This window comes from Choloepus didactylus, chromosome 8, assembly GCF_015220235.1.
Source record: "Choloepus didactylus isolate mChoDid1 chromosome 8, mChoDid1.pri, whole genome shotgun sequence".
In the NCBI taxonomy this organism is placed as follows: Eukaryota; Metazoa; Chordata; class Mammalia; order Pilosa; family Megalonychidae; genus Choloepus; species Choloepus didactylus.
In genome coordinates this window covers 14846343-14917845 of record NC_051314.1, presented here as the reverse complement: position 1 = coordinate 14917845, position 71503 = coordinate 14846343, and the positions used below count along the sequence as shown (strand labels likewise).

Here is a 71503-nt window from a genome sequence, read left to right as displayed (position 1 = left end):
AGGGGGAAGGTTACAGGTTTATCTGCAGTTTGGCTTAGAGAAAAGCCATATTTGAGCATCGAGGAGGTTCTCAGGAAGTGACTTAGGCCCTAGTTATAGTTAAGCTTAGCTTTGTTCTAAGTTTCATAAGTATGAGCTTTAAGATGATGCAAACTTATGCAAATAATTATATTTCCATGAACATAACAATATTCAATAATAGTTTCCAAATTCTAAGGGATCAGGGAAGGAGAAAAATATATTTGAGTTATAGATAGTTTAAGGAAAAGGCAAAAGGGATTCCTTGCATTTAAAAAGTAAAGCATTAAAATATTAGCAATGTTTTAAATAAAATTTATAATTTTATATATATGTTTTTATTGAAATTGTTCACATACCCTACAACTCTCCAAAGATCCAAAGTGTACAATTGCCAATGATACCATCATACAGCTGTGCATACATCAACACAATTTTTTTTTCAATTTTTAGAATATTTTCATTACTCCAGAAAAGAAAGAAAGACAAAAAAAGGAAACTCAGATCCTCCCATACCCCTAACCATGCCCACCCCTCCATTATTGATTCATAGTTTTGGTATAGTACATTTGTCACTGTTGATGAAAGAATGCTGAAATACGACTAACTGTAGTATATAGTTTGCAATAGGTATGTATTTTTTTTCCTATATGCCTCTCTATTATTAACTTCTAGTTATAGTGTCACACATTTGTTCTAGTTTGTGAGAGAGATTTCCAATATTTGTATAGTTAATCATGGACATTGCCCACCACAAGATTCACTGTTTTATACATTTCCATCTTTTAACCTCCAACTTTCCTTCTGGTAACATGCGTGACTCTGAGCTTACCCTTTCCACCACCTTTACACAACTTTCTGCACTGTTAGTTATTCTCACAACATGCTACCATCACCCCTGTCCATTTCCAGATGTTCAAGTTCACCCTAGTTGAACATTCTGCTCATAATAAGCAACCGCTCCCCATTCTTTAGCCTCATTCTATACCCTGGTAGTGTGTATGTCATGTCTATGAGTTTGCGTATTATAACCAATTCATATCAGTGAGACCCTGCAATATTTGCCTTTATGTGTCTGTTTTATTTCACTCAATATAGTGCCCTCAAGTTTTCTTCATCAACCCGTTTCTTCTAAGATGGTTTTGTTCACACATCATACATTCCATCCTAAGTAAACAATCATTGGTTCCCTATATAGTCATGTATTTCTGTATTCAGCACCATCGCCATTATCTATATAAGGACATCTCCATTTCTCCCACAAAGATGGAGGAAGAGTCAAAGAAGGCAGAGAGGCAAAAGAAAAAGAAAGGAGAAAGAGAGAACGAAAAACAAACAAAAAACCCCACAAAACTTGATAGCTAGAAAGCGACAAAAGGAAAGATAGCATTAACTGAAAGTAGAATAAAGAGTCAGACAACATCATGAATGCCAGGAATCCCATATTCTTCCCCTATCCCCCTCCCCCCATATGCCTTTAGCTTTGATATATTGCCTTCGTTATATTAAAGGAAGCATAATACAATATTTCCATATATTATAGTCTCTAGTTTGCATTGATTGTATTTTCCCCCAAATCTGACCCTATTTTTAACACCTTGCAATGTTAACATTCATTTGTTCTACCTCATGTAAAAACATATTTGTACCTTTTATTATAATTGTTGAGCATCCCAGGTTTCCCTGAGTTACACAGTCCCAGTCTTTATCATTCGTCTTTTGTTCTGGTGTCCCACATGGTCCCAGCCTTCCTCTTTCAACCATATTCACAGTCATCTTTGTTCAGTGTACTTTCATTGCTGTGTTACTATCTCCCAAAATTGCTCTCCAAACCTCTCACTCCTGTCTTTTCCTTTCTGTCTGCAGTGCTTCCTTTAGTGTTTCCTGTGGAGCAGGTATCTTGTTCACAAACTCTGTCATTGTCTGTTTGTCCAAGAATATTTTAAGCTCTCCCTCATATTTGAAGGACAGTTTTGCCAGATACAGGATTCTGGTTGGTGGGTTTTCTCTTTCAATATCTTAAATACATCACACCACTTCCTTCTTGCCTCCATGGTTTCTGCTGAGAGATCCGCACATAGTCTTATCAAGCTTCCTTTGTATTTGATAAATCGCTTTTCTCTTGCTGCTATCAGGATTCTTCCTTTATCTTTGACATTTGATAATCTGATTATTAAATGTCTTGGCATAGGCCTATTCAGATCTATTCTGTTTGGGGTAAATGTGCTTCTTGGATCTGTAATTTTATGTCTTTCATAAGAGATGGGAAATTTTCATTGATTATTTCCTCTATTATTGCTTCTGCTGCTTTTCCCTTCTCTTCTCCTTCTGGGACACCAATGACACATAAATTCTTGCTTTTCATTTTGTCCTTAAGTTCCTGGAGATGTCGCTTGTATTTTTCCATTCTTTTCTCTATGTGTTCTTTTGTGTGTAGGCTTTCAGGTGCCTTGTCCCCCAGTTCCTGAGTGTTTTCTTCTGCTTCTTGAGATCTGCTGATGTATGTTTCCATTGTGTCTTTCATCTGTGTTGTGCCTTTCATTTCCAAGATTCTGCTTGTTGGTTTTTTGAACTTTCAATTTCTATCTTATTGTACACCCAGTGTTTTCATTATACAGTTCATCTCTTTTGCCGTATCTTCCCTAAACTTCTTGAATTGACTTATTATTAGTTGTTTCAGTTCCTATATCTCGGTTGAAGTGTAAGTTTGTTCCTTTGACTGAGCCATAACTTCATTTTTCTTGGTGTAGGTTGTAGTTTTCTGTTGTCTAGGCATGGTTTCCTTGGTTACCCCACTCAGGTTTTCCCAGACCAGAACAGGCTCAGGTCCCAGAAGGAAGAAATATTCAGTATCAGGGTGTGTCTTAGAAAACTGGTACATTCTGTGATGCCTCAGGTCACTGTGCTTTTCTGCCCAGCAGGTGGCACCTGTCAGCCTGTAGCTCCACACTGGTGTTAGGAGGTGTGTCCCGTGGCTGTTTTCCCCCAGGCTCTGAGGTCTGTTTCTGAATGGAAGGTGGGTAGTAGAGCTGGGCTCCACCCCTTTCCTCTTAGAGGAGATAGACCCCCTAGGGAGAGGTCATTAGCATTTCAATGGTCTCTCTCTGCCTGTGCTATCTTCACCCTTGTCTGAGTCAGAGCACTGGGAACTGAAAATGGCTGAGGCTTTCTCCACTGAGCTGAAACAGGGACTGAAAGTTCCCCTCAGGGTTAGTCTGCAGCAACCCTCTGGCTCTCCAAGGTCAGTCGTCACCCAAAGCCTCTGTCTGCTTGTTGGGGATTTGTAGCTCATAGTGAACAGTCTACACTTGCTAATTAAAACCCCATTTGGAGCTCAGCTGAGCTGTATTCACTTGCTAGGAGAGAACTTCTCTCTAGCAACACGAGACTTCGCAGCTCGGGCTGTGGAGGGAGGGGTCTCCCAGCTTGGATCTGCAGTTTTTACTTACAGATTCTATGCTATGATCTCGGGCATTCCTCCCAATTCAAGTTGGTGTTTGATTAGTGGATGGTCACGTTTGTCCCCCCGCAGTTATTCCAGATTGTTTACTAGTTGGTCTTGGGTCTTCATTAGTTGTTCCAGGGGGACTAACTAGCTTCCACTCCTCTCTATGCTGCCATATTAGACTCCCCCCTATAATTACTTTTTATGAATTCATTCAGTTCTAGGTAATTAATTCTTGTTCTGTTTGAGCTTGCATTAGCAATTTTATGAATCTATCAGCTTCTCATTAGATTTTTGGAAATTCTCAGCCAGTCCCATGGTGTGGCTCAAAGTTCTTTAAACAATGTCACTAGAAGCCGGAGCCCCAGAATACCTGGCATGGTCCTTCCACGGGTCTCTAAGACAATATTTTTTTTGTTGTTGAAGATGAAGCATTTTGGCTTGCAGCTGATTGCAAGGGTTTTTAAGAAAACATTAACATAAAAATTATCTGTGGCTTACAAGACTTAAAACATGAAAGACAAAGAATGGCTATGGTTAACATACTACTGTTTTGTAAAGATGAAAGATCTAATGAGAGTTTACTATAAAATAATGTATGTTTTTTGTGACATGTAACATATTTTTTGAGAATAACTGTAATTATGCTTGATAACATTATACTGTGGTGTAAAATGAGGCAAATTAGTACTAGGATACCTTATGGGCAGTGAGGATACTGACATATCTTTAGGAACTTTATATACTTTTTACAATATGTATATATTAATAACATTTTATTTATATGAATTAATTAAAAGAAGGTCAGAAAATCCCTTTTAATTTGACAACACTTGTATGCAATTTATAATATATCAAATAAAACTATTTTTTGCATTTTTTTAAATAAGGTAAAAGAGTAGATTCTTTGTGATTTTTCCAGGGGCCCTCTGTAAAATCCCAAAGACAGTTTGAAATTTAAAAGGTATTATTTATCATTTGATTTGAGAAAGTAAAATGTTAAAAGTTGTCAGGAGGCCAAAAGGGGGATGTGAAAGGAAATGAAATAAGCTTCAGTGGCAGAGAGATTCCAAAAGGAGCCGAGAGGTCACTCTGGTGGGCACTCTTACGCACACTTTAGACAACCCTTTTTAGGTTCTAAAGAATTGGGGTAGCTGGTGGTGGATACCTGAAACTATCAAACTACAACCCAGAACCCATGAATCTCGAAGACAATTGTATAAAAATGTAGCTTATGAGGGGTGACAATGGGATTGGGAAAGCCATAAGGACCACACTGCACTTTGTCTAGTTTATGGATGGATGAGTAGAAAAATAGGGGAAGAAAACAAACAAACAGACAAAGGTACCCAGTGTTCTTTTTTACTTCAATTGCTCTTTTTCACTTTAATTATTATTCTTGTTATTTTTGTGTGTGTGCTAATGAAGGTGTCAGGGATTGATTTAGGTGATGAATGTACAACTATGTAATGGTACTGTGAACAATCGAATGTACAATTTGTTTTGTATGACTGCGTGGTATGTGAATATATCTCAATAAAATGAAGATTAAAAAAAAGTTGTCAGGAGGGTTGAACACTTGGTTAAATAGGATCACAGTCTGCTGTGAAATAATGCTTGGCTTTTTATCTTTAATTAAAGTGAAAAAAAAGATTTTAAAAGTAAATATAGACAATACCATGATGATTAAAAAAAAAAACTTTTTAAAATAAAGGTGAGAAGACTTGTTTTTTTTTAAACAAGTAAGGACATGATAAAGTTAACTTACAATTCAAAGAGTTATTTTGATAAAACAGACCCTCTGCCTTTTATATCAATTATTCAGAAAAAAACTTTACAACTTCTTACTGAGAACAGACTATTAACTCAAAAAAACTTTGTCATTTTAATAGAGAGAAAACAAAATTTTAGTTTTTCATTAGAACAGTATTTGATACTTAGGCTCTTAAAAATTTTGTAGATGGATCCATCAAATCATATTTAACTTCCACTGCAAACTTTCTATAACTTTCTTCATTCAGATTTTGTCCTACCTTTTTTTTTCATTCTGTAATAATCAGTTATATTAATTTATGACAAAACTACTCTCTTTTTCCTTAATAAAAACACATCTTTATTTACATAAGTTACCAAAATGATTTTGGAAAGCTGATACTTTACAAAACACAGTTACATTAAAATAAAGCTTGTCAGAATAAGGACTCAATTTGGTTAAATATAAACTTGTATACATTTTTTCATTTAAATATCTAGTAGATATAATATTAGCTTATTTGATCAGTAAACTTGCATATAATAAAGAAGGCCACTCCAAAAATGCATGCCTTTTTTAACTTTGATAACTCAGAAGACAGTTGATTTTTTGTTAATTAAGAATATAAAATAATATACAAATAGAATTTACAGCTTAAAATTTTCATCCATGAATTAGGAAAAAAAACAGATTTAGAAATGCAGAAAGATAAAACACAGAGATATAAAACTCATTAGTTTATGAAAAAGAGCTTTAGTCTTTGCCCCACTTTATTTTTTTTTTTCAATTTTTAATTAGGGTTTTTTTGTGTGTTTTTGGTAAAGAGGCTATTTTAGAATTTTTATTTTTGTTAGAAGCTATTTATTATTAATTGAAGAATGTATCCCTCCCCTCCCCTTTTTTTGGTGGAATCTGGAAAAAAATTTTTAATGCATCTTTTCAAATGTATAACCTTTTTAAATAAAAACTTTCTCTTCGTGGCTACTATAGCTTTAAGCTATTTTTACCTTAAAATATTTATTTTTTAAGAAAGCACATGAGGAATCTATTTTAAAGCAGACAATCTCATTTCCAATGTCCCTGTTGCTTGCAATATAGCTATTGTTCTTATAATTTTTTCCTTAGAGATACGTCTATTTTTGTATTAATTGTCATAAAAAATGGCAACCAGTGACTCTTTTATAATTTTTTCCACCCTTTGGAGTTCCTATAATTGTAAAGTTATGATTATGTTTATTTTGAATTTTTTAAAATTTTTATCTTGATTCAGAGTGTTTTTAAAAAAATATTTAGCTAGTTTAACAAGTTTATTTAAAGGAATGACTTTTTACTCAAGTTTATGTTTTTTAACTGACTTCCCAAGATCAGGTTTAAATCCACGGCAAATAATGAGGACAGTATTCCTTCCAACCAATCAGCAAAAGATGAAAGAGCTGAGTGAGAACTAAAGGTCTGAGACAATTGCTTCTTTTAATTCTAGACAGAGTCATCCTCTTTTTTTGTTTATAAGTTTGGATTACTGGCCAATCCGCTTTTTGAGGAAAAGCCTTTGGTGAAACTTTTAATAAGTTCTTGGCATTTTTTTTTTTATTAGAGAAGATGTAGGTTTATAGAAAACTCATGCAGAAAATAGAGTTCCTATATAACACCCTTCCCCCATTACTACCACTTGCAGTAGCATGGTCCTTTGTTACAATTGATGAAAGAATATTATTATAATTGTACTATTAACCACCATTCCTGGTTTACGTTAGGGAGACTTTAGCAATTTGGCCATCTCTTTTTGGGAGCTTTCCTACCTGCAATATATGTAGGGTTCTTTAAATAATTTTTAAATCTTTTTCCACCTAACTGACTTCATATATATATATATATATATATATATATATATATATATATATATTTGTTTTGTCTCACCTGGACTTCAAGCCATATGTACAAATTGAAAAAAGTCAGGCATTCCTGGATTATAAATTCCAATTAGAATTCTAAATTCTTCATAATTTTTAAAAATTTGTTTTAGGATCAAGAAAATTCCCTGACAATAGCACTGAGCTTTGCTCTTGATCAGGCGCTAAAAATTACTGAGGGTGCAATTTTGGCTATCTCATAAAATCTGGTCTTAGAGGGCATTTGCCAAATTTTTGTAGTTAGGTAAGGAAGGATACAAAGAAGGAACCCTAAAGCAGCAGCAGGATTAGCAGAAGCAGATGGAGTAGCATCGTCGAGTCCGGTCTTTTCTGTCAGAGAGTTATTAAGGCTAGATTTATTTTTACAACCCTCTCCCCACTGGGGAGATGACAGAGCTCAAAGGGTCTAGCAGTTACTGTGCTGGAATCCAATGGTAGCTCCAGATTTGAGTTGGTGGTCACTTCAGATCCCTCTTCTGACACCAAGTAATGTCAACCAAGAAATAAAAAATTGAGCAGTAAAGCAACAAAAGCATTTAATGGGGTCTTAGAATTGCAATTAGGGGAGCACGGATTCAGGTAGCAACTGTCCCAACTTAGGGCTTCTAAGCAACTGTTTCCTTAAAAAGATTACATAAGCTGTTTGTAAAGAATTATGATTGGTGGGCTTTCCAAATGCCCTTCAAGTCAGACAGTTGACTGATTTCTTTATCTTGTGGTTGGTTCATGGGGTTCAGATGTCCTCAGAAACACGGCTGCTTTTGGTTCTGCAGACCTTGGCGGTTTGTGACATCTAGCTGAGAGGTGCGTAAGAGTAACCTCCTGCATGGCCTCCTGACTCCATTTTAAATCTCTTAAGTCATAGTAACTCCATTTCGTTTTATCTCTTTTCTCAGACTCATTGTGAATCTATTCTTCTATATTAAAAAAAAAAAAAAATACTTATACAGACAACCAAAGAGGCTTCTAGTAGAACAATCAAGCAATTTATAATAAATTGAATGAGAAAGAAAATCTCCCTTTCCCTCTTCTCATCCTGTCTGCTGCCACACCATATTACTTCAGGAGCATCCTTTGTCCATCTGGCATGTGCCCAACCAGAACTTTCTCCATGAATTTAAATACTTATGTGCATAAATTACTAGGCGATTTTCTTCAACTCGCATTTTATCATGCCTTATTGTCTGATACGTTATTTTAAGGACATTTTAAATTAAGAAGTACGTACACACAGATAAATGAACAAACTGTAAGCGCACAATTCCACAAGCTTTCCTAGTGTGAACACCCCGAGCCTACCTGAACCCACAAATAGAAAATCCCTTCCCCTCAGGAGCCCCCTTCTGTCCCATCACTGTTACTCTCCCCCTTTCCCAGAGAAAGCCACTCTCCTGATTTCTAACACCATCTGAGGTGGTGCTTTTTCTGCACATTACCTAAGGGCAGTCACACAGCTCGGGGTCTTTTGTGTCTTTTCTGTCGCCTAGCCTGGTGTCTGACAGGTTCATCCATTCTGTCTCCTCCAGCTGCCGTCATTGGTTCTAACTGCTCTACGAACTCCACCCTGAGAGCCCAGGGCACTGTTATCCCTTCCGAGGCCGATGGGCATTTGGCTGTGGGCGTGGTGACCGTGGTGACCTGAGGGGGAGAGGGGAGAGCTAGCAGAGGGAAGCCAGCCGAGCCCAGCTTTACCCGCATGATGTTCTGTCCCAGAAGGAAGGTGAACTTTGCTCAGCTCTCCCTTCAATCAATCTTTTTCATCTTTTCTAATCTGATGAGGAATGGGCTATTGCCTTGGTCCTAACTCATACTTCCATGGCTATTGGGGTGGAGATGAATGCAATGTCTTCCTTGTTCAAGCTGCTTTTAAAGGAATTCCCATCCATCCCTCACTCCCTCTCTTCCTGTGAAATTTAGCTCTACCAGCCTGCTACTTGCTTTCAGGTGAACTAATGAAATTCCACAGCCTAGTTCTAAAATAGTTGCAAATCTTCACAAGTACATTATAGGGCAAGATAGAGAGAAATTTTTACTTTCCCCTGCAGCAGCTGAAGAAGAGAGATCTTGCTATGTGTAGCGATGGTTCATAGAATCTGACTGGATGAAACATTACGATGAGACACAGTCACAGAATATAAGTCCTGATGTTCTTTGCATATGGTCACCTGTGAGAACACCCTGAGCTGTGAGCAATGAGTTAAGGTAGTGGTGGGTGGGAGTCGGGACTATGGAGCCAGTTGTTTGGGGTCAATCCTGTCCCACCACTTTGTGGAAAAAGACTTTTGACCAGTTACCATCTGTTACCTCCATTCCGTCATCTAAAATGTAGACGATAATAGAGCTTCCTCCAGGGCGGTTGTGAGACTTTATCTTCCCCTATGATTACAGTGTATCTTGCTGGTACAGTTATTGTTACTGTAACGATACTCTGTTTCTGTGGAGTGGCCACAGAAGCATTATAGAAGTGTCATACAAGTATTTGCTGAAAATCCACGCCTGAAGTCTAATATAAAAAAGGAATCTTGTAAAACTAGGAAGGCTTTAGAAATTGTTGCCACTCCCAGAAACATGCAGTTCTGATTTATTGCCTAACTTGATAAAGTGTTGCCTAGAAATCATGTTGCAACTGACTCCTGAGGGTTCAGGGCTCTAAATCGTTCTCAGTTGGTTCTGTCATACGGTAGAGGGTACCTGGCCCTCTGCCCTTTCCCACAAGATTGATGGACATCCGTGAAAAGCCCCTGACTCTGCTCTCTGTCCAGAGTGTCTGGTCTCCTAATTAACCACAAAGCGCCTTGAACACTTTTTATGGATGTCGTCGGCCATTTCTACTTTCTGTTCCGTGGAATGTCTGTGACCCTTGCCTGATTTTGGCATTTGGGGAGTCTTATTATTTTTTGCAAGTATTTTCTCCTTGCCTCTTGTCTTTCAATTTGCTTATAGTACTTTCTGTTGTACAGAAGTTTCTAATCGTCAGGCAATTAGAAATCACGGCTTTTGAATTGGGTTTGGCCTGGGCACATTTTATCACTACAAGATTATAATAATATTCCTGTCTAATTTATTCAAATATTATTAAAATATACATGTGGGTGTGTTTGTTTTTATTTTTTACATGTTGATGCTTTATTTTTCCTGGAATTTATATCTGTATATCATGTGAGGTTACAATTTTACTTAACTTTTTTGTTGAATAAGCTGTACAGGGGCAGTGATTTTTATCTGTTTTGTTCACTGTTTCAACTACAGTCCCTAAGACAGTGCTGGGCACGTGGTATATTCTCAAAACAACAACAACATCAACAACAAAACAAATAAGCACCTTGCTGAGGGAACGGTTCATCCTATGTAGATTTGGGCTGGACGGTGGGAATTGGCCCTCAGAGCATCTCACGGTGGTTTCTAAGTGCTTCCCGTCCCCCAGACCCGTGAATCCTGCACTCAGGGGCTGGTGCCCTGAGCTCTTTCCCTCCCTGTCATGGCACCATCATTGCCCCTGCTGCCAGCGATCCCAAGAGACAGACCTGGTTTCTGCCGTGTGGAGCTGACATTCTAGTGGGAAAAGTATACAACTGAATAAATAAGGTGATGTTGAACCGTATCAGAGTTACGACGGGAGTGTGTTAATTATCTATTGCTGTGTAACAAACAACGCCAAAACTTGATAGCTTCAAGAAACAGTTATTATTTCCTACAGTTACTGCAACAACTTAGCTGGGAGATTCTGGCTCAAGGTCTCTCAGAATATTACAGTGACATTGTCAGCTGAAGCTGGAGCTGATTATAATGACATTTTTTCATCAATTGTAACCAAGGTATCGCACTAATATAAAATTTAATAATGAGGAACTCTACTTTCTGCAAGATTTTTCTGTTAACCTACATTTTCTCTAATAAAAAATTATTTAAAAATTACACTAAAAGAAACAGAACACATGAATAAGCCATTAAAGTAAAAGAATCATTGGTAAAATTGCATACATGTATGTTTAATATGGCTAGCCAATTGTGCCAAGAGAATTTAATATATTTTCATTCATTTCTCACTGATTTATAAATCCAGATGTTTTATTTAATGAATATATACATATACTTATGTATAAAAAACTGAATATCTATATCACACCAATGTGCAAAGGGACAGATTTTTATATCAGGATATATTACAATTTGAAAAATCTATACACATAAAGATACTGTAAATTATGACCCAAGGAACAAACTAGAAGAAAAGAGTACTTAGAAAAAATTAACATCCAGAAGAATATAAAAAGTGTTAGAAATTCCTATAGATTAATAAGAAAAGGACCAACAACATAATAGTAAAACGAGCAAAGGAAATGAACAGAAATTTCTAAAATTAGTAAAAAACATGAAGGCCAGAAACAGATGAAAAGTTGCTCAAACTCCCTAGAAATCAGGGAAACATACATTAAAACCTCAGTGAAATACCATTTCATATTCTGCGGGTAAAAAAATCAGGAAGTCGAATGAAGACAGGTATGGATGAGGGTGTGGGTAAATGACAACTGTTATTCCGGTGAGCATGTAAGTTGGTCTGAGTGTTTTGGAAAGCGATTTGGTAATACTCAGTAAAGATGAAGATGCATCTGACCCACCTCGCAGCAATTCCTTCTGGGTGTCCTCCCAAGAGAAACTCGTTCACCGGTGCATGAAGGCATCTGCGAGGGTGATTGGAGCAGCGCATCCCTCAGAGCAGGGAGGTGGGAGCAACCCATCTTGCCCTGGGCAGAGGACTGAGTAGACACCGTCTTCTCTTCCTCCCATGGAAAGTGCACAGCAGTTACAACGAAGGAACGAAGTCTGCGTATAGAAGCACGGATGGATCCAATAGCATAATGTTGAACACAAAGCCAACCAGCTCTGTTTATCTTGGCCCAGGGCCGAGGAACCCGGGGCTCCCCGAGGAAGCACCATTGTGATGGGGAGCTGAGGCAGAGGGGCTCGGAGCAAATGTGGGGTGGGAGGTACGGCCCAAGGCCAGGTCCAAGGGGAGGTGAGGGGGCGCTCGCTGCAGTCCCGTGGAGAGCAGCTGCGGGGCGAGACTTTGGGTTACCCACCACCTCCTCCTGCTTCCTGAGCTTTGGGGATGGGTGTGCAGGATTCTGAGCAGAACTCAACTGCTCTACATTTGAGAAAGGAGGAAGTCAGGGTGCAAGCTGGAGGGTGATGGAGCCCAGAGCCATCCAACGATAGGGGCCTTCTGGGGGCTCAGGGTGGGAAGGATGCAAATGTGGGGTGGGGGGTGCTGGGGATTGAACCATGTCCCCCACGAAAGACAAGTTCAAGCCCTAACTCCGGTCCTGCGGTTGTGAGCCCATTTGTAAAGAGGCCCCTTGAAGATTTTATTATTCATTAAGGTGTGGACTCATTTCTGAATAGAATCTTTGAGGATCTTTTTTAGTAGAGGCCAAATGGAATCAAGGCGGGTTTTAACCCGTATGAGTGGGGTCTTACAAGCAGAAGAAATTCACAAGTGCTCGGTCAGTATAAGCTAAAAGTCAGCAGAAGCAAGAGGAGCCGACCCAAGGAGAGGCAGGTGGCCTGTGACGGAGGCAGAGATGCCAGCCAGGGGACCCGCGGATTGCGGGAGCCGGCACCCGAGTGCGACAGTCCCAGGGGGAAGACACGACCCATCGAGACCTTGATTTGGGACTTCTTGTCTCCAAAACCATGAGATAATAAACTGTTGCATAAGCCAGCCAGTGCGTGGTATTTGTCACAGCAGCTCAGGCAGGATGATATTGGAGAAGCAGAGACCAGACTGCAGGTGCAGAGAAGACTGGCTGGGGGAGGTGTCTGTGGCGACTGGGGAAGGGAAAGCTCTTCCCCTGCTCCCCCCTTTCATTTCTCCAACAATCCTTCCTTGCTTTAGGCCATGCGTTTGCTGTCTTGGTAACATCGTGGGGGCTGAGCCTCGCTGTACAGAGTCGGGTGCCGCTGGGACGCTAGCCTGAGTGGAGGTGGGGGGCCCACCCCCAGAGGGTCCCACAGTCCGTATATGGGGCCGCTCACCTTCCGCTCCCAGTCAGGATCATATAAGCCACACAACCCAAAGCCCCTCTGCTCTGCTGACGGTTCCCACTCAGACTGTGAGTGACAGGCGTGGGGAAGGGAGAGGACTTGGTCTCCCCTTGACCCTGGGTGGGTTTTAGGTGCAGCACCTGTGCAGCCCCTGCTAAGGGGAGAGTGTGGCAGGAGCAGGGTCCAGGAGGAGCCTAGAGCAGGGTCAGAGACCGAAGAGGCCGCCGGGGTGCCGGCCAACCCCAACACCCTCCTCCCCGTCAGGCCTGCCCAGCAGAGGACGGAGGCGCTGCTCCTTGGGGGCAGTGTCACCCACAGGGCACAGGGGTAGGGCACTCTGCCCCTCCTCTCCCCTGCCCTCCAGGCCTTTGTTTTCTCACCTGTATAATGGCTGTCAAAATACCTCAGTCTCAAGGCTGCGTTTATAATTAAGTCGGGGACTTTTCCGTCAATGCCCAGGCACACGGTAGAAGCGTGACCAATCACTTCCCTTTTCCAGTCTGGAGCTAGGATGACAGCCCGGCTGCCAGTTCTCAGAGCAAGTATCCCTATCCCATTGTCCAGCAGAGACAGCTTCAGAGCCCCCCACCCCCACCCCCACCCCATGCATCCGGCCTGGGTCATGTGCACTGCCTGGGGCCGGGCAACCTGGGGAAACAGGGACGGTCCAGCCAGGAATGTGCCCTCTGGCCCTCAGAGTCCTGTCCTGTGGGCAGCTAAGGGGAGACAGCTGTCCTTTAAGCCTCTGTCTGCAGAGTTCAGATGTCAGGCGCTCACCTTCAAGCCAAAAGCAGGACCCGGGAAACCTCACCTGCGATGTGTGCTCATGGAAAGTTCTCACCCACGTAGCCGATTTAAATCCTGTGGCTTTTGCCAGAGCAGAGGTGGTTGTCTGGGATATTTTCTCCTAGTCTGTGTTTTTTTGTTCTCCATATGTGTGCGGGCTCATGCATATGTCTCTGCGTTTGTTTCCGGGCAGGGAAGGGTGTGGCCCGGTTTTGCCACTCTGCTGTCCATGGGCCACGCTGACAACATTTAAGGCTCCCAAGTCCTGGGGGAGCACCCGTGGGAGGACAGCCCACATCCAGATGGGAGGGGGATCTGCAGCTGCAGCGCCCAGAGTCAGAGAAGTGATGAAAGCCGTGGGGGCAAAGGCAGGGCCCAGCCCCAGGGACCCCCAGGTATCTTCCCGGGCCCTGAGCCTCCCTCCTCTGGAGGGGGGTGAACCTGCCTCCTTCTCCCTGGGGGCTCCTCCTCTCCTCCCACCCTCTCTCTGGGCTCCTTCCCCAGGAACTGGCCCCAGGTGGGACTGTGCTGAGACCCCCAAATCCAACACTCCCCATCTATGGGGCAGAAGGTTTCAGGGCCAAGCTTGACTCTTTCTTCTCCTCCTCTGCTGTACTGTCCATTACTGGACCGCTTGTTTCTTATTTAAAAGCTTCTTGGGTCCTCAGCCAAAATTCCAGGGTGTCTACTGTGTTCCATACAAGCCTCTGTGCACTGAGGCTGCAGCATGAGCTGCCATGGAGATCCAGGTGAAATTTGGTTAAAAATCAGTTTCCATTTTCTCCACTGTACAAATTTACATAATTCTACAGAAAATATCCTAACGTCTGCTTTTATAGGGAAATAAAGATGTTATACTACATCTTACAATGACATTATCACTCGGAGAAGAAAAGTCAATTTGCCTTGACTATTTCTGACAAGTTGCTGTCCCCAGAGCCAGGCATTACCTTGGAAACTTTATGGCCTTAAGACTGTAACTGTGTAACCAAATAAACCCCCTTCTAAAAAGCCAAGCCATTTCTGGTGTTTTGCACTCCAGCAGCATTAGCAAACTGGAACAAGTCAGTTTAGGTAATTTGTGTGTTTCTAGGAAATTGCTGATTTCGTTTAATTACCTGCTTTGTTGGTGTAGAACTGTTTATAGTATCCTCTTATAATCCTTTTTATTTCTGGGGGATCATATTAATGTCCCCATTTTCTTTTCTGATTTTAGTTATTTGTGTCCCTTCTCTTTTTTTCTTCTGTCAGTCTGGTCAAAAGTTTGTCAATTTTATTGATCTTTTCAAAGAACCAACCTTTGGTTTTGTTGATTCTCTCTACTGTTTTCCTATTCGCTATTTCATTTATCTTTGCTTTGATTTTTACTGTTTCCTTCCTTTGCTCACTTTGGGCTTTGTTTGCACTTCTTTTTCTAGTTTCTTTAGATATAAGGTTATGTTACTAATTTGTGATCTTTTTTAATGTAGGCATTTAGAGCAGTAAATTTCCCTCTGAGCATACCATAAGTTTTTTATATTTTATGTTTTTTTTAATTCATCTCCAAGTGTTCTATAATTTCCTTGTGACTTCTTCTTTGAGCCACTGATTGTTTAAGAATGTATTATTTAATTCTCATATGTTTGTAAGTTTTCCAGTTTCCTACTGTTATTAATTTCTGGCTTCATTCCATTGTGGTCAGAGAAGAGACTTTGTCTGATTCTAATCTTTTCTAATTTGTTGAGACTTGATTTGTGACCTACCTTATGGTCTATCCTGGACAGTGACCCTTGTGCACCTGAGAAGAATGTGTATTCTGCTGATGGTGGTGGAGTGTTCTGTATATGTCCGTTAAGTCTGATTAGTTTATAATGTTGTTAAAGTTTCGTATTTCCTTATTGACTGTCTGTCTAGATGTTCTATATTATTGACAATTTGTATTGAAGTCTCCAACTATTATTGTAGAACTGCCTGTTTCTCCCTTCAATCCTGTCAATGTGTACTTCATATGTTTTGGGGCTCTGTTAGTTGTGTATTATATTTATAATTGTAATACCTTCTTGCTGTATCAAATTTTTTATCGATACATTATTCTCCTCTTTGTCTCTTGTAAACTCTTTTGACTTAAAGTCTATTTTGTCTATTTTGTTTGACAATAATATAACCACCTTGTCTCTCTTTTGGTTACTGTTTTCATGAAATATCTTTTTCCATCCTTGTACTTTCAACTCCTTGTGTCTTTTTATCCAAAGTGAGTCTCATGTAAACATCATATAGATGGATCATGGTTCTTTTAGTCAATTTGCTGATCTCTGTCTTTTAATAGGTGAGTTTAATCCATTTACATTTAAAGTAATTACTGATAAAGAAGGATATACTTCTTACATTTATCTATGTGTTTTCCATATGTCTTTTTTCTCACTGATTACTCCATTACTGTCTTTTTAGTATTTAGCTGATTTTTTTTTTTTTTTTTTTTTTTTTTTTTTGTAATTTGCCATTTTGATTCTCTTCTTTCCTTTTCTCTATTTTTAAAGATATTTTATTGGTGGGTACCTTTTGATTACAATTAATATCTTAAACATATAACCTAGTTTGAATAGTACTAACTTAGCTCAGTCCCTCCTTTATAACGTTATTATCTCAATTACTTCTTTATAACATTGTGTGCCAATTAATGGAGATTTTAATTATTGTTTTACTCATTTGCCTTCTGTGTCATACAGGAAAAAAATGAGTCACAAACCAAAAGTATTATAATACAGGCTTTTTATTTACCTAAGTAGCTGCTTTTACCAATGTTCCTTATTTCTTCTTACGGCTTCTAGTCCTTTTATTTCAGCCTGAAAGACTATCTTTAGCATTACTTGTATTCAAGTAATTCTGGCAATGAACTCCTTCATATTTTGTTTACCTGTAAATGTCTTAATACCTCCTTCATTTTTGAAGGACAATTTTGCCAGATATAAAATTCTTGGATGACAGATTTTTTCTTTCAGACTTTAAATATGTCATCCCACTGCCTTCTGGCCTCCATGGTTTCAGATGAGAAATCATCCCTTAATCTTATTAAGAATCTCTTATATGTTACAAGTTGCTTTTCTCTTGCTGCTTTGGAGATACTCTACCTACGGATTTCAGCAACTTGATTATAATGTATCTCCGTGTGGTTCTCTTTTAGTTTATTCTGTTTGGAGTTCGTTGAACTTTTTTAGATGTGTATATTCATGTCTTTAATCAGATGTGGGGAGTTTAGGGCCATTATTTCTTCAAATATTTTTTCTGGCACTTTTTCTCTTGTTCTTTGAAGACTCCTATGATATATATGTTGCTTTGTTCATTGGTGTCCCACAGGTTCCTCAGGCTCTACTCCTTTTTCTGCATTCTTTTTTCTTTCTGCTCCTCACACTGGGTAATTTCAATTTTACCTTCAAGTTAGATGACCCTTTCTTCTGTCTGCTCAAAATTCTGTTCAACCTCTCTTATGCTTTTTCTTTTCAATTATTGTACTTTCCACATCCAGGATTTCTGATTGAGTTCATTTTTATAATTACTCTTTTTATGTTACTCAGACATTTTCCTAATTTCATCTAGTTCTTTACCCATGGTTTCCTCTAGATAATGGAACATATTTAAGACAGTTGATTTAATGTCTTTGATTGATAGTCCCAATGTATGAGTTTCCTCAAGGATGGTGTGCCAGTTCGTATGTATTATGTCTCCCAGAAAATGCGATGTTCTTTATTGTAATCTTGTGGGAGCTGACGTATTAGTGTTGATTAGGTTTGAATCTTTGGATTAGGCTGTTTCCATGGAGATGTGACCCACCCAACTGTGGGTAATACCTTTGATTAGATGATTTCCATGGAGGTGTGGCCCCGCCCATTCAGTATGGGTCTTGATTAGTTTACTAGAGCCCTATAAAAGCTCACAAACAGAAGGACCTCAGAGCAGCTGCAGCTGAGAGAGACATTTTGGAGAATACCATTTTGAAACACAACCTGGGAGCAAAGTAAGAAGATGCCAGCCATGTGCTTTCCCAGCTAACAGAGGTTTTCCAGATGCCACTGGCCATCCTCCAGTGAAGGTACCCTATTGTTGATGCCTTACCTTGGACACTTTATGGCCTTAAGATTGTAACTTTGTAACCAAATAAACCCCCTTTATAAAAGTCAATCCATTTCTGGTGTTTTGCTTAACGGCACCATTAGCAAACCTGTACAGATGGGTTCTGTCACATTCTTTTCTCCCTGTGAATGTGAGATACTTTCCTGTTTCTTTGTATGATTTGTAATTTTTTGTTGAGAACTGAAAATTCTGAGTATAATGTTGTGGTAACTCTTGAAATCTAATTCTCCCTCTTCAGGGATTGCTGATTTTTCCTTGTTAAGAGTAGGAGTCGCCCATTTGTTACTTTTCCACACTATTTTGGCTCCCAAACAGGAAGGGAAAGAGAAAAAGAAGGGTACTGCCCCTTTTAATCTCCTCCACAACAGGGAAGTTGTGTCAGTTTGTGGGGATTGAAGCAATGGCCACACCCTATACCAGCCCCTCAGCAATCAAAAGCAGTGACTGGAAATCAGACCACGCACTCCCAGATTTTGGGAAGACAACATCCTTATTGCTCACCTCGGCACCACCAAGTCACACCAGGGAGGCAGGCTGCAGTCCCCACAGCTCTCTGCCAGGCATTTGTGGGGTGGATGATGGTAGTGACTACACAGAATGTGAAATCCACCAAAATGTATCAGCCTCTTCATCCAGCTTTTCCCTGGATACACTAAATTCCAGAGTCCTAAAGTAGTTGATTCAGACTGTTTTTGCCAGTTCAACAGTTATTTTGGTGAAGGGACTGATTCCTGGAGATTCCTACTCTGCCACCTTCCACAATCCTCTAAATGAATAATATTTTAATGCAAGATGAATATATTGCAAAATACTATTCTTTGTTAGTTAGGCTTTGCCACCTCCTCTAATTTTGTGCTGGTGGACAGTGCCTCGCTTGCCACACCCTAGTCCCACACTCCCTGCCCACAAGTGACCTAACACTTTTCTTCCTTCTCTATGCTCAGTCTCATCCCAACCCCTGGCTTCACCGCCACAGAGTTGTGCTTCCTGGATCAGGTCGATTCTTGGCAACTGGACCCAGGGAAGCACTACCGGGTCACCTTGTTCATCTCCTGGAGACTGCTTTCACTGTGCCCTGAAAGTGGCTGCATTCCTGGGGACACCAGCCGTGGGAGCCGGCACATCTTCGCTGCCTGCACCTGTCGCTGCCGTGGAGGATGTGAGGAGGGGCCGCGCAGACTGCAGGGAGTTCGGCCCAAATCGCCATCATGACCGCCACAGGTCAGAATGGGACTCGTGGGTGGTGGGACAGCAAGCAGAGAAAGGGCTGAGAAGCTACCAGAAAGGGGTGAGTATGAATTTGAACTTCTGGTGGTGAAGCCTCTGTCTGGTGCTAGCAGAGGTGATGGCAGAATCTGGGACAAGATTTCAGAGTCTACTGGAAGAGAGAATTCAGGGGAGGAAATGTGGACCAGGGGAGGAGAGGAAAAGGGCTGGAAGTAGAATAAGGACCTGGAGGCTTCCAGAAAGAATGAGGTTTCAGCTGGATCAGATTCCAATTGGAAGAAAGAGTTTGGGTTGGTGGAGGAGCTAAATCCTGGGAAAGGGAAAGAGAAAGTAAGACACAGAAATTGTGATGCAAAGCATCTGTCCCTAAGAGTCATATACCCTTATTGCCCTTCTGCAACTGGAGGTTGATTTCCCTCCCCTCTCTTGTTTCAGAGTTTGGGCACATCAGAGAAACCTTCGTGGACAACCAGGGAAGTCCCTTTAAGCCCTGGAATAGTCTGGATGAAAACAGTCAAAGCTTATCAGGAAGCCTACAGAGCATTCTCCAAGAGAAGGCTTCCTCCCTTCTGCTAGCACCCCAGCCCCCCCTTCTCCTCTCTCCTCTCCCTGGGCCTTTCCTTCTCCTCCTTTCTGATATCCGCTCCTTCCCTTCCAGCCTTTCTCTCAAAGTCCCTCTGCTTTTCTCACTTCCTTGTGTCCCTCCTTTCTCTTATCCTCTATCATTTTCACTGTCCCTTAGACTTCATCTCATTTTCTTCCTTCCACCTCCACCCCTCTCCTGGGAAATTTTTTCTCCTCCTAGAATTAGTAAGACTGAAAGATAGATTTAAATATCTCTAGAAGAGACAGGAGACCTCTGTTGAAGAGGAGAGTAAGACACCTTTCTTCAAGAATTGTAGAAGATTGTGAGAAGATGGTAAGCTAGGAAGCCCCAGGAATTGGGTCTCTTTACATAAACAACTATGGAAATGGTAAAGACTGTCTGAATCAACTATTCTGGAATTCTTGAGTCCAGGGAAATACTTGCTATGTCCAGGGAAGAGCTGGAAGAAACCAGCTACCATCCCCCCACTGCCTTCTCCCCCAGCCACGTGGCAAGCGGCTGTGGAGCCTGCAGCCCCAGCTCCTGGTGCAGCTTGTTGGTGCCAGGGTGGCCAAGGAGGACTTTGTCCTCCAAAAATTCAGGGTTGTGTGTTTTGATTACTGATTGTTGAAGGGCTAACAAGGAAGGTAGACTTTTTTTTTTTTAAGCCCCACAAACTGAAGTGGATTCCTGCCATGGGGAGTTAAAGAGATGGTACTTTTTTTTCTCTCCCTTTCCCCATTTGGGAGCCAGACATTCTACGGGAATTTTTGTCAAGCCACTGGCTGAATGCAGAGTGGGAAATTCCTGCATAAATTCCCTTATCATGGTGAGGAAATTCCCACTCCGCATTCAGCCAGTGACCTGACAAAAAATGATAAGGGGAATTTATGAAAAATTCACAACTAACATCATACTCGGTGATGAAAGACTGAAAGCATTCCCTCTAAGATGAGGAATAAGGCAACAATGCCCGCCTCCACCACTCTACTGGCTAGGCTGGGGAAGTTCTAGCAGAAAAATTAGGCAGAAAAAGAGATAAAAGACATCCAGACTGAAAAGAAAGACATAAAACTATCTCTATTCAGAGATGACATGATCCTGTACATAGAAAATCCCAAAGAATCCACAAGAACTCTACCATAGCTAATAAACAAATTCAGCAAAGTCACAGAGTAAAAGATAAACACTCAGAAATCAGTTGTATTTCAATACACTAGTAATGAACAATCTGTAAAGGATGTTAAGAACATCATCCCATTTACAATAGCATCCAACTGAATAAATGTCTAGGAATAGATTTAACCAAGGAGGTTAAAGAGTTAGACACTGAAAACTACAAAACACTGCTGAAGGGAGTTAAAGACCTAAATAAATGGGAAGACATCCTATCTTCATGGATTGGAAAACTTAATATTGTTAGGATGTCAATATTACCCAAAGCAATCTACAGAGTCAAGGCAATGCCTATAAAAATTCAAACAGCCTATTTTGTAAAAATGGAAAAACCCATCCTCAAATTCTTACGGAATCGCAAGGGGCCCTGAAAAGGCAAAAAAATCTTGAAAAAGAAGAACAAAATCAGAGGACTCACTCTCCCTAATTTCAAAACTTATTACAAAGCTACAGTAATTAAAACACTGTGGCACTGGCGTAAGAATAGACATATAGATCAATGGAATAGAATTGAGAATCCAGGGTTAAATCCACACATCTATGTCCATTTGATATTCAACAAGGTGCCAAGTCAATTCAATGGAGAAAGAACAGTCTTTTCACAAATGGTACTGGGAGAACTGGAAATCCATATGCAAAAGAACAAACTTAAAATGGATCAGTGACCTACATATAAGAGCTAAAACCATAAACTTAGAAGACAGTATAGAAGTAAATCTTCAAGACCTTGTATTCGGCAATGGATTTTTAGAGATGACACCAAAAGCATGAGCAACAAAAGAAAAAACAGATAACTGGACTTCATCAAAATTAAAAACTTTTGTGTTTCAAAGGCCATTGTGAAGAAAATGAAAGACAACTCACAGAATAGAAGAAAACATTTGCATATCATGTATCTGAAAAGATAGGTGTATCCAGAATATATAAAGACCTCTTAAACATTAACAAACAGGCAAAGGATTTGAATAGATATTTCTTCAAAGAAGATATTTTTAAAGCCCATAAGCACATGAGAAGGTGCTCAACAGCCTTGGTCATCAGGGAAATGAAAATCAAAACCAAATGAGGCTGGTTATACTCAAAAAAGACAGATTATAACAAGTGCTGTAGGGAACATAGAGAAAGCAGAACTCTCCTACGCTGCTGGTGGATGGGAAGTGCAGCTGCTGTGGAAAACAGTTTAGCAGTTCCTAGGCATCTATCAAGAGAATTGAAACATATGTTCACCCAAAAATGTGTACACAAGTGATCCCAGCAGCACGCATTATTCACAGCAGTCAAAAAGGGGAAACAACCCAGATGTCCATCCACTGGTGAGTGGATAAACAAAACGTGGTACCTCCATGGAATGGAATATTATTCAGTCATAAAAAAGGAATGGAGTACTGGTATTCGTTACGATGTAGATCAACCTTGTAAAACATCATACTAAAGTGAAAGAAGCCATCCACAGAAGGCCCCATATTGCATTATTCCATTTATGCAGAATGCCCAGATTAGGCAGATCCATAAAGTCAGAAAGTAGATAGTGTTATTGAAAATATTCTAGAATTAGGTAGTTGTGAGGGCTGCACAACTTTGTGTTATACCACTGAATTGTACACTTTAAATTGATAAAAATAAACAATAATAGAATATACAGGACTTTTGTAAAGATCTAATGTCAGCTCATGTAGTGAGACGCCTAAGGACCCACAGTGCCCAGTTTTGACCTAGAAAAGACAGATTGTTTTCCCGAGAGACTCTCCAAAGTAAGGGGTAGCTGGGCTTACTGAGTAATGGGCTGGAGCGGGAGGAAGACAGCACAGGGTCCAGTCCCGGGAGGCTGGAGTCCGAGAACTCCCTCTGAAGCAGCCTGTGCAGGTAGCAAGGAGGTGAGAGCCAAGGCCGGAGATGGGACCAGATCCCAGAGGGAAGGCCCTGGAAGTGGGGGGACGGAGGGTCCGGCCTGAGTGGGGGTTGTGAGGAGGAGGAGGAGCCCTGCTGAGAGTGAGGGAGGGAAACGTCAGAGGCAGAGGAGGAGAGAGAAGCATTGTGCGTGGGGGTGAGCAGCCGTCAAGTGGCTCCATGCCCTTGCAGGCCCAGGTTCTCCTGTGTCTGCCCCTGTCCCTGCCATCTCCATGCTCAGGCTGCTCTCCTGGGAGCCCCACACATCTGCAAAATGTCTTCCCAAACAGCTCGGCCTGGGGCTGGACAGACCCTCCCACAGCGACACAGGTTGAGTGCCAGGCTCCGGCCGCTCCCGTTCCAGAAGGCCTGGCTTCTCCTTTTCTAGAGCACATCCTGATTTTTAAAAAAATCAGTCTGGAAAGTTCATTTCCTGGGTTTATGACACCAGACCTGCCTTCATTCCTGGAAGTTTCTAGTGCGAGCTCAAGGGGAAAGAGAAAACAACAGGGTTAATTCAGAGAAAGTAGGAGGATGGTGTTTAAAAAGATAAAAGGAGAAGTTTATGAAAAAGAAGATAAAACCAAAAGTGCAGTTGATCAACAGAACCAGAAACTGTTTCTTTGAATAATAAAAAGACACTTGGGACTTCTTACAAACAAGAAAGAAGATACCAGCAAACAATATTAGCAGTGAGAAAAGGGAAATAAGATATATGGTGGTTTTAAAAATTAGAAGAGAATATCTGAAAACCAAATACAAATAAACCTGGACCCTGCCAATTCGTTGGACAGTGGGAAATCAGTGGGGTTCAAATACGGAGTGATCTCGCTTTCCATTCACTGTCTTCATGTTCCACGGCAATTCCCTTCTCCATCCCTTAAGAACACCCTGGGAAGATTTCCTAATTTCCCGGTCACTTTGGGGTCTAAAATACCAGCTTAATTTAACACTTCCATCCATATGCCACTCACCACCATCCTCCTCCTCCCTTCCCAGCCTACCCGGGCTTCAACAGGAGGCCCTGTCGTGGGAGAGCTGAGTCCCTGCACAGGTTGGGGCAGGGAGGAGGGAGGGCGAAAGGGACAATTATCCCTTTCTCTTGGCTGTCCCCACTTCTGCAAGGAAGACTCCACAATGAATGCTGTTGTTTTCCTCTCTGTGGCATCCCTCAAAGATGACATCTTAGAAAGGACCCTGGGGCCAGGGGGAAGGGCTCCCCCACTATGTATTTCTCTGACATGGGAAAGCTGTTTCTGCCCTACATCTCTGAAGCCGCCTCAAGTCCTGGTGATACTGATGCTGGGATCTCCTGGCCAGGGTTAAGACCCCTTAACAAGGCCTTGTAATAAACCTTCCTGTGGTGTGTCTGACTTACCCTCAACCACTTGGAGCTTTGAAGAGAAGGCGAGGGACTTAATGCCTCTTTGACCACAGCTTCGATTCCCACCATCCATTCCAGAGCAACTAGGGAAGTCCCCTGTGCATTACATTACATTTAGGTAAATATTCTAGGAAAGTCAGAATTACCAAAACAGATTCAAAATGGAGCAAATTACTCAATAGGCGCAATAATCAATGACGAAATTGAAAAGGTAATAAACGCTTCACCTAACATCGGGTCTAGGGGATTTTCCTGGGAAGTTCTTCCAAATCGTCAATGCACAGAAACTAGTCCAGAGAAAAGAAAATGATGGAGAGCTTCCCAAATCATTACACAACCCTGACACCAAAAAGGGACAAAAACAGAACATATTTTTTAAAAAAAACCTGGTAAGTAACTGCAACTGAAAAGGAGTAGCAGCCCAGGAGAACGGAGTGGTCCTGGACTCTCCGAGGGTCTCCCTGACTGGAAGGGCCCCAAGAGACAGCGGCTCCCTGGGCTGGGGGCGGGAGCACACCCATCGGCTTCCCCACCAGGCCCACCCCGGGGTGAGTGGCCCGAGGCCTCAGAGGCTGCACATAGGAGTGAGAGCTCCGCCCCACTCTGCACTTCGTACTATGGGTCCTGTTTCCTTTCTTAAAGCCAAGCGTGGTGTTTTGGAGCTACATCAACCCCCAAAAAACATGTTCTTAAACTCCATCCATTCCTGCGGGTGTGAACCCAGTGTAAGTAGGACCTTTGGATGAGGTCACTTCAGTTAAGGCAGGGCCCACCTCAGTCAGGATGACTCTTATCCCATTACTGGAGTCCTGAAGAGAAAACCACAGAGGAAGCAGCCAGAAGTTGGTATCAACAGAAACTGGAAGGGAAGGGAGAGGCCAGGAGAGGCTGCCGCGTGCACAGGCCAGGACCAAGGATCGCAGGCAGCCAGCCCCAGAACGCCAGTCTTTGGGGGGAAAGCATTGCCTTGATGATGCCTTGATTTGGACTTTTTCCTGGCCTTAGAACCATGAGCTAATAAATTCCCAATGTTTAAGCCAGTCCATTGCATGGTATTTACTTTGGCAGCCAGGAAAACTAAAACACCAAATAAACATGTGTCTTTGAGTTTGATAGCCACTCTGAACCCAAACCCACTACTGTATGTCAAATAGAGTGACATTGCAACTGTAACAGGTTCAAGAAGAAAAACTAGAGGATCATCCCAATGATAAAAAGTAGAAAGCATTTGCTATATTTCAACACCATGTGCAATTAATATTTAAAAAAAAAAAAAAAAACTCTTAGAAGTCTTCTTAATGTGATAAAGGTTTCTAGCAGAAGTCTGCCACAAGGAAAAAAACAAGAAAAAAAATGGTGGCTACTAAAACTCCAATTCAGTACTGGGCTAGGGGATCCTGCCAATAGAAAAGTGGGCAAAGGATATAAATGGGCAATTAAAAGAAAGAAAGAGAGTTATAAAATAGGAATAACTAAGCAAAAAGTAATAAATAGGTAAATATAAATGGGGATATCACTTTGGCAGGTCTGGGGGATTTGTGGGTTGGCTCACTCAAATGAATAAAAATAAAACACAGCATGACTAATGATAGTTAACCATCATTTTTTCAGTTCTTTTAACATTACAAGCCCTGTGCTAAATTTGTTATATAAATTATCATATTTCATCTTGCCAATAAACCTGTGAGGCTGCTATCATTATTTCCATTTATAGTTGAGGAATATCAGATGCCCAGAAGCATTAAAGAAATTGCCCAAGGTCACACAGGACCTGGCAGAGCTCAGATTAAAGCTGCTTTCTCAACTTCTGCCATCTTAGAGCTGGGTTTGGGGTGGTACCTTCTTCTTCGAGGCCCACAATTATATTTTCTTCAAAGAAGCAACTGTTTCTGGTCAGTGGAGGTATGTTATATTCCGCTGGCATTGTTACCCTTTATCCAATCGTTTTGGATGGCAACAGAAAATTCACCTGCCCAATTAAACCCCCCTCCATTGGTCCACGTGGTGCAGACAGCCCTCTTCCAGGCGGGGGCGCTGTTGTACACGCCAATACCTACACCTCAACCTCCAAGCGGGGCTCCACGTTGGAGCCACGACCAGAAGGGCCAGGGCCTCCGGAGAGAGCACAACTAATCCAACTGGAACAAAGTCTGTTGCAGGACATCAGAGTTGGGAGGACATTTGAAGGATAACTGTACATCCATTCTTCCAAATGTTCTGGGTTTTAGTCTTAGATGGACTTAGATCATGGATTCTGCGTGTGTGATGCATGTGTGTATGTGTGTGCATGTGTGTGTTTCACATTTCCTTGGTTCAGTCCACAACCCTTGAGAGGCTTGGGTGGGCAGCAAGCCCCTTCCTCTGGAGACATCTGTCTGTTCTCCAGCTTCGTGGTGAGAAAGGGAGGGGCTGATCTCTTGGAGAGAGCCCGGTTTTAGGCAACAGACAGAGGTAGTTAGAACCTAACTCCAGCTCTGCCCTGGAGAAGCCCCGGGCCGTCTCTGAGCCTGTGTCCTCATCAGCACCGTCGGGGACACTGACCGGCAGCCGGGAGGCTGGACGCGGGCACTGAGGACGGAGCACAGGATTCCCACCCAGCGTGGGTGGGGGAAGCGCAGAGGTCCCGCCTGGGGTCCTCGCTCTACATCACCCCCAGAGCCCATCCCCTCCCTTGATCCGGCCACAGCCCTGTGCTGGGGTGTGTGGAGAGGGAGGGCCCGGGGCCTCCGTCCTGCTCTCTTCACCCAGCGCCCGCCTTCCTCTCTCCGGCAACAATTACTTTCTCTTTCCCTTCGCCATCCGGTTGGGTCCTGCGGCCCAATGGGACCACCAGAGAGCGCCTCTGCTGAGCAGGAAGTCCCAAGAGAAGGTGAAATCTGAGACTGAAGAGAGGAAGCCGAGGCAGGGTCCTCCCACCCGGGGGGCCGCCATCAGGAAGGGGGTGGAGCCGCCACTCGCCTTGAGAGAGGGAAACGGAGCCGGAGCGTCCAATGCCAAGGGGCAGGCCCGGGACAGGCCCAGAAGGCAGCAGCCAGGCTCCAGGGTCCAGGTACCTCCTGCTCCTGTGTCGGCCTCAGGGTCTGCGCCCGTGGAGCCGGCCGGGCGACCGCTGCTGAGCCTCGGCCCTCCGCCCCCTGCCGCCTGCTCCTCCCGCTTCTCTCTCGAAACTGCCCGCCTCGGCGGCCCCACCCAGCCCTGTTTTTCCTTCCTTGCGAAGCCTGGGTCTGAAAGGCTCCCGGCCGGGCCGTCCGCTCCCTGCCCTCTGTGTCTCCACTGTCTGGGTCTGCGGGAAACTCCTGTGCTGATAACGCTCGGAATTTGACCAAAGGATGACTGAAGCAATCGGTGAATTTTGTTTAAAGCACTTGGGTCGCTTTTCTATGATATTTACATGGTTATAAACCCAACGTCCTGGCAGAGGGAGGAGAGGAGGGGAGAGTTCGCCTAGGCAAGGAGATAAATCCTCCTGCCATGACTGGATATCAGCAACTGAGAGCAGAAAAGTAAATGCAGCAAGTTCTAAAATATCCACTATAGATATTAGCTCACTCTCCACGTTTGATAACTATACATTAAAATGGAAGAGTGTAACCATGATAAAGAGAAATGCTCAGATTTTAGAATTAAGTGGGAAAAAAGCCATATCCATAACTGTGTATTTCCGCGAGGTCAACCACTTGCCTGGGACAGGGGACCCGGCGCCACCACTTACTGGTTCTGTGACGTGGGCAGGTGCCTCCACCACTGTACCTCTTCCTCGTCTACAAAATGGAAATGGCTCCCTTAGGGTTTGGGGAGGATTCAATGGGCTCATACCGATAAAGCACTTGGAAGAGTCGCCTCTGTGGGAATAAGAAACAAAAAAGCATGATAGGTGAAAAGGCTGAAAGACTGGAATTGAAATGATGAAAGTCAGCATTTTGCAGCAGAGGAATTCTTATTTTTTTTAAATATTTTTCTAATAGGTTGGGGGATGGGTGGACAGGAAACCTGGTGGGTGGAAGGGGGGTCCTTTGGAAGGCCACAGAGCTTGAGCCCCAAGGTGGGTGAGGTCACCCCTTTCCTTCCTCTCTCCCCAGCAAGAAATTTTGCCTGGGTGGGTGGGTGGGGGGTGAGGAGAGGGGGGTGAGGGTGTTGCTGGATTTGGGCTTCTTGGCGAAAAAGAATTCAAGGGCACAGCACAGATTAAGCAAGCAGGTCGACTGTTTATTTAGTACCCACATGAGAAGAATGTGCGGACACTCCTGCAGGAGGAAGGAGGCAAGAGGCACGTAATACTGTGGGAAGGGTTTGTTTTTATAGTTTTTCTGTTCTTTTGTAATCTTTATTAACTATTTTACTAGTTATTTTATTGTTTTCCCCTTTTCCTGCTCTGCTGAGGCTTGATCTTAGATAACTCCTTCAGGCTTGATCTTAGATAACTCCTTCCTGCTTCCCTGGTTGTTTATTGCTGCCAGGGATTGTTTACTGCCCTCTTCCTTAGATATCTTTCTCTGAATTTACCCTTTGCTCATGAACTAGCATCACTCTAATTCTAACCTGCCTCAAGGGGAAGGCGCAGAACCCACATGGCTCCAGGGAGCCATGCCCAGTAGACAACAGCCTGAAGGAAGTGCTGGGAGAGTGTTCTCTGCATTTTCAGTTTTCTCCCTTTTGCCCACAGAAACCCAATGAAGCTGTTAACTGTGGAGGAATTCAACACCCACTTTTGTAGCAGATACACCCATGAACAGACGAATACCTACCTATGTTCCCGAGTGGAAAGCAAAGACCGTCACAGGAGTAGAGTCTTCCAATGCAAGGTATCAACCAGACTCACAGTCACAAAGCAGGCAGGTGCTAAACCAGTTGAGAATGCAGAAAACAATAGCAACCATAAGCAAAATGCAGGGTGGCAGTTGCTTGATTGTACATTTTTCTTCCCACAACATTTTCTTAAGTCCTTGGCCCTTGGGGTCCCTGCCTATCTGATAAAAGAGGGTGTTTGACTTATCACAAATGGTCTTGTTCAGAGACACTACCGCCATAAGAGTCTGGAGTGGTTGGTCCCCCAAATCTTGTCATTGAGCTTTGCATCTAGCAGTTATCAAGAAAAGTGCAGATTTACAAAATGGGGGCCTCTTGCCCACCCAGCCCCCTATCTAGCCTAGGAACCGCTCAACTGGTGGGCTCCGCTCCCACCACAGCCCTGCTGTCCTCCTGCCACCGCCGGTTGCCCGGCAAGGGTGAACCCCGCGCGCTCCGCAGCCAGCCCGGAGCGTGTGGGCCCCTCCGGAAGATCGCGGCCGCAGCTCGGATCAGCAGCTCTTAGAGCCCCGCCCACCGGTCTGCAGCCGCCGGCGGCGACCACTGTGGCGGGTCCTGCCAAAAGCGCAGCCGCAGCCCGGGCCCGGGAGGGTGCCGAGCGCGCCTGGGGCGGGGCCCGCTGCCGGCCGGCGGGGTTGCTCCCCGGCAGCGTTAGCCAATAGAAACGTCCTGAGCATCGTCTGTTTCGATTTTTTAGCACCCATGGTTTAGAAAGTAAAAAGAGGGGAAATTGATTTTTAAAAATATTTTTCTCTTAATCCAGTTTATGTGAAATATTATGACTGCAAAACATAATTTCACATAAAAATTCTATCTGAGATAGTTTACCTTCTTTTCTTTCTACTAATGACGTGTGGATTTTACACTTACCGCACCCATCAGTTCAGACGAGCCCCATTTCCTGTGCTCCGTCGCTGCATTGGCTAGTGCTCCCCACCCCCCCAAACACAAGGGACAGCAGAGGTCTGTCGCTTTCCCCAACAGTGGGGCAGGGCCTTGCCCAGAGCACCTGCTCAGATGCTTGTTGAATGAATGAATGAATGAATGAGAATGTAAGGTAGAATAAATGGATAAGTCATTGAATGGGAGAAGGAATGAATAAATAAAGGAAGGGGAGCAGGGAAGAAGGGACAAATCAAGAAATAAGATGCCCTGGGTCTCTTGTCCCCGCCCTCCTCCCACTCCGCTCACCCCCTGCGGCGCTGCCTGCTCCCGGGTTAGAACGCCCCCCACCCTGTTCCTGTATCTCTTGTCCCGAGGATGCCCTCCACGCAGAAGAGCACTTCCTGTATTGGTTCCACCAGATGCCCTCCGGTAAGTGCTACGAGATCACCTGGTACATATCCTGGAGCCCCTGCTCCAAGTGCGCGAGCCTGGTGGCCCAGTTCCTGAAGCAGAACCCCCAGGTGAGCCTGAGCCTCTTAGCCGCCCGCATCTACTATGACCAAGTTCCAGAAAACCAGGAGGGGCTTCGCCTGCTGTCAGCGGCCGGCGCCCAGCTCCACATCATGTCCAGGGAAGGTGAGAAGCGCCCTTGGGGCCGAGGGCAGGGAAAAGGGGGAGGGGCAGGGGGAAAGGCTGGGGGAGGGGCCCTGACGAGGAGGGGGCTGTCCGGGAGGCCCACAGAGACGGTGCCTGAGGGAGGGGAGCCCCCGGGAGGACTCAGATCCTAGATAAGACTGGAAGTGGGGCCCCCAGGCCTTGAGGAGGGGGCCTGGGAAGGGTCCGGGGAGAAGATCTACCTGAGGGCTGACTGTTTTCTCTTCTCTTTCATCTCAGGTTTCAAAAACTGTTGGGAAAACTTTGTGGATAAAGGAAAAAAGGAATTTGACCAGTGGGACGAGCAGGATGAAAATGAGTCTCAGCGCCTGCACAAAAGGCTAAAGGAAATTCTGAGGTGAGGGGCTTCCCCCTGCTCTGTCCCCTCTCCCCTCTCATTTCCTGCTCCCCCTCCTCACATCCTCCCTGACTGTGCACCCCTCCACCTCTCTTTGGCCTGCCTCCCTTCCTGGACCCCCCAGGGTCTCTCCACACCAGACCCTCTTCACCCCTCCATCTCCCTCCGTGCCCCTCTCCTTTCTTCCTCCTTTCTTCCTCTCCACGTCCTCCCTCCACCTCCAAAGATCTCCACCCCCAAGGTCTTACAGAGCCCCCCCCCCACTGCTTCCTCCTAGCTCACCTAATAACCCAATCCTGTCACTAAACGGAAAGTAAAGGGCATGAATATGTATCCGTGTGGAAATCAGAAGATTTGGAAAACATTCTCCAAGGCAGCCTTGAGTTTTCAGAGTGAGGCTCCTGTTGAAATGACAGCACATTCTTAGATGAGCAGGTGCGGCAAGTGCATGGGGCCTTGTTTTGTGGGTTTGTCCCCCAGATTATTCCCCACCTGATCCTGACACGCCCTCCTTCCATTCCAGAACCTTCCTGCACCCTGAGCTCCACCCCATCTCTCACCCATCCATCATTTCCACCCCAGCGCTCACTTCTGCTCTCCCCTTATCCCATTTTCAGTCGCTCCCAGAGACAAAGCACTGTGCTGGGCAATGGCTTAGGGATGGGGGTGGAGAATGGGGGTTGGGGCTGGGGTAGCCCGATTTAATGGTTAAGTGTACATTTAAATAAGTTTTTAGGAAAAAATAAGATAGGCTAAAACAAGGCCTGAGGTAATCGGACCTTTTCCAAAAAGCAGAAGGGCAGCCAGGAAGCAGACAGGAAGGTCCCACGGGAAGGGACTCTGGTTCTTTGACCACAGAAGCAAACCAGGGTGCACACATGGTTGGGAGGAAGCCAACTAGACTCGGGCTCAGGGGAGGTACCAGACGGGGTGTCCTGGGACACCAAACCTTAGTGATGCAGCAATGAGAGGAAGCAAGAGTCAGCCTAATTGGGTGTGATTCTGGGCAGACAGACGCAGAAGGAGAAACAGGAAGGGAACAAATCTGTAAAATCGTGCCGGAGAACATCTTGGGTCCCAGCTGGGGTGCCTGCTCTTCCTCCGTCAGGTCTTGGTGGAGGATTAATCAGGGGGGCCGTGGCCTGTTGCATCACGCTTTCTCCCCAAACCCACTGCTGCTTGGCGGTTGCCAAGGGTAGACTCCAGGCATTCTCCTCAGCTGCCTCTGAGCGTCTGTCCCGTTTTCAAGGAAGGAGGCAACGAAGGGCCATAGGTTTTTGGGTGACACATTACTTAACTGTCTCTGTCATCGTAGTGGATGAGTCAAGATGGCCAGGTCAAAATGGCTCTTCCCACTCGAGAAAATGGACAAGGCCAAAGGCCAGTCTTCGAGATGCGTGGAGACCCCGACGGCATCTCCTCAAAGGCAATCGCGGTTCCGGCTCGCGGCCCACTTCCCTCCTTCCCCCTGCCTCAGATGGCGCCCGTGTGCAATCCCTGCTCACAGGGATTCAGTGGTCCTCAGCCGTAGGAAGGGCCAGCAGAGATTGCAGCCTTAGCTTTCCCTCATTTCTCCGCTAGTCAGGCAGCACCAACCTTGACAAATGCCTCAGTGTGTAGATCCCAACGCTCTTGCTGGCAGGGAGCTCATTCTGGGACCTGCCATCGACTGTGGCCTCAGGATATTAGGACGGGGTTGGGGATTGGAGGGGCACCCTTCTCACGGAGCCCCTAGGCTGCCACTCTGCTTCTCGGCTGCAGCATCCATCCCAGGGCCTGCAGGGCAAGACAGAGTGCGTGGAGCGTAGGGGAGCTGGATGGCAACGGTCGGGAAAGGTTCATTTGGGAGTGATATTAGTGTGAAATCTAGAATCTGAGGTGACCTGTTCTAAGTCCTTCCTCCCGTAGGATGCAACTTTCTCAAGATGCTCTTTGCCTGGCAGCCCTTGTTTGACAGATGAGAAGGCAAGCAGACAGCTTTCAGGATACACACTTGATGTCCTGGTTCTCAAATCCAGAGACCCCCACAGTACCGGCCTGGTAGACCCTGCTCCCTTCGTGCCACCTCCTCACTCCTTTTCATTGAACAGGAAGGGGCTGGGAGGCAGCACAGCTTGGAGGTGGGGCACTCAGTCACAAGGACCTGGCTGCATTCTGGCTCTGCCATTTGTTTGCTGTGTGACCTCGAGTGAGTGTCTGAGCCTCTCTGTGCTGGTGACTTCATCTGAGATGTCAGGATAATGAACCTCCCCTTTCGATGCTGTTGTGGGACTGGAGTAGAGGTTGTGGCACAGGATCTGCTCAAGGCCTGTCTTCTCCAGAGGTCCAGAGATGAAAACCCAGAGCCCTGACCCCCGGCTCTCATTTTCCATCATGCCCGAAGTCCTGTCAGGATATCGAAGGATAATGAGGTGCAAAGCAGGGGGTGGTGTGGAGAGGGCCCAGCCTGCCCCACCCTCCAGGGGCCTCTGTCCTGCTCTCTTTGCCCAGGGTTGGCCCCCTGCACAGCAGAGCCCTCCATCCCCTCTCTGGCATTTGGTGGCGTCCTGCTGCCCAGAGCCCACTCTGTCAGGCCAGAGGCCTGAGAGAAGGGGGGTCTGGGCCCAGAGAAGCAAGTCCACCCCAGAGCCTGGCCAACTCCAGGGTGCCCATGGCAGGGAGAGGGTGGCCCTCTCTCAGACTGTCCTGGGAGGACATAGGGGTTCTCCTAAGGCCAAGGGCAGCCTGGTGAGAGGGAAGTGGAGATGGAGCCAGGGCTAGGACAAGCCAGAGAGGCTGCAGCTTCACCCCCTCTCTGTTTCAGTCTCCATCTCCTGCCTCCTCCTCCCAGCAGCTCCGGTCCTTGGCTTTCTCCTTCTCTGGGCTCCTTTCCAGCTCCTATCACAGCACCTCCCACCTGACCCAGCAGATGCCCCCCCTGTGGCTTCTCTAGACCCAATCTCTATGACCTTGGCCATATGTCAGAGGCACAGCTAATCTTCTTCCAGCTCTTTGTTCACACTCAATTGTAGATTTCAGGTTGAAGGAAGATTGACACGATTGCTGTAGTCAGCAGAGCATATTCATATATTTTATTTTAAAAATCTGCACAATTTGGTAAAGAATTTTCTTATTTCTGCTCTGTGGAGGACAAAAATTCCTATCTAAGGCAAAAAGATACATGGTTTCCCATGAAGACACTAACCAGTGTGGAATGAAAATTGGCCTTCATACGTACAATTTTAGCTCCTCAAGGTCAAAGTTCTACGTTTGTGCCATTAAGTTATTGTCTATCAGTTAAATTATTTCAGCCTAGAGTATCCCGGTTTGCCCAAGGCTGCAGGGTTTTCCAGGATATGGGACTTTCAGTGCTAAAGCCAGGAAAATCCCAGGCTAACCTGGACGAGATGGTCTCCCTAAATGTGCTAGAAGTAGGTATTTCAGTTTTGACCCCCACCCTGAGGCAGCCAGTTGTCCTATTCAGGAGTACGCGCTCAGGCTGGGTTGCTGGCAGGCCATCAGTCTGGAGATGGTACTTACCAGCTCTTCCGTGATCTATGTCCAAATCCACCAGACGTTTTACCGATTAGCACAATGGATGTCGGTAATAGTATTTCATGGATGAAATCATTGGCTTTGTGCCTTAGTACAACAGGTGTCAGATATGGTTTTTCATTGAGGGAGTTAGTGGTGTTTTGATGAGTTGGCTAGAAATACGGTGGAGGCCTCTCTGGCCTTGCACAAACAGGGAAGGAAATCTGTGGCTCCCACGCTCTGTGCCTGGAGGAACAGCACACTCCGCTTGCTTTCCTTGTCCGGACACAGATTCCGGGGGTTCGCGGTTACCTGAACCTGACTCAGTGGTCCACCAAACCACATTTGCCTTGCCTGGAGTGTCTGTGTGAGCTGCTGTCAGAGCACCCTCAAGGACAGAGAGCTGGGACTTCACCAAGCTTCCCAGGCAGCTGCTAGGTCTGTTTTGTCTGCATCATCAGGTGTCTCTGTGGGGCCAGACCCAGGCTGGCTGGCTTTCTGCAGGATGTGCCCAAGGAGGTAGAAGGCTCCAAGTTCTAGCTGCTTAATCCTATCTCTGGGAAGCCAACGATATTTATCAAAAGGAGTCCAGGGTCCTGTGTGACCACAGAGGCCAGGTCACTTTGCAATGCAATATTAAATGGGGGCCAAAAATCAAGACCCCAAACTGAATACCCTAAAGAGTGGAATCGCAGTTAGGGGGACAAAAAGCTATCGAGCCCTTCAGCCAAAACTCCGCCTCGACACTCCCTTGGTGACAGCAGTGTTTCTTGTTCAACTGCCTGTGGGCTCTTTGTGTAGACAAAATTTATTACACACATGCCTAAGCAAAAAGCATGGAGTTAGAGGAAACAACAGTTTCCATCCCCTGCTCCCAAAGGGGAATGGTTTCAGTATCTGTGCACCCAGGAGGGCGTGTCCAGCCAGCAGCTGGACAAAGGAGCTTAGGGGTCAGGACAAAGGTGGGTGAGCGGCAGAGAGGAGAGGGTCTGAGCCAAGGAGGGCCATGTGAGTGTCTAGGGGAGGGGGCTCCCCATCCAACCTAGCTGGAAGGAGACAAGGTTAGGGACATCCTGCCTGCAAAGTGGCCTGAGATGTGGGTGGGTATGAAGCAGGGCACAAGGTAGAAGAACTTGCCCTCCCCCTGCCACCCTTGCCAGCACCTCCTTCCTCCTTCCCCAGGGGCCCAAGCTGACCAAAGTGTTGGATTCAGGAGGTAACAGAAACCTCGGTCATATTTCATTTTCTCCTTCATGTTGCACAGAAACCCAATGTCCCTGCTAAAAGAAGACGTATTCTACTATCAATTTAACAACTGTCACAAGGCCCCAAAGCCGTACCGGCGGAGACGGACCTACGTGTGCTACCAGCTGCAGTGGCACGATGGCTCAATTGACAGAGGCTACTTGCAAAACAAGGTGCCAAAGGGCAGTCTGGGGGCAGGGCAAGGAGAGCTAGACCCATCCCATTTGCAGGGACAGTGCAGCACTGGCCTAGAAGTTCCTCCACTGCCATTTTATCTCCCCCTGAGGGCAGCAGGTGGCCTGGCTGGGTTTGAGTTGGTCTGGTATCCCTAGAACTCTCCAAGGAGAGCCAAGGAGGGCCATGTGATTGTCTAGGGGAGGGGGCTCCCCATCCAACCTAGCTGGAAGTATCCTTTCCCATCCCCGGGCCTCAGGCAGAGCTGTCTCTTTCTGCCCTTCTTTGAGAAGTTCCCCCCTTTGGCTGTCAGCTCGGTTGCAGCTTCAGGGGAGCCACCCTGACTCCCTGTAAGTCCCACGTCCCAGCTCCCGGCTTTCATGGAAGCACTTGCCACGGTGCAGTACTGCCTTGGTGAGAGCGGCTGCCCAATGCCTGCTCCCCCCCCCCAACATGTCACGATTGTGTCCCCAGTGCTATGAGCAAGCGAGTGAATGAATGAATAGATTGCATGACATCCCATGAGGGCCATTGTCACTTCCAGGTGCTCTAGCACTTGAACGGCCTTGAGAACTACAGACCCAGAATGACGTCCTCTGCAGGCATGGGGGTCTGGCGACACCAGAGGTTCTGGCACCCCCAGGTCTGCAGGGCTTAAGAGGCCCAGAGGAGAGGTGGACAATCATCCTTGCCCATGTCCCCCACCCCGGCAGCCTGCGCTGGAGCCAGCTCCAGCACCAGCTCTAGCACCAACTTCAGAGTTGGAGCCTAACTTGCCTTTTTAAAAAAAAAAAAATCGAAGAATTAACAGTAATATCCCAGAAAGGAGAACTTGGGACACAGCCCTCGTAAAGGTCCAGTTCTGGTTTTCACGTGTCATGTGTCCTGCAGCGGGTTGCTCCCTTAGTTATTTTCCATGCCCCTCACATACCACCTTTTCACCCACCCTCAGCCCCTCTGGCACCCCATGAGCCGATGGGTGTTCTCCCAAGGGCCAGCCCAATAAATACCTTCTGCGCCAAGCCCTGGCTTGAGCCAGTTGTGGGACGCCTGGAAATAAATTCAAGATGGCGTCCACACTCAAGGAGTGAGAAATATGCCTAAGTGGAGCATTTCAACATAACGCTGTGGGTGCTGAGACTGAAGGACACCATGGGGCAGAGGCAGACATCCCTCCCACAGTGCAGTCAGGAGAGCCCTCCTGGAGGGGGTGGCCTCGGAGGTAAAGCCAAATGATAAGGTAGGGAAGGGCTTTCCAGCAGAGGCTCCACTTAAGAAAGGTGGGGAAGGAAGAAATGGCCAAGGAGCATGTGAGGTGTGAGTGGGGGCTTGTCGGGGGAACCTTGAACAGTCTGATTTTGTGGTGTATAAGGATGAGGGGGCTGCAGTGGGAGACGCGTCTGGGAGCCACAAAGGAAGGGTGGCTGGTGCTCCTCCAGCCTCCGCCAGATCTGACCCCCTCCAGAGGGTCCCGTGGAACAGAACCTGGTGGGCGAATTGGGTCTGGTGCCCCCCCTACCTGCCTCTGGTACTGTCCTCTGTGAATGCTGGCTCCTCCCCCTGACCCCCTCCAAACCCCATTCTCTCTGCCAGCTCCTCTGCTGGAGGTGAGCCCTGACGTTTTGGGGGTGCTTATTACCAGACGAGGAAACTGAGGCTCAGAAGGGTACCAACTCTGTGGCCTTGAGCAGAGCTAAGCCTTGCAAAAATGCATTCCTCACGGGGCTGTCTGGCTTCAGTGACACGAGTGACACTCTGCCTGGCACCCAGATGCTGCCCAGCTAATGGCACCCCCACAGCCTCCATTCCCCTCCCCATTTCCCCCTTACTCAAGGTTGAGTTTCCAATAAGAGTTGAGCTCATCCGAGGTCCTCTGACACCGAAGTCGCTGTCCCCTGTACCCCGGGGCCCACTTGTTCTAAGGCTACCGTGTGGCCATCACTGCGGTGATGCCTGATGCCTGCAGTTAGTCCTGGGACTGAGCCACGTCGCTCGCCTGTCCTGCCCTTCTCCTCCCCCCGCTGACCTGCTCCTCAGGATCCCCAGGTTGAAGCATCTTCAGGCTCCCTCCTGACCACAAGCCCCTCATCACCCCCTCCACCTTCGGTCACACGGCCTCATCTTTCCTTCTCTCTCCCTGGGACCCTCCCCAGAAAGGTCACCATGCAGAAATTCGCCTTATTAACAAGATCAAGTCAATGGAACAGAAACTGGACCGAAACCAGAGCTGCCAAATCACCTGCTACGTCACTTGGAGCCCCTGCTTCAACTGCGCCGAGGAGCTGGAGGCCTTCATCGGGGACAACCCCCACCTGAGCTTGCAGCTCTGCACCTCCCGCCTGTACTTCCACTGGAAACCGGACTTCCAGAGGGCACTGTGGCTGCTGCAGAAACCCCGCATCTCGGTCACTGTCATGAGCTCCCAAGGTAGGAAGGCGAGAGCCGAGCTGCAGTGCCCGGCCCGGAGAGCTGCGGGAGGACAGGGGACAGGTGACAGTTCCAGGAGGCAGAAGCCACTGGGGGGTAGGGGGTGGGGCTGGGCAGGAAGGATGGGGACCCAACTGCAGCCCAGGATCTCATTCCACCTGGAAGGGAAATGTCTGGGAAGAACATAAGGCCCAGAGGGAGGGTGAGATGGGAGGGGAAAAGAAGGAGAAGGTGGACCCAGTATGGGGTGTGGGCTTGCAGCCCAGTGCCCCTAGGGCCCGACCCCCTTCTTCTCCTTCACCTCAGACTTTGCCAACTGCTGGAGAAACTTTGCTGACCACCAGGGAAAGCCCTTCCAGCCTTGGAAGACTCTGGGTCTACTGAATGAGAGCATAAACAGACGGCTCGGCAGGATCCTGACGGTCAGGAGCTGACCCTGCTGCAGGCCCCTGGCCCTCGTGCCCACTCCCCACCACATCCCAACCCTATTAGACTCTCCCTGCTTCAGCACCCCTCTCTCTGTCCCTCCTCACTCTTGCTTCCCCCCCGTGGCCTCCTCCCACTCCCCATATGCACAGCCTTTCTCTGGTCTCACTGCACACTGTCTTGTCACCTCTCTGTTTTCCTCCAGGCCTTACCTGGCCCTCCTTGCCCCAGGTCTTTTCCTGCCCCTGTGTTTTCATCTTCACCTCTCCCTCCCTTCCCCCTTGCACAGTTTCTCCCCAGTCTGTGCTTCCTAAATTCTCCCTTTCTCTCTCAACACTCCAGAAACTGGATGGTTTAAATGATGCCTTCAGGAATTTGCAACTTGGATTCCCGTAGCCAAGAAGCAACTCAGAATGAACCATCCCCAGAGCATCTCAGAGCCTCATGAACTGCTGACCCTTAGGACCAAGGAGTGAGCTCCACAGACATACTCCAAGCCTAACCTCAGCTCAAGTCCAGAAGACCTGTCTTTTCTCCTTCATTCATTTTTGCCCCCCCCCCTTTTCAAGGGTTACATATTTTTATAATTGGAAAAAAAAAACAAATAAAGATAATTTTTTAAATCTGTATATCTGGAATAATTTTTAAAATGAGTATAAGGGATTTTCATTCTATAGCACAGTATTATTTGAGAATTCCCTGTATTGTCTAGAATTAGTTGGATTATATTGTAGACCAAATATCATTCACCCTTTCTCTGTGTCTAGTGTGTGTCTAAATAGATAAGGTAAATCTCTATCACAGAGGGGCCCATAGAATTGATTTTTTTTTTTTTTTTTTTTAATTTAAATCTGTGTTATTCAGGTTCTTCATTAAAGCAACCAACACCGACTCTGGCTAACTAAAGCAGAAAAAAGATGTTGGGTGGGGAGGAGGAGTGTGGAAGATGGTGTAGTAGGAAGCTCTAGAAACCAGTCCCTCCACCCAAACAGCCATTGAACTGGCAGAAACTGTCTGAATCAACTATTTTGGAACTCTGGAGTCTAGTGTGCAGCATCCAGGGAAGAGCTGGACAAAGAGACAGGTAAATGAAGGCAAGTGCATTAAGTATCAGTGAATTTCTCCCTCTGTGCAGTGGCTACCTTCCCCCATCCCCCAGCCACCTGGCAGGCAGCAGTGGGGACTGCAGCCTGGGCTCCTGGTGCAGCTTGCAGGGGCAAGGATGGGCTATAAGGAGCTAGTCCTCCAAAATCCAGGGGAGTGTGGTCTGATCACTGACGACTGCTTTGGATCAGCTCCTTTAGTTGACTTAGGGGCTGGCTTTGAGGGTGGCCATTTTTCCAACTTCCCTCAGGGAAAAGAGGCAGAAGATTCTTAAAGAAATAGTAGCTATTTTTTTTCTCTCCCCTGGACTTTCCATTTCCTGTTTGGGAGCAAAAATAGTTAGTACCAATCCTCCTCAAACTCTTCCAAAAAATTGAAGAGGGAACACCACCTGACTCATTCTATAAAGCCAACATCACCCTAATCCAAAGTCTGCTAAAGATACAAGAAAAGAAAACTACAGCCCAATCTCTCTAATGAAAATAGATGCAAAAATCCTCAAAAAAATACTAGCAAATTGAATCCAACAGCACATTAAAAGAATTGTACACCATAACCAAGTCTGTAATTGGTCATAATATTCTAGATATGGAAGGGTGATTCAACACAAGAAAATCAATTAATATAATAAAACCACATCTATGTATCAAAAGGGAAAAACCACATGATCATCTTGATCGACACAGAAAAGGTATTAAACAAAATCCAGCATCCCTTCTTGATAAAAACACTTCAAAAGACAGAAATCAAAGGAAATTGCCTCAACAAGATAAAGGGCAAATATATGAAAAACCCTCAGCTAACATTGTACCCAACAGTGAGAGATGGAAAGCTTTCCCTCTCTAGAGGGACAAAACAAGAATGCCCACGGTCACAACAAGTGCTAGAAGTTCTAGCCAAAGCAATTAGGCAAGATAAAGAAATAAAAGGAATCCAAACTGGAAAGGAAGAAGGAAAACTTTCACTATTTTCAGATAACATGATCCTATATTTGGAAAACCCAGAAAAACTACAACAAAGCTACTAGAGCTAATAAATGAATTTGGCAAGGCAGCAGGATAAAATATCAACAGACAAAAATCAGTAGTGCTTCTGTACACTAGTAATGAGTAATCTGAGAAAGAAATCAAGAAAAATTTGTATTTACAATAGCAACTAAGAGAATTTAATATCTAAGAATAAACTTAACTAAGGATATTAACTAAGGATATAAGGATATAAAGGATATAAAGGATCTGTACACAGATAACTACAAAACACTGCTAAAAGAAATCAAAGAAGACTTAAAGAAATGGAAGGACATTATTGTCATGGATTGGAAGACAAAATATCATTAAGATGTCAATTCTACCCAAAATGATTTACAGATTCAATGCAATACCAATAAAAATTCCAGCATTCTTCTTTGCCAATTATCAATTTTATTTGGAAGGATAAGGAACCCCGAATAACCAAAATATCTTGAAAAAACAATAAAGTTGGAGGACTCACACTTCCTGACTTTAAAGCATATTACAAAGCTACACTGATCAAAAACATGGTGTTGGCACAAGGATAGACATATTGATCAATGGAATCAGATTGAGAGTTCAGAAATAGACCCTCACATCTATGGCCAATTGATTTTTCACAAGACTGCCAAGTCCACTCAATTGAGAGTCTCTTCAACAAATGGTGCTGGGAGAATTGGATAATCATATGCAAAAGAATGAAAGAAGACCCCTATCTCACACTGTATACAAAAATTAACTCAAGATAGATCAAAGACCTAAATGTAAGAATGAGGACTCTAAAATTCCAGAATAAAATGCAGGGAAGAATCTTCAAGATCTTGTGTTAGGCAATGGTTTCTTAGACTTTATACCCAAAGCACAAGAAACAAAACAGGACCATCTCAAAATTAAAAACTTTTGTGCATCAAAAGATTTTGTCATTTCCTTTGGGCTTCGAACAAGATGGCAGCCTCCAAGATGGCTTCAATTTGACCACCAGCCACCCTGCACTGCATGGTCGACTTGAACAGATGCTGAGTGTTACTGATCTCATTAGTCTTGTCCACCAACAGTTGGGCTTCAGTTCTGGGGCCTTCCTAAGTCTCTACCTGGATGGGGGGCCCCCTACCGATAGTGCATGCCTGGTGAGAGACAACGACTGCCTTAGAGTTAAGACAGAAGAGAGAGGAATTGCTGAGAATTCTGTAGTAGTCCGTACTGGTGATGATACTCATTTATTACCTTGAAAAGCAAAGAAGCGGGCACTTAAGTTTGAGGAGAAAGAAGCTGAACTAGGTTAGAAATATTCAAAGTATTCAAAGAAAAAATGGAAGAGGCAAGAGAGCAATAAGGAGAAGATTTTGGATCTGGAACCAAAAATTGCCACAGATCAGAGTATGAGGGAAAAAAAAAAAAAAACAAGAAGAGAAATAATATGTGGTGGAATAGATGATGAGGAGGACACCAAAGAAGATCACCAAAGAAAAAGGAGAAATGTGAATATAGAAAAAAACAGACAAAGAATCCCAAGTCTCCTAAAGCACAGACAGTGAAAGAGCAGACTAAAAGGTTCTCCTGGAAAAAAGAAACAGCCTTGTTAAAGGTAAAAAGAAAAATGATGGAAGTATTGTGCAAAAGATAGCCCCAGTTCCTGCTCAGAGTCTGAGTCTTCTAACGAATCAACCAGTGATGGGCTTGGCAATGTCATTTTGGAGGTCAGAAAAGTCCCCCAAGAAATACTAACTGAGCTGTCAAAGGAAGGATCCTGTCTGGAAAATACACCTGCAAACAAACTGGCTGCAAAAACTGGCTTTACCTTTATACCATTAAGGGCAACAGAAGAAAAACATCATCTTCTAGTTCAGACTCCAGTTCAGAGTCAGATGACCAATGCATAATATCCAAGAGCACGGTGGTGTGTGCTGCAGGTTTCTTAAATACACCAGGCCTCTTTGCAGGGCCAACACCGTCCTCACAGGCTCCAAGTGCTACTGGATGGAAGTGCTCTGACTCAAATGGTGGCAGACAGGCTCCTGGTCCTCCTCCCAACTTGTCTGTCCCCATCCGTTTGGGAAGAGGTTGGGGTGGAGTAGAGGACCTTATTTCTTGGAAGGCAGCCAGGGGGCAGGGAATATGGGGGAGAGGTCAAGGACGAAGGCAAACCATTCTTTGTGTTTTAAACAGAAACAGCAACAATTAGATGAATTGCTAACAAACTCATCTACTATTATTCAGAATCCAGTAGATATAACAAAAGGACAATAGTCTGTTATCACTCTTAGCAGCTGCCTCTCAAGTTGGAGAAAAGATTGCATTTACGCTTTTGGAACTAACATCCAATTACTCTCCTGATGTCTCTGACTACAAGGAAGGAAAAATATTAAGCCAGAATCCAGAGACCCAGTAAGTATATACAGAAATCCTTTCACCTTTATCTGCTGTTCTGGTTTGCTAATACTGCCCAGATGCAAAACACCAGAAATGGATTGGCTTTTATAAAGGGGGTTTATTTGGTTACATAGTTACAGTCTTAAGGCCATAAAGTGTCCAAGGTAACACATTGACAATGGGGTACCTTCACTGGAGGATGGCCAATAGTGTCCAGAAAACCTGAGTTAGGTGGGAAGGCACGTGGCTGCTTGCTCCCAGTTGCATTTCAAAATGGTGTTCTTTAAAATACCTGCATCGGCTTCCAAAAGCTGTCTTCAAAATGTCTTTCTCAGCTACAGCTAGCTGTGAGTTCCTTCTGTCTGAGCTTATATAAGGCTCTAGTAAATTAATCAAGGCCCACGCTGAATGGGCATGGCCACACCTCCATGGAAACACTGAACCAATGGTTCCAACCTAATCCACACTAATACATCTGCCCCCACATGATTGCATTAAAGAGTATGGCTTTTTCTGGGGGACATGATATATACAAACCAGCACACCTGCCATAAAAGAACCTGGGAAGTTTGATTTAGTTTATCGCAATGAAAATGGAACTGAGGTAGTGGAGTATGCTGTCACACAGGAGAGGAAGATCACTGTTTTTTGGAGAATTGACTGACCCAAATTGATTATTGATTCTCCAAATAATAACACATCAAATACATCACTTGCCTGAGTATGACCTTTCTACCTCATAGTTTATAAATGTCTGTCAAAGTGACTGTAACCTGAACTTTTTTTAAAAAGAGGATTTGAAAGTTATATGCATTTTTGTTATCTTCACTCTACTGCGTAAGATAAAGATCTACCTCATCATTTAAAATAGCATAGGGATTGGTTTTGTTGACTTTTTTTTTTTTTTTCAGTTTCAGTTTTAAAGTTTAAAACATGACATTTGCTGCAGGCATTGTTACATACCAATATGTATGGTTTCCTGTGTTTTTTGTTTTTGTTTTTGTTTTTGTTTGTGTTTTGAACCATCAAGTAGCAACCATCAGTAAGAGTTTATAATATCAAGTACAAGGAAGTGCTGTATTTCTTGTCTCAATAAGTTTTATTAAGTAACATTTTAAAACATCAATGCATGTTAAATGACATAATTTTTTAACATTTAAGTTCCATTAAATGTGGAACATCTTGTAAATTGCAAGTGTGAGAAACAAGCACTATTCCTAAAAAGGAATAAATGCTCACCCGATTGTGGAGAAGAAAAGAATCTATTCACGATCCTGCAAGAACAGGCGTGCAACCAAAATGTGGGGGATTGGCACGCAGAACAGTAGACCCAGAACTATTTATTCCCTATGCCTAACCCGCAAGTCCCTCCCCTGTTTCTCCAGTGGCTGGATACTTCAGAGGTTACATTCTGTTTGACAGGCCTAACTAGCCCTTGCAGATTTGAAACATGCTGCCTTCGCAAATTGGAAACATTTGAAAAAAAAAAGTCTCCCACATGAACTTGAAACATTTGAAACAAGGAACATTTGAAACAAGTCTCCACCCCTCTTTCCTTTGCTCTTTAACTGCTCAGCCAGTCTGAGCTAGTTTGGTAACAATTTACAAAGCTATTTTAGTCTCCACCTTGCAAGGATAGTGGGTAGATAAACAGAAGGACCGGCCACCGGTTACAGCTTGGCTTCTTAACCCTCTGCCATCCCCCCAAGCTGACCCCACCCTTTGTGAAAGCTAAGCTTAATTTAATTCTCACACAAGTATTTTCTATTTGCAGCTATCAAGAGTTAACAGTTGGTAGTTGGATTTGTTGCAGGCAATTTGAGTTAAAAGGAATCCTTTCACATTGTTCTCAACTTTAAAATTAAGGATTCTCAGGGCCCTTTGTAAAGCAATGGACATAAGACTTCGTGTGTGGGCCTGGGGAAGAACTGGCTGTCTACTTGGGTAAGAGGGATTACTGTGAGCTTCAGCCCAGGGAACATATCTTGCCACAAGACCCCAAACACCTGGATGAGTGAGCAGGCGTGAAGATCTTGAACAGAAACTCTCTTTTCTGTTGTTATTTGTCACAAAGCTAAAATTGCTAAATATGTGCTGTGAAAATTGCTTTCTTTTAACAAAAGATCAGATTCTTCCTTCAGCTTTGCAGATTTTTAAATAAAATCATATTGAACTAAAAAAAAAAAGACTTTGGCATCATGTGATTGTGAAAACCTTATAGCTCACACTTCCTTTACCCAGAGTATGAACAAATGAGTACAAAAATGGGGACAAAAAGTAAATGAATAATGGGGTGGTGGGGGTCAGGTGTGCCAGTTTGAATATATTATGTTCCCCTAAAAGCCATGTTTTGTTTTGTTTTTTCTTTTAGTACACTTACGGCTTTACTCATTAGGTTTTTTTTTTAATTCATTTTTATTGAGATATATGCACATACCATGCAGTCATACAAAGCGTACATTCAATTGTTCACAGTACCATTATATGATTGTGCATACATCACCAAAATTAAGTTTTGAACATTTTCATTACCACACACACATAAATAATAAGAATAAAAATTAAAGTGAAAAAGAACAATTAAAGTAAAAAAGAACACTGGGTGTTTGTTTGTTTGTTTGTTGCCCCCATTTTTCTGCTAAAAGAAAAAACAAAACAAAACATGGCTTTTAGGGGAACATAATATATTCAAACTGGCACACCTGACCCCCACCACCCCATTATTCATTTACTTTTTGTCCCCATTTTTGTACTCATTTGTTCATACTCTGGGTAAAGGAAGTGTGAGCTATAAGGTTTTCACAATCACATGATGCCAAAGTCTTTTTTTTTTAGTTCAATATGATGTATGATTCATCCATACACTGGGCAAAGGGGAGTGTGGTCCAATTGGCTTTCCCACATTGTCACCCCTCATAAGCTACATTTTTATACAATTGTCTTCAAGATTCATGCATTCTGGGTTGTAGTTCGATAGTTTCAGTTATTTACTGCTAGCTATTCCAATTCATTAGAACCTAAAAACGTTTGTCTATATTGTACGTAAGAGTGCCCACGAGAGTGACCTCTCAGCTCCTTTTGGAATCTCTCAGCCACTGAAACTTACTTCATTTCCTTTCATATCCCCCTTTTGGTCAAGAAGATGTTCTCCATCCCACGATACCAGGTCTAGATTCCTCCCCCGGAGTCATATTCCATGTTGCCAGGGAGATTTACTCCCCTGGGTGTCAGATCCCATGTAGGGGGGAGGGCAGTGATTTCACCTGCCAAGTTTTAATCTAATCTTGTGGGATATTTGAATTAGGTTCTTTCCATGGAGATGTCATTCACCTAACTGTGGATGATACTTCTGATTAGATTATTTCCATGGAGGTGTGGCCCCACCCATTCAGCGTGGGCCATGATTAGTTTACTGGAGTCCTTTAAAAGAGCCGACACAGATGCTTGCTGATGCTTTTGAGATGCTGGCCCAGAGTTTGCTATGAGAGGACAAAATGCCCCAAGAGCAGCTGAGAGAGACTTTTGGAGAGATGCTTGGGAGCTGACAGATGCTCAGAGATGCTTGTAATTGTGGACAGAAGGATGTTTGGAGATGCTAAGCTAAGGACGCACAGGAGCTGAGAGAAGAGCTGAAACACAATCTGGGACCAGCAGACACCAGCCACATGCCTTCTCAGCTGACAGATGTTCCAGATGCCATTGGCCATTCTTCAGCGAAGGTATCCTCTAGTAGATGCCTTAGTTTGGACACTTCTATGGCCATAGAACTGTAAATTTATAGCCAAATAAACTCCCTTTATAAAAGTCAATCCATTTCTGGTATTTTGCATAACAGCTGCATTAGCAAACCAGAACAAAGGGTATGAGATGTTTGGGGTGTTTTTGTTTTGTTTTTCTTTTTTTTACTTTTATTTTTATTCTTACTTTTACTTTTATTTTTGGATTAATGAAAATGTTCAAAAATTGATTGTGGTGATGAATGCACAGATAAATGATGATAGTGTGAACAATTGTTACACACTTTGGATGATTACATGGTATGTGAACATACTTCAATAAAACTATATTAAAAAAGACTTTGTCATGGAAATGAAAAGATAGTCTACTCAATGAGAGAAAATATTTGGAAACCACATATCCAATGAGGGTTTACTATCCAGAATATATAAAGAAATCAAGCAACTCTACAATAAAAAGACAAACAATCCAATTTAAAAATGGGCCAAAGCAGATAAGCCCTGAAATCCAGAGGTACCAGTCTCTCCAAGAACATCAACCAGTTTCATTCCTCTACCCCATAAGGTCAACATTCCTTTCGAGCACCAAGTTAGAATGGTCATTGCCCAGCTATCCCTGAAGATTGAGAGAATGATCAAATGAGAGGGAGGAGATGTAGCTGAGAAATTAGGATTTAGCAAATGATTATGACTACTGATTCATTATATAGATATTTCCTTTTAGTTTCTAGTATATTAGAATAGCTAGAAGGAAATATCTGAAGTTGTTGAACTGTAATTCTGTAGCCTTGGTATTTGATAATGATTGTATAACTATATAGCTTTTATCGTGTGACCAAGTGATTGGAAAAACCTTGTGACTGACACTCCCTTTATCCAATGTATGGGTAGATGAGTAATAAAATAAAGACATGCATAATAAAAAAAATGGACAAAAGACTTGAATAGACCTTTCTTCAAAGAGGATATACAAATAGCTAAAAAGCACATGAAAAGATGCTCAACATCACTAGCTATTAGGGAAATGCAAGTCAAAACCACAATAAGATATCATTTCATACCCACTAGAATGGCTACCATTAAAAACAAAAAAATAAAAAAACAGAAAACCACAAGTGTTGGAGAGGATGTGGAGAAATAGGAACACTCATTCACTGATGGTGGGACCGTGAAATGGTGCAGCTGCTGTGGAAGACAGTTTGGCAGTTCCTCAGGAAATTAAGTACAGAATTACCATATGACCCAGGAATCCTACGGCTAGCTATATACCCAAAAGAATTGAAATCAGGGACTTGAACAGATATTTGCGCACTGATGTTCATATTAGCATTATTCACAATTGCCAAAATATGGAAACAACCCAAGTGTCCATCAACCAATGAATGGGTAAGCAAAATGTGGTATATAAATATAATGGAATATTATTCAGCTGTAAAAGGAATGAACTCCTGAAACATGCAACAATGCAGATGAATCTTGAGGACATGTTGAGTGAAATAAGCCAGACACAAAAGGACAAATATTGTATGAGCTCACTGATATGAACTAATTATAATAAGCAAACTCATAGAGTTATAATCTAGAATATAGGGTACCGGGGGATAGATTGGAGTTAGAGAATGGGGAGTTGATGCTTAATTTGTAAAGGATTTCTATTGAGGTTGATTGCAAAGGTTTGGAAATGGATGGTGGTTATAGTAGCACATTATTGTGTGTGTAATTAACAGCACTGAATTATGTAGGTGAATGTGGTTAAAAGGGGACACTTTAGGTTGTATGTGACACTAGAATAAAAATGAATAGACAAAATATAGGCCCGTATAACAGTGAACTTTATTGTAGATGATGGACTATAGTTATTAGTACAAGAATGTTCCTTCATAAATTAAAACAAATGTATGATACAAGGTGTTAGTAATAGGGTAGTATATGGAAAAAAACACACCTAAACTGTGGATAATATTTAATAGTACTATTGTTACCATCAGAAAACACAGTCCTAAATATTTAGGTCTGCCTGATCCTGCATCAAACAGAGAAACAAGCTCTTTGCTTTGGTGAGAAGGTGAGTTTATTGAAGATGCAACAAGGAACTGGAAGGAAAAAAAAAATTCCAAGACAAGTTCAGAGTGAGAAGAGTGGTTTGGGCTTTTATAACCCCAAATAGACAAAGAAATGGCCAGGATCCAGAAGAAAGCAGAAGGGGAAAAAAAATAGAAGAGAGAAAGCTGTTTGGGGAGAGTCTTCTGTTATCTTGAAGTCCTCTCCTCATTCGGGCTTGTTTTTCAGGAAGGTACTTCTGAGACCATAAGGTTCCATCCCTCGTGTCCTCCTGCAGGCAAAGCTGGGAAAGTTCCTGGGGACAGAGAATCAGCTTTTTGTTATTGTTGCTAATAAGGGCTGTTCTCCATTTCATAGGTATGTTCATTAACCACTCAGAAAATGAATCCAGTTTACTATAATTTTTAACACGATCAATATCATCCTGCATATGATTTAATGTTGAAGAGACACTGTTATATTTCTCTGGTATATATGTGCAGCACTTAATGCTAATGAATGCACAAGTTTTTTACTGAGCTGCATTGGGTTTCCCCTCATAGGAACAGACCTTAGCATTAATTATGTTTTTAGGTGTCAGTGACATCACTGGCAATTATAGCTCCAGGAGGTATGTTCTTTGTACATTTATAGTGCAGCATAGTTGGTCCTCTGGGAAACAGGACGGTGGGCTCCAGGGTTCCACTGGACTGTCTCCCAGTGCCCTCCGGCACCATGCAACAGAGCCAATCTGGAGGCAGTGTTCACTAAAGAGCTAAAGCGACTGGGTCTTTTCTGGCAGGCAGAGCCAAAGGTGATCTTAGTAACAGGATGTTCCCATCTACCTCTGGAGCATATCCATGAGATGTGGTTGATACCCTTATAGTTCTAGGGACCACAGAAATGGGTCTAAGCCAGGAACTCAGATGGGGAGACACTGCACAGTACTAGGAGCTTGGTTTAAACATGTAAGCACCTCAATTAAAACAGAGGTTTAATTTTTTTTTCTTTACATGTTAACTAGGGTTATGTTAGCTAATGGGTAGAACATAATTTATATACTTGCCTTGTTTTGTTTAAGTCTTTTTTGGGTTGAAGATGAAGCTCTGACTTGTAGCTAACTGCAAGCACTTTCAGAAAAGCATTAGAGTAAAACAATGTAACTGACAAGGAAATTTGGCTGCTTCTGTGATATACAACATTTTTAAAAATAACCAAAACCATAACTAGCAGTACTACATTGTTTAATATTATGCAGATCAGTAACCAAAAGGTTAGAAATTTTTTAATTTTTATAACATTGTCTAAACATTTCTTATGCAACTTATATCAAATGAACTTGACCATTTTTAGCACTTCATTTTTTTTCAAGGTGAAAGAACAAATTCTTTGCAACTGTTGGGAATAAAAATATATTCTTTAGGGCTTGACCTTAAGAAAGCAAAATGTTAAAAGTTGTCAGGTTTGATACAGTATTTGTTTTTTTTATTTAACAAAAGTTAAGGAAAAGACTTAGCTCTTTCAAAAGTGAGAAGGCAATATTCTTAAACAACCAAGGACAAAAGTTAACATAAAGTACAAGAAGTTATTTTCCTAAAACACAGATTTTTTGCCTTTTGCAAAACTGCTTATTCAGAAAAAAAAATTTTCATAACCACTTACTAAAAACAGCTTAATAATCCAAGGAAACTTTTTTACTTTTAAAGACAGAAAATTAAAGTTTTGTTTGACTAAGTCTTAAAAAAATTTTTAAATAGACCCATCAAATCTTTCCTGGATAAGTTTACTTTCTTTTCCCTTTTAACAGAAACATATTTTCTTATATTTTATATTAAAAGTTACTAAAATGATTTTGGAAATTCTTTTCAAATTCTTTTGTAAATTATTTTACAACATACAATTAGTATTAGAATCAAACTTGGAAAATGCTAAGCATTTAAAACACTTTAGTCAATGCATTTTGAAACAGTAATAAATAATCTTTTGAAAAGGATTAGTGGAATGTATAGGTAATACATTATTCCTCCCCCAAAACACAATGATTTAATTTTGCATGAATTTTGAAATTTACGAAATTATTTTGTCTTTTCAGTTTTGTTAATTTTTTTAGAGACATATTGTCTTTGTGCGGCAACCCGTGGCCTGAGCAAAACAGGCCTGCAGATCTTTGGTGCACAGCCGTCTTCATGACCTAGGCAGCTAAATGTTTAACCTATTGCCTTTCTAAGCCAGTAAAGAGAAAAAGGGTAAACTGACTTTAAAATGTAACTTTATGGGAAACAGGCAGGAAGTGAGAGGCTCTTAGTCTCACAAAAAGAGCAAAATGCAATTGTTCAAGTGTTATTCTAGTCCTTCCTGCACCACCCCCCAGGTCAGAGTGACCTGTTCCTGCATCTATGCTCCCCCCATCCTTAGGAAGGCCTTTGTCTTAGACTCTTATAAAAGGCTTTCTGCCCCTTTTGCATGGCTCGGTCATCTTTCCTGTGAATGCGATGTCTGCCCGGCCTGAGAGAACCGTCATGATCTCTCCACGACTTCTCACCCTGTAAGTAAGCCCTGAATAAAAGTTCATGTATCAGAAAATGCTCATTGTCTTTGGCCTTTGGACTGGCATGGCCCTCTTGGGCTGTGACACTTTGTGTATATATCTATTACTGAACAAGGGTGAAGCCGGGAATAAACGTAACAATCTTTTATAACAGTTATTAAATCAGAGTATTTGAGAGGGATTCTCAAAGTTTTGCCATTTGCCACCCCATGGCTGCTCCTCTTTGCCCACCTTTTTATGTATCACGAGGCAGCCTCCTCAGCAGCTGTGGGGCATATTAGGAGGATATGGGCTAAAGGATTTGCTCCTGGTTACTAGGAGGAGAAGTTTTCCAGATTTAAGTAATTACACAACAGAATATTCTCTTATAATCACAGTTTTGTTTACTGGCCAACGAGGCTGTTAAAGGGACTTTCTGCTGGTGCCATGGGTTTTTCCCTTTACACCTCAAACCATGATCTCTGTAGAAAAGACCTGAGCCTTATCGGGTCATGTTTTAGTCAGTTTGGGTTTCATTAATTAACCTCCTATTCAAATAAGAGTATAGGGACAGACAATAGTTTAAAAGTAAAGAGCACTCAAGACAAGAATTTAACTTCAACACATACTACTGAAGGAGCACTTAAGGTAAAAGGAACAAGTTTACAATGCAGAAATAAATTGATATATTACCAAGCCTGGGGACTTCTATGCCTTCCAGATGTAGTTGGGTATGAGATCAGAAGACACCTCCTGTTTAAGTTATAGAGTATTTATAGAGCCTTGATTTAGGGTACATTCAATTAAGTTACATTCTATTTTCATGTTTGAACCATTGGTGAGTTAAAAATAAAGGAGGGTATTCACAGTGTTATTAGAGATTCAAACTTAACTTTAAATGTCTGCAAAACTTTGCTGAAAATATTTCTACTAATTAAGCTATGACTTCCGTTAAAGCAATATAACACAGTTTTTACTTGTATAAAATCTAAAATTTAGAAGAGAAATTACTGTTACTTACATTTAACTTAATAGTATAGTTTTTTATTTCATTCTTGTCACAGCCCAAGGGGGCTTTGCCAGTCAAAAGACCAACGAAAACGCTGAGCATTTTCTGAAACATGACCTTTCTCTGGGGCTTACTCACAGGGAGGCAGAAATCAGCAGAAATCAAATGGCTTTTTTCTTGCTGGGTGGGTACCGCTTTCACAGGGAAGTTGGCCATGCAATTGAAAGAGGACAGCAAGCCAGTTACAAGGGTTTAAGACCAAGACATTCCTAAGGGTGGGAGAGCATCCTGTGACATGGGGGTGGTGCAGGAAGGAAAGAATTACAGGATGGGGCTTTGTAAACAACCACAAGAGTGATAACACTTGGGGGCCAGGAAGCAGGTAGACTAGATTAACATTCTTGTTCTTTCATGATACCAAGAGTTTCTCACCTCCTGCTCACTTCCTGTTCAAAGTCACAATTTACCCTTTTTCTCTTTACTGGCTTACAAAGATGATAGGTTAAACATTAGCTGCCCATGTCATGCAGACTGCTGTGTGCCAAGCTCCGCAGGCCTGTTTCTTCAGGTCGGGGGCTGCCACAATTCTATAATTAGTTTAACCATTTCCTCATGTTAATAAGTATACATTTTGATCAAAACCATATTCAGCCTTGTTACATTACTTATGATTTACTTATGATTGAAGTAACAGCTACAGCCCTATTCTGTTTTCTTTTTTTACACAGAGGACAAGATGATTACATGTTATCTTTATCTAAGAAGGTTGAGAGGGGTTTTTGGCTTTTCTGAAAATATTCACAGCTTTTAACTGTGAATTCTGCCATAGTACAATCTTCTATTATAGAACTTGAAGGATATGAATCGTCTGTCCCAGTTATTGTAATAAGGCTTTTTACTTTATATCATTTGGAAATTGTACTTGAGTGTTTTGGGGTAAAATTATGTTAAATATGCTTCTACATCAGAAGGAAAAACTGGTTCTTCACCATCAGAACGGAAAGCATCAGGTGGTACATGAGAGCAGCAAGTCTCCTCAGCTCTCTGATCCCAGCACAGGGAAAGTCTCGATTGCAAAGTCACCTTCACCCAGATGCGCCTGGTGTCCGTTCACAGCAGCGCATCCACCTGGACCCTCCAGTCCTGGTCCTCCAGGAAAATTCCCAGGCAGCTGCTACCCACAGAGCTGAGGGGTCTGGGAAAGCCATAGGGCCCATGAGACATGGATCAGGGCTGCACTAAAGGCAGTGGGGGTCCCTTCAAGGTCGCCAAATTGTTACCATCAGAAACACAGCCCTAAATAGTCAGGCCACCCTGATCCTGCATCAAACAGAGAAACAAGTCTGTTTGCTTTGGTGAGAAGGGGAGTTTATTGAAGATGCATCAACAAGGAACTGGATAAAAAAAAAAAAAAAAAACTTTCCAAGTCCAGTTCAGAGTGAGAAGAGTGGTTTGGGCTTTTATAACCCCAGACAGACAAACAAATGGCCAGAATGTAGAAGAAAGCAGAAGGGAAAAAATATATATATAAGACAGAAAGCTATTTGGTTACTGTCTCCTGTTATCTTGAAGTCCTCCCCTGTTCTTCAAGAAACTACTGCTTATCAGCCCATATGATGATCTCCCTTGCATCCTCCTGCAGACAATGCTGGGAGAGTTCCTGGGAACACAGAATAATTTTTTTGTTATTAAGATTAGAGCAACAGGAAGTTATTTTAACAAGGGCTTTTTGTGCTTAGAATAACTCAAGTCTCCTTGAGTGAGGTGATTTTGATAAACAGTATTTTTTTTCTATTTTTCTTTTGGCTCTTGAAGACTTGACACTAAGCATTTCCCAGCTAAAGAATTATATTGAGTATTTTCTACTTATCCAGCTATCACTATTTTAATAATTTTCATCAATCATATCAAAGTTAACTACTGTTACAAAAATTAGTACAGTTACAAAAAAGTGCTGTCATCAATTTTAACGAATGTTCCACAACAATGCAAGGTGTCTGTGGTAACCCGTGGCCTGAGCAAAACAGGCCTGCAGATCTTGGTGCACAGCAGTCTGCATGACATAGGCAGCTAAATGTTTAACCTATTGCCTTTCTAAGCCAGTAAAGAGAAAAAGGGTAAATTGACCTTAAAATGTAACTTTATGGGAAGCAGGCAGGAAGTGAGGGACTCTTAGTCTCACAAAAAGAGCAAAATGTAATTGCTCAAGTGTTATTCTAGTCCTTCCTGCACCACCCCCCAGGTCCCAGTGAACTGTCCCCATGTCTATGCTCCCCCCACCCTTAGGAAGGCCTTTGTCTTAAACCCTTATAAATGGCTTGTCATCCTATTTGCATCGTGTGGTCCACTTCCCTGCAAATGTGATGCCTGCCCGGCTTGAAAGAGCCATCATGATCTCTCCATGACGTCTCACCCTGTAAGTAAGCCCTGAATAAAAGTTCAAGTATCAGAAAATGCTCATTGTCTTCTTTGGCCTCTGGACTGACATGGTCTTCATGGGCTGTGACAGTGTTGGTGATGGGGTGGTGAATGGGAATCCTGTATTTTACACATGATTGGCCCATAAATCCACAACTTGTCTCATAAAATATTTTTTTTAAAAAAAAGCTTTGGGGAGAAAAGGACATAGAGTTTGGAAATAAGGTGAGGGACAAAGAAATACCAGGCAAATTAAAATGTTAAAAGAAGGCAAGTGTGGTGATATTAAATGAGATGGAATTTAAGATGTAAGCAGGTTAAATAGGAACATTATTGTTAGCTCTCAGAAGAAGAAACTAACATGTAGAAGGAGTTTCTGATCCAGGGGCCCCACAGCTTATCTCACAGAAAACAGATGCCCCATAAACTAAAGAATGGAGGCTGTTCAAGGCTGTTAAAGGCTGTTCCAGCCACAGTGGCGCCTCCAAGGCGGGTAAGGCAAGGTCAGATACGTCCATAAGATGGACAAACAGAAAGGCCTGCTCTCCCTGGATAGATAATGCAGCTGCTTCTCTAAGGAGAATACTATGTCAGAACCCTAGTGTTCTAGTTTGCTAATGCTGCCAAATGCAAAACACCAGAGATGGACTGGCTTTTATAGAAGGGGGTTTATTTGATTACACAGATACAGTCTTAAGGCCATAAAGTGTCCAAGGTAACACATCAGCAATCGGGTACCTTCACTGGAGGATGGCCAATGGTGTCTGGAAAACCTCTGTTAGCTGGGAAGGCATGTGGCTGGCATCTGCTCCAAAGTTGTGGTTTCAAAATAGCTTTCGCCCAGGACGTTCCTCTCTAGGCTGCAGTTCCTCAAAAATGTCACTCTTAGTTGCACTTGGGATATTTGTCCTCTCTCAGCTTCTCCAGAGCAAGAGTCTGCTTTCAATAGCCGTCTTCAAACTGTCTCTCATCTGCAGCTCCTGTGCTTTCTTCAAAGTGTCCCACTTGGCTGTAGCTCCTCTTCAAAATGTCACTCTCAGCTGCACTGAGTTCCCTCTGCCTGTCAGCTCATTTATATGGCTCTACTGATCAAGGCCCACCCTGAATGGGTGGGCCACGCCTCCATGGAAATATCTCATCAGAGTTATCACCTACAGTTGGGTGGGGAGCATTTCCATGCAAATAACCTAATCCAAATGTTCCAACTTAATTCCCTTTAATATGTCTGCTCCACAAGATTGCATCAAAGAATATGGCTTTTTCTGGGAGACGTAATACATCCAAACCAGCACACCTAGCAACCAATCAGCCCAAAACTTGATAAGCACTTACCCGGTCAAGGGACAGAACACCACAGCAGGTACCCTTCCCAACATGGGTTCCTTTTTTTCTTAAAAAATGCTGCTCTCAGACAGAGAGCTGGAGCCATTTTTCTTTCTTTCTTTTAGCTGGCTCCCACCTGCTTTCTTCTGCTTTCTTCCTCTAATAAACCTTAAACTCTCTGCTTAAACCATGACTCGCTGCGTTGTGTGGATTCCTGAATGACTCTGACCTAACAATTATTTAATGGTACAAAGGAACAATTGAAGAATAAGGTATAACAATCATAAATTTGAATGTACCAAACAAAAAAGCAGCTACATACATAATGGAAAATCTATTAGAATCCCCAAGTTTGTTCAGAGTGGCAATGTTTGCAGCCTGGAGTATGAACTTTGATTAGTCTCAGCCTGTCATGATAATCCCATCCCCCTTTGCCAGTGTAATAGTATAAAGTAATTATATTTGTTGCCTCGTCATCTTGCCCAGACTAGTCATAAGTTTTCTTTCCTAGTGACCATCCCAGTTAACCTGCCCTGGGCATAATTGCAATTAGGAATGCCCAATGCAATATGGTTTGGGGATGATAAGGGCCACCCCTAGCATTTGAAAGTCTCCTGCTGCTGCTGCTTCTGAATGGCCCCTGCCACTTCTTCTCCAAATGTTTCCTGGCCACATTTATACCCTTTTTGTGCCACATAAATTACTAGCTTCCAAATCAATCCAGCTTCCAGATAGTTTGGATGGTAAGATGCTACCCTCAACATCCCCAAATGGCCTTTGCCGCTTCTGCCTTTTGTGCCAAGTTGGAAACCTGCAATCCCCAGCGTCTGTAGGAAAACCCTACTCCTCCCCTCTGGGACTCAGTAAAGGCAAGAGCCCAGACCCATGTGTGCTCCACCCACCCCATCCTCAGCAGACCGTCGCCGAAGCCTAGGTTAGTAAGGCATGGCCTCATTCTCCCCTCTCCTCCTCTAGGCCCTTTGATCTAATAAAGCTGCCCTCTTGGTGGGCTGACTAGCAGTGTTTGTGCCTCATTACCCAAAAAACCTCCCCAAACCACCGGAACAGACATAATTTTTTAGCTTCCCTTGCAACCAGGAGAGGATATGATGCAGTTCTAACCAATGAAATACACATGATTGGTCCAATCCACAACTTCTCTAATAAATGGTAGAAAGGACAAATAAATCCAAATCATGTTCCTTGAAAAGACCAATAAAACAGACAATTCCAGAAAGAATTTGATAAAGGGGAAAAAAAAACAACAAAAATATACAAGACAAGGTATGAGAAAAGAGACAACCCTGATACAGGAATGATTGAAAGAACCTTAAGGAAATATGACGTGTAAATTTATGGCAACAGATTTTGAAACCTCAAGGAAATGAATAATTTCCTAGTAAAATATAAATTATCAAAACTAACCTGAGAAGAAATAGGAGACTTTGATAGACCTATCATCATGGAAAGATTATTAAAGATCTACCAATTAAAGGGCACCAGAACCAAATGGATTCACAAATCTTTCTATTAAAACATTAAATGTTATAGAATTTCATTTTTAATAAAATACTGCAAGTTATAGAAAAATATGGAAAACTTCCCCAATTCATGTTGTGAAGAGATAGCCTTTATATGCAAACCTGATAAAGTATAGTACCAAAATGAGAAAATTAAGAAATCTCATAAATCAATCTAGCATATGAATATATATGCAAATATGCTAAAAAATAGTTTAAAATAGAATCAATAATGTAATAAAATAATAATATACTGTGGCCAAGTAAGGTTTTTGCAAAAAATGCAAGAATAGTTCTATATCAGGAAACTGATCAACATAATCCATTATACAACATATTAAAGAAGAAATACAATGTGATCATATAAATAGATGCTGAAAACATTTCCTAAGATTCAGTAGTTATTAAGATGAGAAGTAAAATAGAAATAGAAAAATGCTAAAATACAGGAAAAGATTTTTATGAAAAATACAACAGTAAATATTTTTATAAATGGCAAAATATTAAAACCATTTCAATCACATCTGTAGCATGGCAGGTAATGGGGTCTTTCACCATTTATTCAACAGTGGTGTTGGAGTTCTAATGAATGCAATAAGACAAAGAAATTCCATAATTGGAGTAAATATAGGAAAAGAACATTAAACATTTCTTCTGCTGTTGATGATGATTATATACCTTCCAAACCCAAAAGCCTTCAATTTTTTAAAAAAGAAAGCTCTTAGAGTAAGTAAGATGGCTGGATATAAAATGAATATACAAGCCTTTTCTCTATATTAACAGTAAGATCTAAACATGGAAAAGAGAACATATTACATTTAAACAGCAATAAAAATTGTAAATGTTTTGAATGAATTTAACAAAATTGTAAGACCTGTTATGTTTTTGGATGAAAGCATTCAATATCCTAAAAATACTAAATCTCCTCAGATTAATAAAGTTCTAATTAGAATTCCTGCAGACTTTAACTGCACTAAACTTCATATACAAGAATTAATGGCTGAAAATGACCGGAAGAAAAAAAAGTTATGAAGAAGCAAGAAGAATTGAACCTTTTCAGATGTGTGTGTGCGTGTGTGTGTGTGTGTGTGTGTATGTGTGTAATGACTTTGATATTGGCAAAGAAATAGATGATCAAATCCAAGTCACTGTAGCTTTTTAAAGAAGTGATCTAAGACTCTTGATTTCTTTATTTAAACAAAGAAATGCGCTAGAGTCACAAGCTTTTAATTTTCTTTTACCATGCAGAAGAAAGAAGAAGAAAATCCTAACAATTTGCTTCTGGGTTGACACAACCTCTTTTCAAGTATTTAATTTCTTTAGGAATATACAAAGATCATAACATTATTACCAAGACCATAAAATTATCAAATAAGACCACCATTTAGAATTATAGACTTCTCATTGAAGGTTAAGTCTATTTTCATGTGATATGACAAAAATATTACAGCCTTGAGAGTTTTAAAGAGATCTCTTTGTCCAAATCAGAATTCCAATTTGGTAAGAGTTATGAATTTTTGCACAAGACTATATTTTACTAGAAAACAAGATAAAAATTCTTGCAAATTTCTTCAATCTTAGAACTTATTCAATCAGATTCTTTGAATTAGTTTCGTGATGAAGAAAAGATATTTCTTTTTTAGCAGCTTCAGGGGAGAAAGCATATTTCTATTTTTTCCCCAAGATTCCTTTTGTAATTGCAAAGAATTGTATTTTTGATGCCATATTCTGGAATTTCATAAATTAAAAGTATTTGCTGATGGCAATGTAAAATGGTGTAGCCCCTGTGGAAGACAGTTTGGCTGTCCCTCAGACAGCTAAATATAGAACTACCCATATGACCTGGCAATCCCACCGCTAGGTATATACCCAAAAGAACTGAAAGCAAGGACTTGAACAGACATTTGCACACCGATGTTCATAGCAGCATTACTCACAATTGCCAAAAGATGGAAGCAACCCAAGTGTCCATCAACTGATAAATGGATAAGCAATGTGATGTATATATGCAAGGGAATATTATTCAGCCGTAAAAAAGGAATGGAGTTCAAATACATGTGACAACATGGATGAAACCTTGAAAATATCCTGTCGAATGAAATAAGCTGTATGCAAAAGGTCAAATATTATATGATCTCACTGATATGAAATAATTAGAATAAGTAAACTCATAGAATCAGAATCTATAATATAGGTTACCAGGGGGCAGGGCAGGAGAGGGAAGAGGGAATTAAGGCTTAAAAAGTCTAGAATTTCCATTTGGAACGACTGAAATGTTTTGGTAATGGATGGGGGTGATGGTGGCATGACATTATGAAGGTAATCAACACACTGAAATATATACCTGAATATAGTTAAAAAGGGGAAATGTTAGTTTGTATACATGGTCAAAGAATAAAATTAAAAAAAAAAATCCCTGGAACTGCAAACAGTGAACCCTAAGTTAAACCATGGACTATAGTTAATAGTACAGTTACAAAAATGTACTTTTATCAATTTTAACAAATGTCCCACAACAATGCAGGGTGTTAATAATAGGGTGGTGTATGGGAACCCTATATATTATGCATGATGATTGATTGTTCTTAAACCCACAACTTCTTTAATTATGAAAAAAGAAAAAGACCTGACCCCCTCCCCCCACCACACACACACACACACACACACACACACACACACACACACACACAAACGAAAAGGTGCATGCAAAAGCGGGGGCAGGACTATGGAACTCGATTTTCCTACAATAAATGGAATAAGGAAAGAACAGGATCTCACGTCTTAATGATGCTATTTGGAGCATATAGCATTAATGTTCTACAGCCTTTGTAATCAAAACAATCTGAGGACAGCATCAGAACAGACACCAATGGAGCAAATAAGAGAATCCAGAAATATGTACCAGTATACATCAGAATTTAAAATGCCACAAAAGTGGTGTTATAATTTACTGGAATAATTATGGATTACTTAATAAATGATGCTGACACAAATGGCTATCCATCTGGAAGAAAACTGGCTGGACCCCTATCTCATACCACATGCAAAACTAAATTCCAGATGGAGCAAAGGCTTCAGTGTAAAACAATAAAAAATCTTGGAAGAAAATACAGAAACATGTACTTAATAGAAATCAGGAAGACCCTTTTAATCAAGAGAGGCCTCCGAGGCTGGCCATGCAGCCCGGGCACCTCAGAACCACAAGCTGTGGCATTCACATCCTCTACCATGTGAATGGCACCCCCTGGGATTGTGCAAGATGGCAGCCCTGGATGGAGGCTTCTCGCTAAACAGAAAAGTCCAGATGTAAGTTCCAGAGCTAGGATGATGACTCCACAATCATCCAGGACCCAAGCTGCTTCCAGCTTTCCAGCAGGCCATCCCCAACATGGGGCTTTGGTCCTCGTGGCCCAAGATGGAGCTCCAGTCAAGACACCATGTTCTAGACAGCTAGATGGGGGAAGAGGAGAGGAAAGGGGCAAAGGACCAAGCCAGCTGGTTCTTAAGGGAGCTTCCCAGACGCTGCCCGACAATGTTTCTCTTCATTTTCCATTGACCAGAACTTAGTCTCACAACCACACCTACCAGCAAAGACAGTGTGTGGGTTTGAATCTGTTATGTACCCAGAAAAGCCTATGTTCTTTTAATCCAATCTTGTGGGGGCAGACCTATTGTGGGTAGGACTTTTTGATTAGGTTGTTTCCATGGAGCTATGACCCTGCCCATTCAAGGTGGGTCTTAATCCCCTTGCTGGAGTCCTCTAAGAGGATAAAAGGCAGAGACATTTTGAAGAGAGCAGAGAGATAAGCTAAGAAAGAAAATGCCCTGGGAGAAATGAGAAGGGCCCACATAGATTGAGAAAGTCTTCTTGACCAAAAGGGGGAAGAGAAATGAAACAAAATAAAGTTTCAGTGTCTGAGAAAAGGAGGATAAAAAGGAGGACAATTAATAATCTCTACCACACGTGAGAAACATTTTAACAAAACATGTGCATATATAAATAGCTGTCCTATATGAACTAGCAATAACCAATTACTGCGGGACACTGTTATCGAGTTCTGACTTGGCGGGCCTGGGCCAGGGGAACTGATCAGCCCCTAGGAAAGGTAGTGGGGCACGGGTGGTTGCGCCCTCCACGGCCCCCCGGGCCTGAGAAAGCGGAGCCGAATGCAGGCCCCATTTCCTCACCCCAAAGTAAAAACCATTGGGGAGGGCTTGCCGGAGAAAACCGCCCCCTTTACCTTGCCCACCCACTCCCCGTTGCCAGAGCAACTCCCCCACCGCCAGTGTGCATGCACCGTTGCCAGAGCAACTCCTGCCCGTGACAAACAGCTTCCGCGTCCTCTCAGAACCAATCCAAGCCTTTAACCCTTACAGCTACCCCGCCCTCTAAACCGCCCGATATAAACTTGTACTCTCCCCTAATAAAGCTCTCTCTCTCTTGGTTTTCATCATCCTTAAAAGAAATCGTGTCCCGCCTGTTCCTTTCTCGCCGCCCTCCATACTTGCACGCCTCCCGCCGGGGACCTGGCCAAGTCCCCCGCCTCGCCCTCGCCTCCGGGAAAGAGCCCCCCGCCGCCGGTACCCTCGGAGCAATCCTGGGAGCCTAGGATTTAGCAACCGGCCGCCACCCTCCCCCAGACGAATCAACTGCGACCGCAACTGGCGCCCAACGTGGGGCCCCTGGAATTAAAAGTCCTCTCCACGCAGCAGTCCAGTGAAACCACCCGCTCGCCCGGACGCCTCTCCAGCTCCCCTTCTCCTCGCCTGCAAAGTAAGGGCCGCCTCTCCCTCGCCGCCCTGCGGAGCCGCCCCTCCCTCGCCGCTCCACGTCTGGAGCCGCCCCTCCCACGCCGCTCCGCGCCCGGGCCGCTCTTCCTTTCCCGCGTTAACCTAACTCTTACCCCCGACTACCTTTCGTCTTCTCTTCCTATATCCCCCACATTCCTCCTAACACTCTTCCTCCAGTAGCTTTCCCTCTTCCCCTCCATTACTTTGCTGTGGTCCTCTGTGTCTTTGTTTCTTTGTTTCGCGCAGTGTGCCTCTTTGCAACCGCCCCCCCCCCCAAACTGCTCTCGCTACTAGAGGCTCCTGCCTTCCATTCTCACCATCTCCTTCGGCCTCGCTGCCACAGTTTACCTCATTTTCTTTACTTAATAATCAACCCCCCTTTTTTTTTCTCTTTTCTCACTCCGCTATGGGTAATCGTCTATCTGCACGCCAAGCACCCCAAGTTCGCGCTCTGGCGGGTCTCCTAGACACACATCGCTGTAAAGTGTCTGTCCGGCAGCTGCAGGTATACTGGGACCTCCTGCTGCCCTTTAACCCATGGCTCACCACTTGCCATCTTTGGGACCCTGTTACTTATGATCGCCTTATTGATCGGGTCACCAACGCCATGGAACATGAGAACAAGCGCTTCCCTCTCGGCTTGCTCCCCACCTTAATAACCGTCCGCGCCTGCCTTCAAGGCTCCCTTCCCCCTGATCGAGGCCCCATTAAATCCAAGGAGGCCCTATCAACCCAGCCAACAGATTCAGACAGCGATACTAATGTAAACCACGATTCGGACACAGAATCCTTAGTCAAGCAAATTAACAACGCGCTCGAAGTCGCCCCCCAAAAACAAAGCAATACTAAGCCTCGCCAAGATGGCGAACTTCCTCCTTCTTCTTCCATCGAGGGGAGGAAGTGCTCCGGCGATGACGTCAGCCCTAAGCTGGGCCGGAAACCGCATGCGCTTTACCCTGCCCTTTCACAGGGCGGAGCTAGTCCGCCATCTTATGCCTTAGGCCCCGCCCTTTCACAGGGCGGAGTTAGTCCGCCATCTTATGCCTTGGACCCCGCCCTTTCACAGGGCGGAGCTAGTCCACCATCCTATTCCTTAGCCACTCCCAACGCGCCGCCGTCTTGCGACGCTTGGGGCCTCCCACTTCCGCCTCCCCCTCCGGCGAGCTCCCCCTCGGAGCCGCTACCGGCAGCTGCCGCCGCTCCTCCCACCCTGCCGACTAACAACCCCTGGCTGCCTTCTACACCTCAAGGCAACCCTTGGGGCAACGCTCCCCCTACCCCCACTCCCGCGCCAAGCCCTCTGCAAGCGCGTCCTCCTTTCTCTCGTGCCTTTCGCTGCTTTCCTCTTAACCTTACCCCCACACCACAGAAACCGTATGACTGGTATCCCATTGACTCTAATACTATTAAGCAGCTTCGCAGGGCCGTCAAGGAGGACGGGTTGGGTAGCCCATACGCTTCCCAAATACTGCAGGATCTCGGCATGGACTTTTGCATCCCCCAAGACTGGGCCTCGCTTGCCCGTTCCATTCTTAACCCCGGCCAGTTTATTGATTGGCGTGCTCACTTCCAGGCGGAAGCAGCTAAGCAAAGTGAGCAAGACGCAGCCACTGGAGTCTATCATCCCCCCGAAGCCTATTTAGGCACAGCATTTCTAAATGCGTCTGCTTATATTAATGTCCCTGCCACCTTCTGGACTATCCTCAGAGGCATCGCCTTACGCGCGTTTGCCAACTGCTCTGCCCGTCGACCTGACAGCTTTACCAAGCTCCTCCAGGAGCCAAACGAACCTTTCGCCACCTTCGTATTCAGAGTCGAAGAAACCTGCGCTAGAAAAGTTAGCAACCCCCAAGCCCAGCTAGCTCTCACCCGAGAACTCATTCTAGAAGGGGCTAACCCCCCCTGTAAGCAAGCCATTCTCCCCTTGAGGGAAAAAAGTCTAGATGACTGGGTTCTCGCCTGCAGCGCCTTTGACCCAGCTGCCGCGTCCCTAGCCCAGGCTGTCTCTGGCGCTGTCACTGCCGCCTTAGCCGCCACCACCGGTTGTTTTAAGTGCGGGCAGAGCGGTCATTTTGCACGGGAGTGCCCCAATGCAGAAATCAACCGCCTACCTTTCATGCAGCGTAATGGGCGCCCCCCTCCCACTCCTTGCCCACGCTGCCAGCGTGGCTATCACTGGGCGCGCGACTGCAAGAGCAGCCCCAGAGATCTTAGCAAGAATAGCTTAAAAAACCTCTGCTATCCCTGGTGCCCTGACGGCAGTCAGCGCCAGGGCACTGTGCAAGCTTTAAACTCCAAGCGGGGCAAGCCTCAGCCCCGCCCCTAAGAGGCAGCGTGCCGGCCGGTTCTAATAAAGCTAATCACTTCACCGGCAGTAAAACGCTTCTCTGGACAGTCCCTATCACCCCAGAAAAGCCTACTCGTAAGTTAAGAATAGAGGGGCAATGGTACACGGGCACGCTCGATTCAGGGGCAGAGGTCTCTTGCATGCCTGCTCAGTATGCCACCATGTGCATGGTTCTTGATGGTCCCTCAGTAGTGGGAGCCACTGGTACCTCCACCTCTCTTCAGGCCATAGGGCCCATTAAGTGGGAGGATGAAGAGGGCCACTCAGGCACCTTCCGCCCGTTATTTCTACACACCATAGACCAAATTTTATGGGGCCGTGACATCCTCGCCGCCTCTGGGGCAGTGCTTACCACGCAGCCCCCCCAATAATGTGCGCCACTGCTCGTTTAACACCTCCAGCGCCCGTTCCTCTGCAGTGGGATACTGAGGAACCTATATGGGTGGAGCAGTGGCCCCTTCCCACGCATAAATTAGTAACACTCCAAGCCCTTGTCCAAGAACAATTGGACGCTGGCCACATAGAGCCTTCTACTAGTCCCTATAATTCACCAGTGTTTGTTCATGGGTCGAACCTGGGGCTTCCGAATTTATCTAGCGGGGTCCAATCCGGGATCCCTCATTCTCATAAAAAAGGAAGCAGCTCAACATTCATCTTCGGGCATTGGCCCCAATAAAGTCATTAACCCCCTTTTTCCACAGCCCTCCAGCCGCACCTTAGCTTCAACCAGCCGCACCTCAGCTGCAAACAACGCATCGCCAACCCCACCACCCCAACCTTTTCTACCCCCCTCTCATTACTCCTCTCCCCTCTTCAGCCTTATCCAAGCAACCTTCACCTCACTAAATGTCTCCTACCCCAATCTTACCTCCTCCTGTTGGCTTTGCCTCTCCACCTCCTCCTCACTGTATGAGCCAGTTGCCTCCAACCTCTCCTTTTCAGAAAACACAGAGGACAGCCCCTCGGAATGTAATTGGAATACCTCTGCCGTCCCCCTAACCTTTCATTCAGTCTCCTTTACAGGAAAGTGCATCCGCCCTCGCTCCAGTAACTCTCCCAGCCTCACTGCCTGTGCCAGCTACTCATCTCCCAGCAGCTCTGCCAAATTTCTCATTCCTCATAACTCCTCCCAATGGCTCTGCTCCTCTACAGGACTTACCCCCCTGCCTTAACGTGCAAACCCTCAATACAACTAATGAAACTTGCCTCCTAATTGTCCTTATCCCTAGGGTCCTATACCACAGCGAGGAAGACTTCTTCCTCCGCCTGGAAAGAACTGCAGCCCCTGCTCCACTGCAAAAGCGAGAGCCCATCACCGTCCTCACGATTGCCTCCCTCCTAGGTCTTGCAGGCGCTGGCACCGGAATCGCTGCATTAGCCAGTCAAGGCTCCGCCCTAACTCACCTCCGGGCGGCTGTTGACAAGGACATTCGTCACCTACAAGACGCTATTTCTCATCTTAAAAATTCTGTCAATTCCCTCTCTGAGGTCGTACTCCAAAACCGCCGAGGCCTCGACCTTCTCCTCCTCAAAGAAGGGGGCCTCTGCGCCGCCCTAGGAGAAGAGTGCTGTGTATATGCCAATTCCACAGGTCTCGCCGAGAACAGCCTAAAAAAGGTCCGAGAGGGACTGGAACAACGCAAAAAAGACCGTGAAGCCACCAGCTATTGGTCCCACATCTTTACCCCCCCTCCTCCCATACCTCCTCCCTCTCATCGGCCCCCTACTAATGATTATTCTAGCTCTCACCCTAGGGCCCTGCATTATCCGCAAAATTGTTCAGCTTGCTAAGAACCAAGCCAATGCTGTCTTTTCATCATTTGTGCAAGTCCAGTATCAACAACTTGCCTCCACTGAAGAAGCTGACCCCCCGCAGCGTCGCCACCCTCGTCCATCCCGCAAGCAGCGAGGCCCCTCTCGAACGCCCGGGCGCCACACCAACGTCGAGCTCCAGCCTCTCTAACTACCATCTACCCCTATCCCTTCCCCCACCTCCCCTTTCCCTCATCCCTTGGCGGATCTCTCCGGTAAGCTTCTTCCTCTAATTAGAAAAGAAGGGGGAAATGCGGGACACTGTTATCGAGTTCTGACTTGGCGGGCCTGGGCCAGGGGAACTGATCAGCCCCTAGGAAAGGTAGTGGGGCACGGGTGGTTGCGCCCTCCACGGCCCCCCGGGCCTGAGAAAGCGGAGCCGAATGCAGGCCCCATTTCCTCACCCCAAAGTAAAAACCATTGGGGAGGGCTTGCCGGAGAAAACCGCCCCCCTTTACCTTGCCCACCCACTCCCCGTTGCCAGAGCAACTCCCCCACCGCCAGTGCGCATGCACCGTTGCCAGAGCAACTCCTGCCCGTGACAAACAGCTTCCGCGTCCTCTCAGAACCAATCCAAGCCTTTAACCCTTACAGCTACCCCGCCCTCTAAACCGCCCGATATAAACTTGTACTCTCCCCTAATAAAGCTCTCTCTCTCTTGGTTTTCATCATCCTAAAAGAAATCGTGTCCCGCCTGTTCCTTTCTCGCCGCCCTCCATACTTGCACGCCTCCCGCCGGGGACCTGGCCAAGTCCCCCGCCTCGCCCTTGCCTCCGGGAAAGAGCCCCCGCCGCCGGTACCCTCGGAGCAATCCTGGGAGCCTAGGATTTAGCAACCGGCCGCCACCTTCCCCCAGACGAATCAACTGCGACCGCAAATTACAAAATATTTGTGGGAGGAGAGGGATCCCATTTGCCACTGTAATGAAAATTATGAAATGCCTAGGAATAACCTTAAGAAATATGTACACTTTATGAATACCACTATAAAACTTTAATAAAGGACATAAACACTACATAAGCAAAGAAACAGTCCATATTACTAGAGGGAATATTTTACTTTTCTTCCTTTTTATTCTATCAATTCCAAGCTATCTCAACCAAAATTCTTTCTATTTGGATTTTTTTATTGGATTTTCACATAATTTGACAAGTTAATTCTAAACTCAGCATGGAAAAGAAAATCGTAAAGTAGCCAAGAAAATCCTGAAAAAGAAAAACAGTGTTGGAAGGGCAGTATGGGAGGGATTGCCCTACCAAATTGTAGGTAATAGTAGTTAAAATAGCTTAAAAGGGCTCCCATTGGCCAAATCTGAGACATTTCAAGCATCAAAATAAAAAAAACCTGATATAACAGATTATAGCCAACAGAATAAAATAAGAAACCGTGAACCCATATGTGGTAAATTGAAGCTGTCATGTACCCCAGAAAAGGCCATGTTCTTTTAATCCATTCCTGTGGGTGTAGACCTATTGTGGATGGGACATTTTGATTAGGTTATTTCAATTAGATGTGACACCCCCCCCCATTCAAGGTGGGTCTTAATCTCCTTACTGGAGTCCTTTATATAAGAGGATAAAACATACAGAAGCTAAGAAATGAAATTAAGAGAAGCTCACAGAAAAAGGCTCAGGGAAGCTGAGAGGAAGCCACTGAAGCCAGAAACCGGAGGCAGCTAAACCAAGGATGGAAGGACCAGCAGGCGTCGCCGTCTGACAGAGGAGCCCGAGCTGGCGGGTGATCAGTCTTCAGAGAAGGTATCATCCTGTTGATGCCCTCGCTGGGACATTTTGATGGCCTTAGACTGTAAATTTGTAAACTAATAAATCCCCTTTGTTAAAAACCAGTCCATTTCTGGTATTCTGCATTTCGTCAGCTTTAACAAACCGAAACACCCTGCAATATGAATAAACAAATAAATACACTGAGAGCTTGACGAGGAATGGGGTTGTTACATGGTTTCAAAGTGACGCCTCCACAAAATACTGACTAATTTCAATAGGAAATAGCTCCACTGTGGGGAAACCTGGCAGACACCACCTCCATCCAACGGCCAGAGCGGACGTCAGGAGTAAGGGGGACACATTGAAATCGCGTGCCGCCTGCCGGGATGCAGTGAGAGGAGCACCGCAGCGCTTCCTGACCATCCTGGCAGAGATGCACAACCTGAATCGAATCGTAAGGAAATGTCAGACACACTGCAAATCGCCGCTTACCCATCAGTGGTCATAAAGCACCCCTAGCTGCAAGGGGGTGGGGGCTCGGAAAATGAGCATTTAGCTGGGCGATTGCTGCTCCCATCCTCCCTAATAAATGACGCTCTGATGGCGGGAAGGTAGTTGGATCCCACAGGCAGCTCAGTGAGGCCATGGGGTAGGAGAGGGCGGGACTCAGGAGCACGTCAGCCCACCAGGGGCCCTTCTTCAACAAGAAGCCCCTAGAAGCAGAGGGCAGGGGTTTTGCAGCTGCGGGAGCCATTATATTCGCTGTGCACTTTTGTGTCCCCCCCCGACCGTGGTGTTGTTGCATCCTGCTGAACCAGCAGCGGGACTCGCGGCGAAAGAAGAAATAGGGGGAGACCCAGCTGGCATGGTCCCAAACCGCCCCACGATGGCTTGATGAGATTGCAAAGAAAGAGGCTCCACACGCAGGCGATCGTCCTTAAACAGCCAACAGGGGAACTTGCGTGCAGAGAGCCGGAGTTCACTCGAGTTCGGCCCGGCCTATGGCAGCCTCCCTACAGGTTCTATAGGGCTGGAGGACAAAGGGGACCAAGTGCTGGAGGCTTGTGCCCAAGTAGTGGGAAAACATTTTAGCAGACGCTCTTTTCTCAAAACAAGATGTGCTTAGGCGGGCAGCGTTCAAGGTTATAGAAGCCAAAGCTTGGCAGACTCCCAGGGGGTGTGGGGGAGGGATGCCTGAGGAAGAGGCCCAGCAATCTCAGTCCTCGGTCGGGTGGGAGATGCTGTGTGTACCAGACAGGTGGCCAGGTCAGAAGCCCACCTGGGAGAGCACTCACCTGTAGGAGCCAACCTGCCGGCTGTTTCTGGGGAGCTCCTGTCCTCACCAAGCACTGGTCCACACCTCGAAAGGCCCCAAGAAAGGTCGCCAGGCCCAGAGTGAAGGTCTTCTCAAGGTCACTCCCACTAGACTGCTTCTCAGGAGGCCGGCCCTCCCCTCCTTTAAGTGTCGCCCTGGATGTTTAGTGAGCTGTTCATCTTTGACTGTTTCCTCATCCACTTTATACCTTCCAGGAACTCCTCAGCCTTTCTTATTTGTTGACAGCTCCCTTTCCTGCTTCTGGTCCTGCCATCTTTCTCTTATTTTGGCTTGATTGCTTTGCTTGGTTGCCAGCCTCCTGGGATTTTAGGAGGGAGGGGGGTCAGCTTCAGCTCAGTTCCTTGTCTTGAACAGAAGTGCAGGCAGAGTGCGGAATGATCAGGCAGATGGAGACATAACGGGAGAAGTAACAGATGAGTGGACAAACATTCAAGCAGATTAATGGTGTTCACTCTGGTCATTTAGGGGATGGCAGGCTGATGGCTCTAGAGGTCAGCCTAACCTCACACCCACCCCTCTGTCTCCACCCTCTCCCGTCCTTTTTGGCCAGCCGTGCTGAGACACTCCCGGCCACACAGCTTCCTTGGCAAGATCCTTGCCTGTTGCAGGGGGCAAGGGCCCAAATCCTGCCCAGACCCTGCCAGAGTCAGAATGCACCCAGTGGATGCATTGAGTGGGAGAGATAGCTAAAGAAACCACAAGAAGACACCATATGAGGGAAGGAGGGCTCCAATTTCCAGGGGAAGAGTGCCAGGGAGTGAGGGTTTTAGGATTAGGCCAGGCTCACGCCATCTGATTTCAAGTAGAAGGCAGGGTCCAGTGGTGCAGTGGGGAGGGTGGGGGAGAAGAGCCTGACCCCAGGAGCACGTGCATGCTTACAGCACCCCCACCACCCTGCCCCCATCCCGGGACCTGGCTCTTTCTTCCCTTTTCCCTTTACATTTTCGTGGACAGCTGGGGAACCTTTGGAAAGCCAGGGAAGTCAACTGCCTTCCCTCCATGCTCCACGCAAGAGCGGTCTCCCTCTCAGGGTTTCTCTGTCTCCTCTCTCCTCTCCCCTTTCACTCCCCTCCAGGGAGATGTTCTCTTTTTAGCTTCCTCTTCATGGTGGCTGGCCCAGTGGCTCACTCCCTGGGCTCCTCATCTTCTCAGTTTCCCTCTCACCACAGGGGCTCCCAGCTCCCTCCCTCCCTCCTCTCTGCTCTCAAGGCCCACTTGCTTCCCTTCCTCCTCCCACTTGCCTTCATTCCTTCCTTTTTATATCTTTTCTTTCACTGCCTCTTTCTCCTTCCTTCCTCCCCTTCCAAGTTTCACAGAAACTTCCTCCACTTTAATTCCTTGTCGCTCATGTGCAATGAGCTCTCTCTCAAGGCAGCCATGAGGAGAAACCAGTGAGGGTGCAAGATACCTGCAAAGTGGAAAGACTTTGTGATGCTTGGGCTCATGTGTGAACTTGGCCAGGTTTTGGTGTTCAGTTGTCTCGTCAAGCAAGCACTGGCCTGATTGATACTCTGAGGACATTTTGTAGACTTAAATCATCAGGAAGTTGATTGCATCTATGACTGATGACATCTACAATCAACTGAGGAGACTGCCGTCAACAATGAGAGAAGTCGCATCCAA

The 71503-nt window shown here is 44.4% G+C and overlaps 1 protein-coding gene, 1 long non-coding RNA gene and 1 pseudogene across 3 annotated transcripts; all 3 read left to right on the top strand.

The window, feature by feature from the left end:
- Positions 1-13928: 13928 nt before the first annotated feature.
- Positions 13929-20812, top strand: LOC119541524. Its single transcript, XR_005218300.1, has 3 exons — positions 13929-14055; positions 19009-19285; positions 19727-20812. It is a non-coding gene; the product is annotated as an uncharacterized LOC119541524 (long non-coding RNA).
- A 6302-nt stretch (positions 20813-27114) lies between these two features.
- Positions 27115-39441, top strand: LOC119541522 (DNA dC->dU-editing enzyme APOBEC-3H-like). Of its 2 annotated transcripts, none has more exons than XM_037845631.1 (8): positions 27115-27373; positions 28988-29126; positions 30390-30651; positions 30910-31027; positions 35805-35958; positions 38113-38386; positions 38693-38808; positions 39155-39441. In XM_037845631.1, exons 1-8 carry the CDS (start codon positions 27315-27317, stop codon positions 39206-39208), a joined length of 1176 nt encoding a protein of 391 aa, XP_037701559.1. In that variant the 5' UTR covers positions 27115-27314; the 3' UTR covers positions 39209-39441. The 2 variants fall into 2 exon arrangements, with proteins under 2 accessions (XP_037701559.1, XP_037701560.1); XM_037845632.1 differs by having other exon boundaries at positions 27302-27669.
- Positions 39442-41922: 2481 nt separating this feature from the next.
- Positions 41923-44017, top strand: LOC119542546 (annotated as a pseudogene).
- The last annotated feature ends 27486 nt before the right edge of the window (positions 44018-71503 follow it).

What these genes read in the sequence shown, in the direction of transcription:
- LOC119541522 (XM_037845631.1), top strand. Translation starts at nt 27,315, where the DNA reads ATGCCAAGGGGCAGGCCCGGGACAGGCCCAGAAGGCAGCAGCCAGGCT. An exon ending in GAGGCTACTTGCAAAACAAG is followed by an intron (nt 35,959 to 38,112) that starts GTGCCAAAGGGC and finishes GACCCTCCCCAG; the next exon opens with AAAGGTCACCATGCAGAAAT. An exon ending in GGCTCGGCAGGATCCTGACG is followed by an intron (nt 38,809 to 39,154) that starts GTCAGGAGCTGA and finishes TCAACACTCCAG; the next exon opens with AAACTGGATGGTTTAAATGA.